This window comes from Ixodes scapularis, unplaced genomic scaffold (genome assembly GCF_016920785.2).
Source record: "Ixodes scapularis isolate PalLabHiFi unplaced genomic scaffold, ASM1692078v2 PGA_scaffold1__304_contigs__length_218370807, whole genome shotgun sequence".
Classification (NCBI taxonomy): Eukaryota; Metazoa; Arthropoda; class Arachnida; order Ixodida; family Ixodidae; genus Ixodes; species Ixodes scapularis.
In genome coordinates this window covers 4,175,377-4,247,465 of record NW_024609846.1, presented here as the reverse complement: position 1 = coordinate 4,247,465, position 72,089 = coordinate 4,175,377, and the positions used below count along the sequence as shown (strand labels likewise).

Sequence of the window (72,089 nt, the reverse complement as noted above, 5' to 3'; positions counted from 1 at the left end):
TTTACGCTGCAGGCTTTGGGTTGCGGTCTACCGTCCTAAGTGATACTCAAGCTCGTTGAAGAACATAGGAATAGAAAGGGCATTCTGAAATCATTCCAAATTCACCAAGAAAATTCCTCTCCAGAAAGCCTCTGGACAAAATAATCGTACTCGCAGCGGAAGCATAGGTAAAAACTATCCGCTCACACCTGTAGCTTTCCTATCAGCCTAATATATACTTGGGATAAAAGCGGAGCTTCGTTTATTACGACAGGTTTATGAGATTGCGCGTCTTTCAACTACATAAACGGTTTTGCGGTACTGCCCTTCAGGCTTGTAATCTTGGGCGACGAATCTCTGAAGGTGTGTTTTATTTGGATCTCAGTTGAAAATGGCTAGTTTCTGTTGGGCCAGCGTTCCGAAGCTGCACTTCTTCTAAAAAGAACCTAATGTTATAAAAGAAGCTTCAACTTCGAGCCTACTTAATTATTCATGGACAATTAAATTCTTCTCCACACTACGTCTTCGAAGCACAACGTTCCCGAGAGCGATACTCAGCTGTCCCGTCTCCAGTACCACTTCTGGAAACCTCCCATTGCAAAACATATTATGTAGCGAAAATGTAGGTCATTCAGAATAAGGGTATTAACGTCTAAATTAAGCTCCTGTCTCGAACGAGAACAAAAATTCAGAATGAACAGGGCTGACTCTCTTGAACGCATCTCAAATACGTCGCTCCTCTGTCTTTCAAGAGCGTACCAAGCCCCATAACGTCAAAAAAAGGCAAAGACTACAACGTGTCCCACAAAAAAAAAAAAAAATGTTTTTGTTTTTAATTGAAAAACTAAATTCCGCTTCGCCCAACGCTCATTATCCGGCCAAAATGTAGCGCCACCGCTCCGAACCAGATGCCAAAGTTCCAGCACAAGTTTCTCTCTTGTTTAAACGTCATAAGTAATTTTTCGAAAAAATTCAGTGCAAAAATGGAGTCCATTTTCACCCGTTTTTTTTTTGGCTAACTGGCATTATGGAACTCCATGGAGGTATTAGAGAGCTCTGTAGGCCGCCATTTTCCCATTCACATTTGAGAAATTTGCGCCGAGGCTGAAATGACGGTTAGTGCTGAACTCTTCCATTTGATTCGAACCGCTAGCACAACAGTTGGGCGCAGAATTAGCGTTCGACGATATTTAGTTGATTTTCACATAAAAAACTAATTCTTTTAATTGTTTTATTTGTTTCCGGTTTTTTTTTTTTTTTTTTTTTTTTGGGGGGGGGGGGGGGCATTCCGTATAATTTTAAATTTCCATTCGGCAAAAGAAAAAAGAATTGCTCTATTTCCATGTCGTATGTATGTATGGGTTCCGTTACCAATCATCCATAGCAGATTTTGTTTTTACTTCTGCAGCAACAGAAGGTCTCTGACCAGAGCGTACCACTCAAGTGCTCTAAGCTTTAAAATCTTATATTAGAATCCGTTCTATCGACTATCGCGTCCGCATAAATCACGGTTTCTCTCCAGTTCTAGTTTCTTTTGACTCGAGGCTGGAGTGCCGGCAGTGACCGAGGTCTAGCCGCTGGGCAACTATATTTAAGGTCCAGCCCCAGTCGAGGCTCCTTTCAAAGGCGGCGTGGGCCGTTTCTCAAAAAGGCTATTTCCAGCGGAGATTGTGAGCGAGCCCTTCAAGGCCACCCTGGCTTCAGCAACGCGGGGCGGGATGTTATTTTAATCGTTCGTATTCACTTTCTGCACTCTCGAGTTCATCAATTATTTTGATGTACCACTAAGGGGTCGCCGAACCGGCTCCTAGCCGAAGCTTCAGTCTTTCGTGTTTTTTTATGTTTTTTTTTTTTTATAACTATTCTTTTTTCGAGTATCCCGCGGATCGAACGTGCCTCGTATGAATTCGAACTGTTAAAAAAAAATTCGGGTTGCGAATTTCAATCGTATGGAAATTTACGCAAAGAGGCTCGGGCATGAAGCGTATCGAATGTAACTTATTCTGGATGAATAGTCCGACTTGCATGAACGGAGACCCTAGCTGCCTGATGTGGCTTCCTTTTTGAATATCGCTTCTCAACGTTCCAATTACGAAAGCTTAAAAACCAAAGTTTTGATCCCTTTTTTTTTTTTTCTTCTTCTTCTTCTTCTCGTCCCTACGTCTTAATTTTATGCGACGAGAAACTCAGGGAGATGAGGAGACGAGAGCAGGAGGGCGCGTCAGAAGGCCGAGCTCTGCTCCGAATGATTTGTGAGTACACCTAAAGCTATAGCATACCTTTGTCTTCACTGCACCCGTCGAGCGCGGTCAAATGCGAGGGCCAAACGCCAGTCACCGGCGTTCAGCGTCCTAAAGCGTTCGACGAGTGCAATCGAGACAAACGCAGTCCAGCTTTAAGTCTACCCACTAATCGTTCCAACCAGAGCTCGGCGTTCTGACGTCCCCCGCGCCCTCTCCTCTCCTCCTCTCCCTCAGTTTCTCGGCGCATTCTTATCTCTTTTTTTGTTCTTTTTTTGCAGGAGCATTTGAGCGTAAAGATATTGGAAAATATGGTAAACAGCCAACGCTCTCGCGCTCTGTGTATTCTCTCCGTCTTGGATGATTAGAATGGGAACATAAGGCGTCAAAGATGTGCAAAAACCAGGGCAGAAGACTTATTGAAGCGTGTCGCAGTCAACCCAGCACGCGGTCCGTCGACGCGTCTCCCTTAGTTTTAAGCGCGAGCGTACTTTATGACATGTTTCTAACCATTTATTCGGAAAGCTCGGATCTAGCCACTGTAAAGGGTATTCAAACTGAAGGTTTTGCATATTTCTATAACAAAGACTATGACAGGCACGCTATTTTTTTTTTTTTTTTTTTGCAGATAGTAGGTTATGTTTTTAAACGGACACTAAGAGCACAAATAACCGTAACTTTCATTCAATAACTAAAATTGTTTAATTAACGTTTGAATCACTGTATTTAGGGTACAGGTTTATGCTGAAAACTTCGAGAGGAAAGTATTTTAAAACTTTTGTTTTGTAATTAGACCGTGTTTTAGATATGCCTCTCCAAATCTGCCACCGAGTCCGGTTAGTTGCGTTCAAAACCCCCAATACTGGCGCAAAAGGCATCGCCGGTGTGAATCAGGTCTTTGCTTACGGCACGCAGTATGACAACGGGCTGCGTTGATAACTGTCCCTCGCTAAAAGAAAGTGAAAAATGAACTGTTATCAGCTCCGTCCCGTTGTAGGGCTTTTTCATATCTGTGAGGGTAAAAGCGCTAAAAGAAACGGACAAGTAAAAGAAACGTACAACACAGAGCAACGCTCTGTGTTGTACGTTTCTTTTACTTGTCCGTTGTTTTTAGCGCTTTTACCCTCACAGATATGGATCACCAACTAGCCTAAGTGCATACGCTTCTACTTTTCCATATCTTCTTTTCTTTTATATGATGCCCAAGGTGGCGTCATTTTTATAACGTTTGACTATACTTCGTTTCACCTTATAAGTTATTTAAAGGAGCTGTGCAACAATTTTTGTACTTTGCGCAAATACCGCTTAGAACAGATCCCTGACGTTAATGACCTATGAAACACGCGTTCGTTTTTCACTTCACGCAATAGAAGTCCCAGAAAAAAATTAAAGAAAAACGAGCAGCGTTCACCCCCTCAACTCACAGCCAGAACAAGCGATCACGTGATCTGGAGCCGATTTTATGCCGCCAATGTTGATCATAGCCACGCGCTGGGGTTGGCAAAGCACAGGACACGCGCTGAGTTCCAGACATTGTTATGGCTCGGCTGTTGTCGTCATTGCAGCGATTGGACGCGGGCGACTACCCGAATGCTTTTTGAGCTAGTAATTATCACGAGCCCAAATCGAGGGCCCACGCAGGGCTCGGGTCCAATCTATGAACCGCATTCAAATATCGTCACTTGGGTGTACTGCGATCCCCGAGTTACGTCATCAAATTTTGCAAAGGAGAATTTGAACGAAAATAATTGCTTTTGTCCTTGAAATTTTACCGGAACAAAGGAGTTTCTTGGCCAGTGGCGTTGCGTGCGAGTATCATTGAGTCCCACTAGTGCCAGTAAGCTCGTGTAGAGTGAAAACCATTCCAACTGAATATCGTTGCACAGCTCCTTTAATATATACATAATGAGAAGGAGCCAGCCACCACTGACCGTTGCCGCCGACCCGATTAGCCTCGAATACCTCGTGCTTTTGCGCTCGTGCTTATTGACCGCTGGACTTCTTTATCGTCTTGGCTGGTCGCTATGACTTCAAGTTCCGGACGCAGCCGATGCTACGGGCTGATGGGACTAATCAAACAGCGTCAAAAGCGCAGCATTACGGTATTCGCGACGTTTCAGTGCACATTCTATTATCGCTGAATCCATTATAACCAAAAAAGGCCCGCAGACTTTCGCTTTTGACACTGCTTGATTTGCCCCCTTAGCTCGTAACGTCGGCTTCGTCTGGACTTGAGCTGAAACAAAATATTAGCGGCGAGATGTTTTAGTGACGCCCTCCTACGGTTCCCCTTTGTGACGTCATTACTTTGCAAACAACAAGTTCGACGGTGTTTGTAAATAGCGTGGTGGAAGCTGGAAATTATTTCGCTCTCGAAGGAACATCGCCAACACCGTCAAAATTAAAGTTCTGTCACTCCTCGTATTTCCGTCGATGATAAATCTTTTTCTGACGTCATAGTCAGCGTTCGGCCAATCGTGAAAAGCCGACTACAGCGACGCTTTCGATCGCGCACGTCGCCAATAGGGAGTATTCACTGGACGCCATATTTGTGGGTGTTGTTTAGAGCGCATGCTCAGAACGAGCTCATACCAATAGTCTGCTAAGGCCGGCACTCTTGATGGTGCGAAATGCACGTTTCAAAAGAACTGTGGAAGCTCGACGTCAGCACGCGCTCAGCATTCGCGCACACGGCTGTGGCCAGCAGTGAATACTCCCTATTGGCGCCGTGCGCGATCGAAAGCGTCGCTGTGGTCGGCCTTGCACGATTGGCCGAATGCTGACTATGACGTCAGCGAAGGATTTATTATCGACGGAAATAAGAGGAATGTAAGGACTTTAACTTTGACGGTGTTGGCAGTGTTGCTTTGAGAGAGCAATGATTTCAAGTTTCCACCATGCTATTTACAAACACCATGGAACTTGTTGTTCGCAAGGTAATGACGTCACGAAAGGTAACCATAGGAGGGCGCCACCAAAACATCTCGCCGCTAATCGCGCCCGGTCCTTCTATAGACAATTGCAAGCATGGCGCCACAAGTGGTGCCCCATGCGTGCAAGCGCGTGCAACGCGCGGGCGAACGTAGCTTTGGCAAGCTCGCAATCGCACGGGCGTGCCTGCTCGAGCAGAGACATGGCGGCGGCCAGTCGCCCAGCTTGCAATCGTCTATAGACATTGCCCGTTCACTCTTGACCCCGGCCATCAGGTAGGCATATCCGGTATGGGCGACGAAAAAATAACAAAAAAATATAGGAGAGGCGAAATTAGAGAGTGTGTGTGTGACGTTTACGCTTATATCGCAAATGCATATTCTTTTGGCGTGGCGAGGGCAAAACAATGTTTTCGCCCATGTTGGAAGTGTCGACCATTTAAGATGGTGGCGCCCTCGTGAAAAAGGCATATACTCCCTTTGATTTTACGAGGAACGGCAGCGAACGCTAGGAGCCATCCCCGCCAATCCAAACACCGCTACCGCATCACGTGACCGCACGTCCCGCGCGTCACTGCGTTCTTCCCGGATGTCACGTGATACTCACGCGGCATCGGATTGTCTTCGGTGGCTTGTAACGTCTTCTGCGGTCCGTTGCAAGCTGAAACGGAGTAGACCGAGAGGCATGTCTTCGGAAATATCGGGCGTGTGCTCAACGTTTTGATCTCCAGTGTTCGAGAGTAAAATTCGCAAGAACATGTAGAACATTATTCATCTCGCTGCCGCGTGCGCAACCTGAATAATTCGAGAGATCACAAGGTCTCGAACACAGCTCTGTTGAGCTGTGTTTGAGACCTTGCGTGTTGTGTTGTCCTTCGTCCTTTTCCCAGTCTCGGTGGTTGGGCTTAATGCATGTTAAGCCTTCGCCAGTTCGTTGGCGCCCTAAATAATTCTTGGATAATTCATCGTGTAAAGAGTAAACATCTTCTCCCCGGGTACCCCAGCCGACGAGAAAGTGTTCTGAAGTTTCTCAAAGTTCGTACTGTGTTCGCCGAGACAAGTTTAGGCTCGTATAGGGAACGGATTCCTGCATTCTCGTTACTTATGAATGTTATACTCACTGGCAGCTTAAGAAACACACGGCGTTATTTATGTTGTTCGCCGCGCTTTTTTCTCTCAAATTCAAGTTAATTTTTCCTCAAAGACGTCCGTAGGTTGTATTACATAGGGGGGGAGGGGGGGGGGGGGGTGTTCAAAGATAGACGAACCGTCTCTAAGACAGTCCGTCTCTAAAACCCGAACATGTTGCGAACTCGCAACATGTTAGGACGTGTGTAGGATATTGGGTAAGCAGTGTGAAGTGCGCACAAACTGGGGACCTTCCCCGAGAACAACTTTGGTGGATTATCCGTGACCGGACGTGGGGACACCGTGGCTAATCTTAATCCTCAGCGCGCCCTCCGTTCCAAGGAGACGAGGTATGGGGTCAAGGAGAGGGCTAACTTTCGGCTGTCTGGCGACGCGAGGCTTATTTTTGTCTGGCGCGTTTCCGCGCTTTTTGTGTTGCCCGTGCGGATCATCTTCGACGGGTGGCGTCTCCGGGGACTGTAAAAATTGGTGACCCTGACGGGTTTAGAGGAAGAGCGTCACGGAGGTTCCGGAAGGGGAAAAAGGCTCGAGAACGAGGAGGAGATCAAGAGCGTCCCAATCGAGGCCTGCCCCGATTGCCAGCGAGGGGACGAAACGAACGACTGAAAGGCATCGGCCGTCAGGGCTCGGCGACTGAAGCTTGTCCCGGGACGGACGTCGGCGAGCGACCTGTTGACAAGCAGCCACAGCCAGACCTCACCAGCCCGTGCCTGCTGACAAGGAGCCACAGCCAGACCTCACCGGCCCGTGCCTGCTGACAAGCAGCCACAGCCAGACCTCACCAGCCCGTGCCTGCTGACAAGGAGCCACAGCCAGACCTCACCAGCCCGTGCCGGGTGACAAGCAGCCACAGCCAGACCTCACCAGCCCGTGCCTGCTGACAAGGAGCCACAGCCAGACCTCACCAGCCCGTGCCGGGTGACAAGCAGCCACAGCCCGACCTCACCAGCCCGTGCCGTGTGACAAGAGGCCACGACACGAGAGAATGACGTGCAACCTGCCAGGTTCCAAGCGCCGGCCCAAGCGGGTGAGCGGACACCTTACGTCCCCAGTCGGACAATAAACGTCCTAATTTAAATCCGAGTCTCGTGGCATTTCTTCTCCTCTCTACCCCAAAAGGGACCCCAAGGGTGGTGTAACCGCTACCTCCGGTAGCGATCATCACAGCAGTATACAACAAAGCATAAAACAAACAAAACAAGCGCACTACATGTTTAAAGTTTCCTGGATTTAGGGCGGAATGAAAGTGAATTGGTATCAGTTACAGCATTTTTAGTTAGAGCATTCTAGTTAGTGATGCGCGAGAAACGTTGGGAGAAATTATTTCGATTAGTCCGTGATTGAAACGATTCACTTTTAACTATGGTCACACCGTTGAGATATGTAACAAAGATTATGACAATAGGGCCGCTTCTGACCTTCGGAGAGAGCGGACGTGTTTTCTGAGCGCTCCTGCCGAGTCGCCTTCGCAAGCTACACTAGCCCTTCTACGGAGGCTGGCCCCGCCTGGCCTCGTTCACTGACCAACTGGCGAAGGCCGCCGTGGTAGGCCCTTCGACCAGCACCCGAAAATGGACCACCCCACCTCCTACTTTGTTGTAGAACCGCCTAACCGAGACGAGTTCCGCAGCCCGGTACCGCCACGAAGCGAGTACAAAGACGGCGGACTCAGCGCTGCCCCAACACCGCCACCAAACTTCACGGACGACGCTGGACCATGCCCCACAACGCCGTAAAACGAAATAAGAGCCCGGTCTCTCTCCGGACTCTCCCAAACCAAACCCGACCCCCCGAAAGGCCCGAACGCCAGTGTCCAGAACGAAGGCAACACGTTTTTGCAGAAGAGCGGCATATGCAATGGGTCGAACGTTGCGCCCGTTCTCAGTGACATCTATTTGGCTAAGTGTGATAGGGCAATTGCTGAGCTGCTGGACGATAGGGTGGTCAAAGTGTTGAGGTATGTTGATGACTACCTGATTGTGCTGAAAGGTAACGATACCGCACACATTGAAAATGTGATTGCCTTGATGTTACATGTGTTTACAGATTGTTCTACGGGACTAAAGTTTGAGGCTGAGACCACTTCTGGAAGTGCCCTACAATTTTTAGATCTCTATCTTCGATGTGAGCCCTTGCATTTGTGTTGGGCCTATGAGCCTAGGTCTAAGAAGGGGCTCTTAGTATATGAATCCGCACACTTTAAGAAGTGAAAAGAGCCATTGCACTGTCCAGTCTCCGCACCGCCTTGTTTAAGCCATGCCACCATAGGTGTGGTGAGTTTTTTGTTGCTTGTCAAAAGGTTGTCAAATGCTGGTTTCCCTTTGGGAGTTGTCATGGGCATCGTGGAATCCTTGGTTAAGGTGTTTAGATGGCCTGATAGTACTGAGGCAAGACAAAAACCATCGGTAAGACCTGTGGTCTTGCCGTATATGCACAAGGTGTCCCACGGTGTTCAGAAGGTTGCCAGTAGGTACAACGTGCCAGTTGTGTTTTCGCCTCCAGCTAAGTTGGGGCGGCTGTGTGCAGCCGTGAATCGAGGTGGCTGAGTGGGTACACAATGTCAAGTTAAGCACCGGAACCCGTTTATCGCCAGCGCATGTGGAGTGATGTACCGTATTCCGTTGTCCTGGGGAAAAGTGTACATTGGACAGATAGGAGATGTGTTAACGACCGGGCGAGGGAACATTCTCTATTCTTACGCTCCTCCCCGTCTGGCAACCTAGCGGTCCACTGTGACAGATGTGCATGCTCTCCATTGTTTAGTGGAATTAAGATTTTAGCCGGACATAAAACTAAGTATGCTCGGGAGATTGACGAAGCTTTTTTTATTGCCAATCATGACGCGGGAATTTGCATTAGTGTTCCGTCACTTGCCCCGGGTTAGGGATGAAATAAATTTTATCAGAAAGGCGGGTAAATACGTGTAGCCACGTGTCGGCTTGAGTGGAGGATGACGTGTTATCGGGCCGATTGCTTTTATGTTTGTCTCGTTTCAAGTTTAGTTGCTCACCGGCGCAGCAGTAACTATTTCAGTTGTAAGTCCGCGCTGTGTCTGTGTGTTTCCTTTTACTGGTCCTTCGTCTTTTTTGCGCTGTTTTAACCCATTCAATATGACCATCAACCAACTCGCCCAACTCTACACCTTGTTGCGGAAGAATGACCTTGAAGTCCCCCATTAACTCAAACCTCCCACCGGCCATCGAAGCCAGATTCCAGGCTCACGATGCAGAATTTAGAAAAATGAAGGTGACACTTGTCAAAATCATGAAGAACAGCAACGGGCTCACACGTATCGTCAACGCTCAATATGGCGGACAATAACAGCGCGGAGAACAAGCAAAAAAAAGAACTCTCGAAGCCACAGTGGATGTTTCAGTGGAAGTGCGGAGGCATCCAGACCAAGAAAGCGGAACTCAAACCACTACTCGAACGCCTCAAACAGGACATACCCATCGTCATGCTCATGCAAGAAACAAATGTCCTGGAGCCAAGAATACCACGGTACAGTCTATACCAAAACCTCACCATCGTAACTAAGAATAAATAAAAACCCTGCGTTTTACGCTATAGCAACCTACGGCAGAGACGACGTTGTACAGGCACGAAGTGGCACCAACAGCCTCTGCCGCAACACGGGGGAAGGCACAGGTGAGCGCATTAGACACAGAAAGAAGTCGTGCATCATAACAAATGTCTACTATCAACCAGGCTTTAAGGCAGCCGACAACGTGGACTTGATCGCGTGCCAAAAGAAAAGAACTCAGACCCAATGAACATCTGATTATAGGAGGCGATTTCAACGCATCTTCGAAGCAATGTGGCTATGGCAGAGTCACAGTCCGAGGACTCAGCGTTCTACACAACATGAAGGCAGCCAGACTCCAACTTATGAACAAGGAAGGAACCAAAACAAGATTCAGTCGCAGAGTTAATGCACACCAGACCTTACCTTGTGAACTTTGAACCTCAGAGCCCAATGGCAGACACTACCGGACGCCATGGGCAGCAACCACTACCGATCAAGATCACGCTTGCAGCAAAGAAGATTCCCAAGAGAGCAACAAAACTCGTCAATTGGGGCGTCTTCAGGGAAGCTTTCGCTGTTTCATTCTAGGGTATCGAATATAAACTGGGAGTCGGTAGTAACTGAAACGGAACCAAATAAATCATATGGTATATTTTTGGACCTCCTACGAAAGTGTTATGAGGAGTCATTTCCATGGCAAAAGTTTAAAAAATATAAAAAGTAAAAGAAACCTTGGATCCCAAGTCCGTTATATAAGCGTATAAAAGAGCGCAATAAGTTATATGATAAGTTCGTCAAGACAAGAGATATCTCAATATTACAGGAATTTAGGAAAGTGAGGAACAAGCTCAACGCTGATATCAAGAAAGCTAAAGCTCAATACTACAAAAATAAGTTTGATGCAATATATAACAATCCGCGGAAAGCCTGGCAAGCCGTAAATGAACTTGCTTCTAGGCCTCGTGCACATGCTCCAAAAGAACTTACAATCGAGCGGGCTACTTACTCGGGTCAGTCTCTTGTAGATAAATTTAATTCCCACTTTCTAGAATCCGGTTCTTCTACTATGCCCCCAGCGAGAATGCCGACATGTGAGTCTTATGTTGGATACCCTTTACATACCTCAGTATTTCTGGCACCTACCACTGGACTAGAAATAACTACTATCATTAAATCCTTAGGGAATAGCGGTGCCTGTGGAAAAGATGGGCTATGTTCTAAGCCAATCAAAGCAGTTTCCTCTTTCATATCTACTTCGCTTTCGCATATCTGCAACCTTATTTTAAGTACCGGTATCTTTCCAGAGAAAATGAAAATAGCGAAAGTCTGTGTGATCCATAAAGGTGATCCCCAGAATAATATGAATAACTATAGACCAATATCAGTACTTTCGGTCTTTTCTAAAGTAGTGGAACGCGTTATTTACAAACGTTTAAGTGATTTCTGTGATAAACATAATATTATTACAAACAACCAGTATTGTTTTCAAAAAGGTAAATCAACTGAAATGGCACTGCTAAAATATCAAAAACAAAATCATAGACAATATTGAAAATCAGTGCTATACTCTGGGTGTTTTTTTAGATTTCAGGAAGGCCTTTGATTCTATAAAACACGACATGCTACTCCGAAAGCTACCGCTGTATGGAATAAGAGGCAGTGTGCTAAACTTGATAAGCAGTCACATGAACTCACGTTTTCAACATACCGTCCTCAATGATATGCGCTTTCCTTTAGCGAAAATTCGATACGGTGTGCCGCAGGGGTCAGTCAATTCTCGGACCATTACTTTTCCTTCTTTACATCCAATGATATAGTAAACATCCCACAAACACCTACCATAATTTTATATGCAGATGATACGAATGTATTCTTTACTGGTAGCTGTTTGGATAGCATAGAAAGAGAAACAAATAATTGGCTGGAGCAACTTCGTTTATGGTTAGGCTCAAACCAGTTAGAGCTGAATACGGCAAAGACTAAGTACATTATATTTAGAGCAAAAAATAAGCCCATAACTAGCGAAATTAGTATATATTTTCAAAACTCGAATATTGAACGGGTGGAACCCTTTAAATTTCTTGGTGTTCGTTTTCACGGAAATCTATACTGGACTTGTCAAGTGAACGAACTCCGAAGGGATATTTCTAGATCAATTGGTTTAATTTGTAAGCTAAAATACCTTCTTCCAGCCTGGTTAAAAAACAACTATATATATATCTTTGATTCGCTCGAGGCTGCATTACTGTTTATTGGTCTAGGGGACGACTACAGCAAGTAATATTAAGCAATTATTTACATTGCAAAAACATGCAGTTAGGTCAATTGATTATTTACCTTGGACTGAATCGACTTCCCCTAGCTTTATTAAACATGAAATATAAACGTTAGACAATCTTTTTTGCCTAAAGGTCGCAATTTTAGTTCATACTCAAATAAACACGAATCCCGCAATATTTTACGAAACATATTTATCCAAGCAAACAAATTACAACTTGAGACACCAGCAGTTTTCAAAACCTAAATTAAGAACTAATTACGGTACACCAAAAAATATTCTACCAGATAACCGATCTTCTTAACAGAAATTATTGTGTATTCGAATTAGCCCAGACAATAGCGTCCATGTTTCTTTTAAAAAAATACCTTAAGGTATACTTCAATGTGCCTGGTGTGTATTCCTAGTATAGTTCACATCAAAATAGATTGTACATTTTTTTGTGTCTCATATTTTTATCTTCTCAGATATTGTTTTATTTTTTATTTATGCTGTTTTTGATTCATTTCCTGTGCCCTGCTGCTGAGTGCTGTAACGGGGGTTGGGACCTAGTCAGGTGATTCGTTTTCGCCTTTTGTCCCAACTTCCCTGACAATTGTGTCGAAAATAAACAAACAAACAAACAAACGGAACTCAACCAAAACGCTACAGGAGTCTTGCAGAGCCATCCATCGAAACAACGACACAAGAGCTCAACATAAAAGTCGACGCTCCAGATCCCGACCTACATCTACTGAACCTATGGGCACGCAGGCTACAGACACAACAAACCTACAGGAAGAAAAAGAGCAAAAGACTCAGAGTCAACTTCCACGCAGCTAGCGCCAAAGCAAGGAGGCACGCCAACCAACTCAAGAAGCAGAATTGTCAGGAGCATTGTCCGAACTTTAACCAAACGAACGGGGCTAACGAGATGTGGCAAAATTTTAAGAGCCTCACCGGGAAAAGGAACGCCAAACGCACCGGGGAAAGCACAGCTCTCAAGCTAGGAATTTCAGACCAAGACATGGCAGACAAAGCAGGGGACTTATTCTTTCCTCCAGACAAGCACAGGAAACCTCTAACCGACAGACCCCAGTACCACGAACCCACCCCGATGGGTGCACCTTTTGAAGTGAGAGAACTATGCGAAGCCCTGGCACGGGCCAAGAACACCACACCCGGACTAAACCAAATCACGTTAACAGGTCTACGAAACCTACCTGACACCAGTAAGGCAGCACTACTCGACACCTACAAGAAAATATGGGAGACCGGTGAGATCCCCAAAGAATGAATACACTCGACGGTCATCCCAATACCAGAACCAGGAAAACCGCTGGAGTCAATGTCAAACGTCCGGCAAATATTTACGCAAGAACCTGGAACGCATGGTTTTCGCAAGGATTACCTGGAAACTCAAAGACATTGGGAAGAACGAAAGCTTGGCGTTCTCACCTTTCCAAATCGGCTTCATTCCGGGCCTAAGTACAACTCACAGTGCCGCACTCATACACAAAGATATCCTACAGAAACAACCGGATGCCACCCCTAAACACTTGTGGTGATCGATGTCAAGCAAGCCCTTGACTCAATCCCACATTGGGCGGTCATCCTAAGAACTGTCAACAGAGTACTCAAAGGAAGGTGCCAGTGTTTAAATGTCCATCAAGAAATACGAGGGCTGCTGTTCATAATCAATTTAATTTACCACCATGTAAGAATGTTTATGGTCGAAGACTTGTTGAATTCAACAGTGCGTTGATTCGGAATGATATAGCTACGGATATTAAGCAGAAATCTAACTTTTTGGTATATTATAAAAGTTTCTTTATTCTATTCAGGGTTAATGACCTAACCATGTCATCTCGTACACAAGATATTTATATTTGTTTGCTTCGTTTGCTTCGTTTGCTTCGTTTGCTTCGTGCTGCACGGTGATGTGTAATTTGTGATTGGACCCGATACTAGCCATAGTGGTTATGGGCCCAAACAATTGTTGTGTAAATGAAAGAATAATTTGAAAATAAAAAAATCTGAATCTGAATTTGAAATGCTCAAGTCCTTCGTAGAAGACACGACTTTTGCTGTACATGTCGGAAACACAGAAAGCACGCGAAAGACCCTAGAAAAAGGGGTGCCGCAAGGAGCCATAATCTCGCCAACCCTCTATAATATAGTTATGGCAGACTTGGCATTCAAGCTGGACGACATTGACAGACTGTAGTTAAACCATGACTACAAACACGAGCTCCACAAACCGGACTCGATACTATCCACAACTTTCTCACCGGAATCGACATGAAGATGTCAGGGGAGAAAACGAACTTTATAGCGGTTGCTACAAGCAAGGCGAGACAAGAAGGAATCGATATATCACTAAACCTCAACGGCCAGGTAATCCAACTAGCAAATCAAATCTAACTCCTTGAAGTCACCTTCCAGGATGGCGGGAAGGCGACAACCTGGTACAATTTTATCAGAGACTCGTGGAAGCATACCATAGGAACCGTAAGGATGGGCGCCAGCAAATCATGGGGAGCCCAGAAACACACGCTGCTCACCCTCAAACGAGCCTTACTAGTCTCCAGGGCCATGTACGGGTGGAACTACCTCAGACTAACTAAGAAACAGAAGCAAGGGCTTGAAGCACTAAACAACGACGTAAGACGGATCATCCCAAGGCTACCGAAAGCCACTCGACTGACGGAGCTCGAAGAGATCGCAGGAATCAACAAGTTAGCAGACATTGCACAGGAAGACCGCGAAGGGCAGATAACCAGGTTCCTTACGACGCCCCCAAGAAGGGGGAACTTGGAAAAGCTGGGCGTCTCCTACGAACCCCCGGACCAAGAAACGGCTAATCCACCATGGGAAGACGAGCAGGTCATGGATACGAGACCGATCCCACAAAACGCGGGGAAAAAGCAAACGGAACGCAGAAAATATGGCGCCAAGCCACACCTAGAAGTAACAGCGACTGGCAAGGACAGCGCAGTAACTTACTACTCAGATACGGCGCTCATCCCCGACAAAGCAGGGATGGTGGCAGTCGACATAACCAACGTAAAGATCTTTACACACAGTACACTGAGGGATCCCCCACCAAAGGAAGGCGAACTTCGACTAATACTCCTGGCGGTTAAAGCGGCTAACAAAGAAAAGTACTGCATCATATACACGAACTGTAAATCTGCCTACACAGAGGTACGAAGGCCCATAACAACAAAAATATCCTACAGCCAAGGCCACTAAACGAAAACCCGAGGATCGTCTAGGCTACATCAGAGTAAACTGGATTCCGGGACACCTAAACGTACCCAGAAATACCGATACCGCGCTCGCCGTAGCACCAGGGCATCCTCTCTCTCCCTTTCCTAAGCCCTGGAAATGACGGCGCCAACAACTGCGCGGACGGGCCACAGAAACAGAGCACGCAAGACTTCAAAAACCTCGAGAAACTCAAGAGAAAAAAAAACTTGCGGACAAGAACCTTATTGACACACGCCCTCTCCCTGAAGGAGATTACTCCAGGTGGGACAGGATATGCATCAGGAAACTACGACCCGGGAGAGCCATGGTACTAACTAAAAGAGCACTCTTCGCTTCTCACAAGAAGGAGCGACAACGAAGAGAACAACAAGCAAACCAACTCCCCAGTCTCCCTTCACCGGACGAGCGACCAGAGAGCCCAGAGGAGGGGAGCTGCAGACACTGCGAAGTCCCCGCATCCGGCAAACGCCACCTCTGGGAGTACCAACACACCGCACCGATGCGCGAGGAAATCCCCTCCGCAAGCAGACCTACGTGCTCGGACAAGCGGCGGAGACCGGACGGCTCACCCCAACACAGAAGGCCATTACGTCACTCGCTTCTGCTCTTCGTGGAAGAAGCCAACCTTACACAACGCATCTAACTCATAACCTATCTCCACCAAAATGATCCGAAGGCGAAGTCCTAGTTCTTTTGTAACCTTCAAGAATTAATAGAGACATTTAATGAAGAAGAAAATAATGACATTGCAAAGAGGTTATATGAGGCAGGTTATAATTGTGGTTAAGAAAGAAGCGCAGTCGAGGCAATTGTCTACGTTTGAACAGTGTCGAAAGATTTACTTCTGATTTGAGGTGTTATACGTTTGTGAGGGGAGAGTAGTCCTGATGGACGAAATCTGCGGCTTTCTTGTAGGGACTCCAGACTGTGTATCAAATAGTTCTGACGGGGGTTCCCAATTATACTTCCATATTCTAACTTTGAGCGAACAAGATATTTATCAGATAAAAGTTTGGTAGGAGTGAAAGCCTAACGCACATTTCTTCTTTCAAAACCCCGAGTGCTCGCTAATTTTTTTTTTATACTATTTTCAATATGCAATTCCAAGTTGAGCCTTCAGTGAGAAGGGGATCGCGTACAATAGAGCCGTACATATGGCGCTTGGTCATTCATTGGTAAAAGTAAGGCGAAAATACGGACACGCCATCGGCTGAAATTGTTTCAATGACCTTGGGCGCGTTGAGTGGCAACTCTTGTGACAAACCATTAGCCACGAATGAACATCTAGTGGAGGCGACGGGCTGAATAAATACCCTCCAATCCCCTTTTTTTTTCTAAATTTGCGACTTTTCGTAACTGAAAGGGCAAAGCACGTGACGTTGACGTCGCAGACACATTCAGAATGCACTCTATCTGGCTTTTGTTTGCAGTCGCAGCCGCGGCTTAAACAACTGTCAAAGCAACAGTTAAAACCGTGGTCACGACTCAGTGGGAAATTTAACCCTAACCCAGAACGGTCACCCCTTATTCGCAGTTGCGCCTCATGTTTCAGAAAACTTTTCTCGTCAATGTCACCTAGTCTGGCTCACAAAACGCACTCAGCACATTGAAACTCTCTAGTTACGCCAATCTTTTGCAATTACCCATTCATGTAATTTCACCCTCATGCAGAAACAAGATACCTCCGCCGCGCTGCGCGGCTCCTTCGAGGTCATCGCGACCTCATTTTACTTTGCAGGATCATCACGGGGGGAATATGCAGCGCTGGCGGCGGCGACGCTTTCGCCGCTCCACCCTTGCTCTCGACGAATCTTCCCATTGACCAAACTTTCCCAATATACGGCTCTGGCGCACACCAGCTCGGAGCACGTGGATCGAAATCTCGCGCTGAAGAACCCAGGGATCCTGGATTCAATCTTCACCCCTGCCCGTTTCGACCTGTATAAGCATCGCACCGGCGTGCGGTCGTGTATCACTAGTGCGTGGTGCACGTTAGAGGCCCCTGGCAACAGTCGTACTGCCCTGGCTTAATTGCTCATTTACAACGAAGAGACAAGTCACCCGTTAAGGCAGACTAAGTTCAGGTTGTATAAAGATACCCACAACCCAATTTTTTCAGTGAGGCTTATTATAAGGAACTTGCAAAATGGTACATGTTCTATTCTGGTTCAATTAGTGCATAGTTTGCATTTTTAAGACCGGGTTTGTGATTAAATAAGATGAGTTTTGTTATAGAAGCGTTGATATTCATTTGTTATGTTTTGCACCTATCGGAAATGTTGTTAAGATCAGTCTGTTCCAGGGACAAGTGATCGGTATTAATAAAAAGGCGATAAAATGACACAATCATCAGCAAAGGGGCGGATATATGAACAGATAATGGTAAATTGTTTGTCGATATAAGAAAAAAAAGGCCTAGGACACTACCTTGGGGAGCTCCTGATTTAACTGGAACTGACGACGAGACAGCATTGTTAATACAGACAGATTGCTCACGGTGCGTGAGAAATTACTCAATCAAATTGATAGTAATATCTTTAATTTGAAATCGAAAAAGTTTTAGGAGCAAGCGCTGGTGGAGGTACAGTGTAAAGTGCTTTTGCTAAGTCTATGAAAATGGCGTGAGTAGTGAGTGATCTGTTACCATTTTCATGAAAGCCAGATACAAATCCAAACGGTAGATATTCGCATGAGAGTTGCTTTCGGAAACCAAATTGAACAAAAAGCAGGAGGTCATTTTGAGCAAGGTAGCTAGTGACGTGAGCGTGAATGACGTGCTCCATGATGTTGTATGGAATGCGAGTGAGTGATATGGGTCCGTAGTTTGATGGAAGGTTCGGGCCACCAGATTTAAGAAAAAACGTGATGTTGATTTTTTTTCAGTCATGAGGGATGTTTGAAGTTTCAAACAAAAAGCCTAAAATGGTCGCACAAAAAAGAACAGAAACAACATTACTTGTTATCTGACAAAATCTTAGAGAAATATCATGTCTGGGTGTAGTTACGGTTTATCTGGTCGACGGCCCTTAACTTCGTTCTTCGTTCTTCCTTCTCCGGCCTTCTTGTCGGCTGCAATCTCATTGACTGCCGAGCAACAGTAAGATTAGTCAAATACTCGGAACACGAAACGCCCCGCGTTTGTTAGCGGTGACTATAGTATTTTTTTTTCCTTTATGGCGTTCAATGTGCAGCTCTTAAGCCACTATCCTAGTACCTGAAAGAGGTCAAACCTTGTGATATGTTTTTTTTCTTGCACATAATAAATGAAAAGGACAAGTGTTCGCTTCGATCTAAAGCTACAAAAAAAGAAGACTGTAGAAAAGTGTCGAAGTCGCAAGGATCTCCGAGGGTGACGCGGATTGAGACCCATCTCTCGTGACCCGTGCTTTGTGGGTATAAATCACCGCCTGTCGTGACGGCACACTGTCAGGAGAACTACTCTTCTGATCGTGCGCGCCTCCCGTGTCCTTCGATTGTATACACTGTCGCCACGAGTCGCTGACACAGAGCGAACCCGACGACGACGACCTTTTCGTGTTGGCAGTTCGTCAACTCTTCTCGGGGGAATTGGTGCGTCTCCGACAGCATTTGGGCTCGCGGGCTCTCCTGAAAGAAAAGAAGAAAAACGAGTCATCACGCTAGCCTGGGGTGTCGTCAGCCATTTGCGACGGTTCGTCCGTCGAACGTCTCCCCTGAAGCAAAACGGGTCATCTCTGAATTTGCATGCATCTCCGATCTGGGTTACCAGCATCGCCTTTGAAGGGTAGGTTAGTAATCTGTCGATCAAGCTTTCTTCTTTTTTTTTTTCCTTTTTTTTATTTTGTTCAATCGCTGAATGCGGACATTTCACGTGATTTCCCGCTCTGTATACTGTATAAAGGTCAAACTGCAATGCGAGCGCGCCGAAATTTTTTTCTCGCTGTTACTGTTGGTATTGTTTCTCGGGGTGCCAGTTCGCGTAGGAAGTACTCGTTTTATTCCGGAGCGATAACGTCGCTACTACAAGGTTGGTGTCGCCACCGTTACAATGAATATCTCATCTCTCCGTTTACTACTCTGCGAATCAGGACGCTACCGCGACAGTTTGCGTCGGCATCTTTGGGGGAGTTTATAACCAAGCCGATTTGCGAGATGAATGGTATTCCACTTCTATGCACAAACAAACTTTTTATAACTTTCTAAATGTTTATGCATTTTAAGAAAAAGTTGAGGTTTGGGGGGGGGGGGGGGGGGGGACAGTAGTGCCTAAGGCCTTTAAATAAGAAAAGTAACATCATCTCCCTTTTCCTCCGACGCGCCCAATGTTTTTTTTTTTTTGCTTTTTGTTTGTTTATTATTATAATTGTCCCAACATAGTAGGCGGCATTCCTCCACTCGGTTTAATCGTACGTCAGTGCCCAGTCGAACGCTAAAGAAACGCAAATGCAAATGCATGCGTACAAACTAAAAACGAATTGTCGCGGCGCACCCTTTGGGTTTTACTCAATGAGCCCCGATGAACACACCTAAAAAAAACATGCAGAGAGCCGTGACGCTGTGCTTCTGGCTTCTGGTGTTTCTTGACTGGGACCATTGAAGCCTCTTCTGCGCTCTGAAGGCATAGACATTCCCTCTCCCTCCACTCACTCCTGCGCCGACGCTGCGAAAACTCTTTTATTTATATTTTAATTACTTTTCGTTCCCCCGCGCTTGCCCGTTGCCATGATTGTCCCAAGGCAGCAAGCGACACACTTCAACGGATTTCGCTCTGTTTTGTACGTCCATAGCTTTTTTACTATACGCTTCGGCTGCCAAGTGATCAACCTCCGGTTCCGAAAATTTGATAATAACCTGAAATTCCCTGCTACTGCATATTATGTCCATAATATTCCATAAAGCCCAGCTTGCGTTTACATAAACTTCACCGCGAAATGGTTGTTTGCGAAATGAATATACGTGCCTTGCAATAATTATATAACTTCGGAGTCGGTTAGGATAACCCAATTTGCTGGATTAACAAACGTATGAATGAATGCGAAATTTGAAAGTATTTCGTGCAGTTTCACTGAAATGGAGCATGTATGATGCGAATATTTGAATTTTTTATACATATTTGCAACATTCTAATAGTTACAGTGCAGTGCAGGACGTTTTAACTAAAAGACCGTGACCTGTAATGTTCCCTTTACTCTTTTTTCTTAACATATTTGTTTCCCTTTGAGCCAGCAATATCAGCTTCATATATCTGAAGTTAAACAATAAAGCAAAATTATGGATCAAAACATTATCGTATTGTCTGGGATATTGTCCGCACCCCGTGTATAGTCCTTAATGGCCAGTTTAGGCCGAAAAAATGTTTTTGCTTAGGTAGTCCGCACCCGGCGCATAGTCCGCACGCCGTGTGTGTACCAATATTACCTGTGTTTTCTAAATGCCTTGAAAAATCATTCATCTTGGATTAACAAGTTTCTGTAAAAACTTTTCAACAATTACAGAGTCTCAGTTCGGTTTTCGCAAAGGCCGATCAACGGAATTGGCATTGTTACAACAAAAAGAACTAATTTTAAAGTTTTTCGAAGAAAAAAAAGATAATTTTAGGTGCTTTTATAGGTTGTCCTAAAGCGTATGATCGTATCGATCATATTACTCTCATAAAAAAACCTCGAATGTTAGGGAGTCCGTGGCGTAACACTCGATATTATAAAATCATATCTTGATTTTCGGCGGCACTGTGTTGTAATAAATGGTCAAAATTCTACCGTTAAAGCTATCAGATCTGGAGTACCACAAGGTAGCATCTTACGTCCTGTTTTATTTAACTTGTATATAAATGATATTGTTAACATCAGGAGGAACCCCTCTTTCATCATTTATGCTGATAATACTACCTTATTTTTTCAGGCACTGAGATACAGGAACTGGCATTTGAAACCAACACCACATTACAGAACCTATATGGATGGAGTGTAGTAAACTCGTTATAAATTAATATGCGCAAAAGTAAGGCGGTCCTTTTCAGGCCTAAGAATAGAAAATCCTAGTTCCAATTGTAATATTGTTCTTGGCCTCTCTAAAATTGAAATCGTTCAAAATGTGAAAACGTTAGGAGTTTATTTTAACAACCACATGTCTTGGAATGATCATATTATCAATTTAGCTAAAAAACTTTCAAAAGTGCTGGGAAAATTGTACCAGTTTAAAAATATCCTGCCTTGTCGTTTAAAATTGCTTATATATAAAGCTCTCTTAGAACCCCTTTTAAATTACTGTAGCTCGGTGTGGAGCACTGTAACCATGTCCAACCTAAATAAATTACATATTCTTCAAAAAAAAAGGCTGTTCGCATAATACGAAATGTGTCTTTTGATACACACACACTCCTCCTCTATTCAAGAAGCTGCATCCAACATCTATTTTTGATTCATATGAGTATAGTCTCCTCACACGATATAGATCCACCCTTCAATCTAATGAACCATTTTTTATTTGTATTTCAAATTTAACTCACATTTCCAAACCTCATGACGTTAGGGAAAGGGAGCGCTGGAAAATTCCATTAAATCGCACGAACTATGGTTGTTGAAAATTGAAAAGTTTTAAAAAAAATTGTAAAACATTGAAAACCGAAATCTAAATTAAATTCGAGAACTTTGTTTTCACAAATAAAAAGTAAATTGTCTTTGTAAGCTGTAAATAATCCGTTTTATATATTTTGTTTCCTGCATACATCCATCCAGTCACTAGATGCTGTCGTTCTTTGTGTATAAGGAGAAATCCTTCCCCTAGCAGCAAATACAGTGTATAAGTGTTTTTTTTTTTTTCGTTTTTTTTTTTCGTCCCATCCCAGGCAGCACAAAATTTTGGCCCGACACTGGCCAATGCCTGATTTTTGCTCGGCACCTGCCTGGCCAGCCCGGCCACTGGAAAGCAGCTGGCCAAAGGTCCCCAAAAGATCACTATTAAGTCCCCGGCCACAGAGTCTTAGTTTTTCCATTGGCAACCAATCACCAAATTATGTTCGGGAAGGGCTTGGCCACCAAGTCTTTGTTTCCTCCCTGGTCACCCGCCTCAAAAAGGTGACCAGCACTCATCCGGCCAATGTTCACCGGCATGAACTTGGTCAATGAAGACAAAAAAGTGCCCGGTAGAAGGCGGAGTACTGATCACTCTTTTCATCCCCGGCCACCAGTCCTAAAAACATCCTCAGCACCTGTCCGGTCAATGTTGACTGGCAGCAACCTGGTCAACGAAGACAAAAAAGTGTCCGGTAGAAGCCTGGGACTCACTACCCTTTTCATCCCCGGCCACCAGTCCTAAAAACATCCTCAGCACCTGTCCGGTCAATGTTGACTGGCAGCAACCTGGTCAACGAAGACAAAAAAGTGTCCGGTAGAAGCCTGGGACTCACTACTCTTTTCATCCCCGGCCACCAGTCCTAAAAACATCCTCAGCATCTGCCTGGTCAATGTTGACTGGCAGCAACCTGGTCAACGAAGACAAAAAAGTGTCCGGTAGAGGCCTGGGACTCACTACTCTTTTCATCCCCGGCCACCAGTCCTAAAAATGTCCTCAGCACCTTTCCGGCCAATGTTGACCGGCAGCAACTTGGTCAACGTAGACAAAAAAGTGTTCAGTAGAAGCCTGGCTACTGACCACACTTTTTATCCCCGGCCACCAGTCCTAAAACATCCTCAGCACATGTCCGACCAGTGTTGACTGGCAGTAACTTATTCAATGATGAAAAAAAACTGTCTGGTAGAAGACTGCATGGGTACTGACCGCTCCTTTTATCCCAGGCCACCAATCCGAAAGATGGTCACCCTATTTGGCTTGTTTCAAATTGGTCAACAAAAGAAAAAAAGTGTCCCATAGAACATGGGTATGCGGAGTGCTGCTTTTATTCAGGACCACCAATCCTCTCTGGCATTACATTGCCCAGCAGAGACAAAAGTATACAAGCCACGGGCTTGGTAAGCAATGACTTCCGCTTGTTCTGCAAATATTAAGTCTGGTCACATGTAGGTGGCTACATGTTTGCCCTGGCCAGGTAAGACTGGGAGAAGGGATTAACACTTGAGGAATCCAGGCCGTGGCGCATTCCATACTATAAAATTGGCTCAGAAAACTTCATTTGGACAAAAATTATATTTTGTTATTTGAACACAAATTATATGTACAAAATGCGAAAACATTAAAAAATGACTGTGCCTTTAAAGGAGCTGTGCAACGATATTCAATTGGAATGTTTTTCTCTCTACACGAGCTTACTGGCACAGCTGGGACTCAAGGATACTCACACGCAACGCCATTGGCCAAGAAACTCCTTTGTTGCGGTGTAATTTCAAGGACAAAAGCGATCATTTTCATTCAATCTCTCCTTTGCAAAATTTGATGACGTAACTCGGGGATCGCAGTACACCCAAGTGACGATATTTGAATGCGGTTCATAGATTGGACCCGAGCATTGCGTGAGCACTCGACTTGGGCTCGTGACAATTGCTAGCTCGAGAAGCATTCGGGTTGTGACCCGTGTCCAATCGCTGCAACGACGACAACAGCCGAGCCATAACAATGTCTGGAACTCAGCGCGTGTCCTGCGCTTTGCCAACCCCAGCGCGTGGCTATGATCAACACTGGCGGCATATAATCGGCTCCAGATCACGTGGCCACTTGTTCTGGCTGCGAGTTGAGGGGGTGAACGCTGCTCGTTTTTCTTAAATTTTTTTCTGGGACTTCTATTGCGTGGGTTGAAAAACGGACGCGTGTTTCGTAGGTCATTAACGTTAGGGATCCGTTTTAAGCGGTATTTGCGCAAAGTACAAAAATTGTTGCATAGCTCCTTTAACAGAGCAGTGAATTCTGGACTTGTTGTACACAACAAAAATGAACCAGAATATGAAAAAAAGCTTTCTCCGGTATTCTTTTGCCAATTACAAAATTCTTCATAACAACAGCTTTTCTTTAGTCACAGATTTCTGGCCAAGATAAAACCAGAAAACCTGAAAACAAACACAGAATAAGCACATGTATTTCATAACCAAAACCTGGCTGGCAGTATTGCTACATCAAATATAACAGAAAAGTTCTATCACTTAAAAACCAAATTATATAAGCGACAGTCAAAAAATATTGGGTGAAATCACGGTCAGAAGTCGGGTCTCTCTCCACCTGAGGAAACCTCAAGGTGACTGGTAGCAGTAAGGACGTTGTCAAATGGCTACAAAAGAAGCACATTGGGCTAATGGCAGCGCGTGCAGAGCAAAAAACAAACAAACAAAAAAAAAGCTCGCCTAACTAAGCCGTGGTTAAAAATATTGGGTGAAAAAATGGAGGAAAACACATATCCGACTCTTCGCGACAACGAAAGAACTTTATCGAACGAATCACACTTCCCGCCGTGGTAGGCCGACGTTGTCACAATCACGAGACCTCCACTCGTCGTCGAAAACACGCCGCTGGCTTTTTGAGGGGAACGAACGGCACAATCGTACTACACAGAGTGCGACGGCTTTGTCCCAATCACGATATCTCTACACGTCGTCGAAAACGCACCGCTTGCTTCTTCCACGGCACGATCGAGCACCAGTTGCACAATCCTGCGCACCTTCCTTCAACTACGTCCGACAGGCGTAGCGTAGTCTCGCTTTGCCCAGCTCGAACACTCACCGTGACGCCGCGCAGTTGACGATGCGATGCAGTTCTCACAAACGCTCTCCCGTGCACAAAAAAACATAAAACAATCACATGCCGATGCCTCGGTTGATTTGTGGGCGTCTAACTTCGTTGAATGTCTCACGTGTACACAGATTTCCACTGACCCGTCACATAAAGTTACGTAACTTTGGCTACGGAGGCCAAATAAAACGAGATGCGGTGCTTCTTCTTGGCTCCGTAAGGTCCAGAAACATACACCGATCTATCTTAGGTCCGGTCCAAGGTTAATTGTCCGGTCTTCAACATACCTTTCCAATTTTCCAACGAGAACAACTAAAAAAAAAAAAAAAAAAAGGCGCGCTGCTCATCCCTGCTCACCGAGCAAACATACAGATGAAGCAGGTGAACCGGAAGTGATCTCGTCCCAGCAAGTTCCGCCAGTTCCGCCATTACTTGTTTATGCATACCAATGCATACCTTCCTTGGAATACCCTGTACACCGACTGCGTAGGGTGAACACGAAAACTGGCGACTCTCTTGCATAAAAGAGGAGTGACGGGTGCTTTAATTAAAATATATTCATGTTCGTCCTAATCCCCGAAAATCTGACTAGATTCCCTGCGCGGTGATAGTTATCCGCCAGGTGGCGCGAACTACCTCCCATTGCAAAAAGTGTACTTATAATTTTATTATTCACCCATCCACTCGATCGTGTCGCGCTGATGCCAGTGCAATGGCCGGTGCAGCTGGCTGATGGTGGACTCATCAGGCCTAGTTCAACTTCAAGCGGTTCAAGGCGTTCAAGGTTCGACGATTTGAGAAGCTTTGTTATCGGTTTGTGCACATTTCAAGCCACCCAAGATAGCACGCGGCGGCGTCCAGAGACAAGAGGCCATGAATACGCTGATCAAGGAGTAAGTCCATTTTCTACTCGGTGTTTTGTTTTGCAAAGTGACTGGAACACAATGGGCATAGGGTTAGTAGTAACGGCTCAGTTGACAAGCTCTGCATTAGCGGTGCTTCGGAAAGGCGGCCCCGTCCGTTCGTGCGAGCGTGATGACGCTGTCGTCGCAGCCCGCTTGGTTCGCAAGGTCGGGGAAGCTCGGGCCACTGGCTTGTCATTGCAAAATCAGGCGGTCGGCGGCATGTCAGCGGCTCTTGTGCACTTTTTAGATTCTGCTGCAGCCACATGGTTGTATGATTGTTAATAGGAAGCGGAGATTTTGCCGGCAACCGTCATGACAAACCTACAAAGAAAAACTGTCGCGAACGCCGAACTGGCATGTTGTTTCTTGTATAACACGATCTGTAAGCGTAGAAGTCTCCGAGTCGGCAGTGGAGGAGGAAGAAGAAGCGACCGTGAGTGGAAGCCATTAATTTACCTTCCTGCAATTTAATTCAACAACGGGGGCCCGGGGCTTCCCCGGGTGACCCTGTTTGCCTAATCTTTGCCTCGAGAGGATGGCGCACGCCACGAGTGGGGAGATGAGCTCCGGAGGGAGCGGTTCGACGGCATCTGACGGCCGGGTTTCCAAGAAGACTTTCGAATCTTCAGACTACAGAGTTATTTTACCAAGGCTACCACAAGGCATTCTCGTCCTGAACTCAATATTTATTCATGCTGACATCACCGGAAGGCCATACAAGGCCAGCGATTTCAAGGAAGCCCTGTTTTCTATCGTCGACCGGAAGGACGTCGTCGGCTTAGGGCAGTATCAAATGAGCCACGTCTGGATGATCACCTTCTGAAACGCTGCTGCAAAGAACAAGCTGAAGGCACAGGAGGAGCTCGTAATCAAAGGGAAGAAATGCATCATCATTGACCCGTGCAAAGAGGAAATCAAGCTGAAGCTTCTATGGGTGCCTATCCCCATGCCGGACTCGGAGGTGAGAAAGGTCCTAGAACCCTTTGGAAAAGTCAAGGAAATGACGAGAGAAAAGTGGAGATTTTCAGGTCTCGAGGACTTAGAATCAACGACGTTAGATGTAACCCTTACTCTGAGACAGGATCTCACAGTAGACAAGATCCCACACATCTTAAACATATACGGGTCGAATGTGCTCGTTGTAATACCAGGAAGGCCACCACTCTGCCTGAGATGCAAAGCGATTGGACACATCCGCCGGCAGTGCCGCACTCCTCTGTGCCATGAGTGCTGGCGGTATGGACATACAACTGAAGAGTGCGTCGTGACGTATGCCTCCAAGCTCCAAGGAAATGCATCACCGGAGACGGACCACAGCGAGCATCAAATGGATGTGGAGGAAATGTGCAACGAGGAGCTAACACCTTCGCAAGCGACGGACGACCACGCTATCACAGAAGACAACTCTAACAGCGCTACCAAAGACGTGCTAGCGGAGCAAAAGAACAGTGTAGAACAAGACTTGGGACATGAGGCGCCACTAGCCGAACCAGAGATTTCTACAAACATAGAAAAGGACCCGCGAAAGCAACTGACGCAAGCCAAACAGCTGGCGGATGATGACAGAACAGATAGGCGACACAGCAAGAAACCCAAGGTTGACGTCACCGAGTCTGCGAAGGAGGAATCTCAGGTCGCAACATTTCCAACAACCTCCAACGACCCACAGAAGCAGCTGGCTCCTAAAGAGCAATGGCTAAAGCCAAAATTCAAAGACCGGAAACCATCTTTCCCGGCTGCCCTAAAACCTGACCCACAAAATGAATAGGAACCGCGTCACCCCCGCCCAGATAAGTCCCTTCACTATTTCCACCTTAAATGTGCGAGGGATAAATTCGAGAAAAAAACAGTACCAACTGTTTCGGTTTCTAGAGAAACATGACAGCGACATTGTAGCCCTGCAGGAAACGAAAGTGTCAGAACAGAATACCTTATTTTCGGGATGTAACCTGTGGATGAACACCTATGACGTGGTACACTGTCCCGCAATCGACTACTCAGCAGGGTGCGCAATTCTGTTCAAGAAGCATATGAATTACAAATTGTGTAGCGTTCTCGAAGGGACTGACAGCGGGCGCCTAATGGTAGCAAACGTCCTCCTACAAAACCAGCCTTGGCGAATAATTATTGTGTACGCGTACAACGACGTTGCACAAAGGGAAAGCCTCTTCTGTCAGGCTAGAATTTACGCCGACACTAGGTTTAACGTCATCCTATTAGGAGACTTCAACTGCGTTTTAAACAAAAAGGATAGACTTCCACGAACAAACATTGTAGATCCAAGCGCAGAAGTTTTAAAATCACTGGTACGAGACTGCGACTTGTTAGACTCATCAGCAACGTCAAACCAAGCGATCTGCTTTACTCACTTCCAAGGGTCGTCTCATGCACGATTGGATAGAATCTACATCTCCGGAGCAGTCTCCAGTGCAATGAGCAGCTACAACGTGATTCCTGCCTTCTTTTCTGATCATTGTATGGTTCAGGTGACAATTGGCACGAGAACATCTCAGAGAACAAGGAACTCACAGGCCTGGTCCCTTTGGAAAATGAATGAGAGCCTACTTGAAAACGAGGAATTCAAGAAGGGAGTAGAATCAGCTCTTAAAAATATCGAGTGTACCAAACAAGGGTGGGGACAGAAATGGGAAATGTTTAAACAAGAAATAAGGAAGATGAGCATCGAACTGTCATCAATTGTGGCATACCGACAAAAAATGGAAGAAAGGCGACTTAATGAAGACATTCTCTACCTGTATCGCCTTGAATGCCAGGAACCAGGGAAATACAAAGATGACATAAAGAACCTTAGAAAACAAATTGAAGAACATGATAAACTGCACTACGGAGGAGCCGCAGTAAGAACACGTACCTTGCAAGTCATAGAGGGAGAGCAACCGACGAAGAGGTACCTTAATGCAGAGAGAGAATATGTGAAAAAGAAGCGAATTGACACACTACAAGGAGTTGGTCAAATTTCGACTGATGAAAAGGAAATTCGCGAAACATTTGAAGCCTATTACGAAAACATATTTACTTCCAAACCACTTACCACAACCATGCAAATGCAAGAATCCTTATTATCTGGGCTACCAACACTACCAAAAGAGACGACCGAAAACCTGAACAGCCCCATCGATGTAAGCGAAGTTGAATTAAATATAAAAGAGATGAAAAACGGGAAGGCCCCAGGCCCAGACGGTTTACCAGCCAGTTTTTACAAGAAATGGAGCAAGAGACTTGCACCTGTACTCTTAAATGTTTTCAAGGAATCGTACTGCAACGAATGTCTACCTCCATCATTTCGGAAGGCACACACAGTGTTAATACCTAAATCCAAGGACTTAGACAAGCTTCAGAGGGTAGAAGGTTATCGACCTATAAGTTTAGTCAATAACGACTACAAAATTTTTGCACGCGTGCTAGCAGGTCGATTGCAAAGCGTAATATCTTTGATTGTTGGTGACCACCAGACTTGCTCCATCAAGGGAAGGAATATACAAACCAACCTTCACATAGTTCGATCTATAATAGAAATTTGCCAACAAACACACGAAGCCGCGGCAATTTTACAACTCGATCTTGCAAAGGCCTTTGATAAAGTCCAACACTCCTTTCTGTTCTCTCTTCTGAGGCACATACAAGTAGGAGAAAATGTCGAACGTGGGATAAAACTTTGTTATACTGACATATCAACCAAATTAATAGTCAACGGAACTCTTACACGATCAATAGAAGTTCAGCGTTCGGTCAGACAAGGATGCCCCTTGTCACCCCTTCTTTTTGATCTCTACCTTGAACCACTCTGCAGAAGCATCCTGAACGACAACAAAGTTCAAGGCTTTCGTCTCCACAGCTGCGAAGTCAAGCTTCTGGCCTACGCCGACGACGTTGTGCTTGTGTGCTCCAACAAGCCAAGCATAGAAAATGCAATGTCGCGCGTTTCGCATTTTTGTGCCTTGTCTGGTGCGGCAGTAAACAACGACAAAAGTTGCGGCTCGTGGTGTGGGGAGTGGGGGACGACTCCACCCCTATTTGTGAACATAAAATGGTCCACCGAGAAACCACAACTGTTGGGAGTACCGCTGAACGCAGTGGACAATCCAAAGGCAATGTGGGACAACGTTGGAAAAAATGTCAAATCAGCTGCACGCATGTGGAACCTCAGATATCTGTCAACCTTTGGTAGAGTTGCCGTTTGCAATATTTTCTTTTTGTCAAAACTAACATACCTTCTGCAGGTTATGCATTGTTCCAGAATAACAGTTAACGGGTTCAACAGGATATTTGCGACATTCATCTGGAGGTCACCGTATGAGCCAATGAGAAGAACAAACTTATTTCGGAAAATTCAAGACGGGGGGCTTGGTCTGGGTCACATCTTTGTGAGGCAACTAATTGCCAGATGGAATTTTTTTAGACACGAACAGCATCCTTTCTTGGAGATGTGCAAAAAGTTCTTTTTGGCAAAATACTTAGTACCACCAGCTGATGATTCACTAACCACAAGTAAAATATCGTTACGAGGATATTATAAAGAAGTAGCAGACACGTTGGAGTTCCTAAGAGCGAGGTTTGACCTAAGCTTTCTAACATCGTGCTCAAAAAGATTACTGGTAAGGAAACTTCTGCTTTCGTTGTTTCCGGACCCAGTGTTTCGCCTGCACCCTTATGACCCTCCAAAAAATTGCAGAACGGATGTTCTAAAAAGAGTCATGAAAATGCAAATTCCTCCCAAGTGCAAGACTTTCTTTTACAGATTTCATTCACGTACCATACCAGTAAAAGAGTGGCTCGACTCCCGCGGCATTGGAGTATATGGAACCACCAACTGTCGTCTTTGCCAAACAACTGAAACGTTCACGCACGCTTTCGTTTTATGTGTAGACGCTGTCTTTTTTTGGGACGTTTTCAAAAGGACACTGAAAAAGGACTTTGAAGTGGTTGAAAAAAATTTTCGGTACTTACATTTTGCCGAAAGCCTGGATACAATCCAAGATGTTTTAGTTGTACTAGGCCTTTATAGCTTATGGAAGACGCGAAAAGTAGATACCGAAGCGGGAGCTGCAAAGCCTTCCTGGGTAAATTTTAAACACATAGCAATTCAAGTTGGCCACAGCATACTCGCATGTCAAGAGAACGATGAATGGAAAGAAATAGTTAAAAACCTCAGTCAGTCGCCAGATATTATATAACAGGCAACTACTCGTGGAGAACATATTACCGTAGCAAGTTGTCACCCTTGCAAAGGTCACGCAGGTGCCCTACCACCTTAGTTAATTTACCTATCGCTTGCTTTAAAGTTTTTGCGTCATTGACAAAAATCGTCACCTGTATATATTGTACATAATTTGTTCAAAATTGAACACTGTTGATATTGTGTAAATAAATGTAAATAAATGTTTCCAAAAAAAAAAAAAAAGTCGGCAGTAGCTCAGTGGTAGAGTGTCCGCTTCCCACGCAGAAGTTGCGGGTTCGATCCCCAGTGGGTATACTTTTTTTTTTTTTTTTTGTCAAGCTTTTTGCGATGTTTGCACATTTTCTTTTAGACAATTATCGCTGGAAATGAATATATATGTTATTATTTGTTTCCACCGATAATTAGTTTTTTTTTATACTTAATGTTTTAGTGATAATGCTTTTTTTATAATTGATTTTTTAGTGGTAATTGATAGCTTTTTGCGATATTTACACATTTTCTTTTTGACAATTATCGCTGAAAATGAATATATATTTTATTATTTGTTTCCACCGATAATTAGTTTTTTTTTATACTTAATGTTTTAGTGATAAGGCTTTTTTTTATAATTGATTTTTTAGTGGTTATTTGATAGCTTTTTGCGATATTTGCACGTTTTCTTTTAGACAATTATCGCTGAAAATGAATATATATTTTATTATTTGTTTCCACCGATAATTAGTTTTTTTTTATACTTAATGTTTTAGTGATAATGCTTTTTTTTATAATTGATTTTTTAGTGGTAATTGATAGCTTTTTGCGATATTTACACATTTTCTTTTTGACAATTATCACTGAAAATAAATGTATTTTATTTTTTTATTTCAACCGATAATGGATTTTTTTTAATAATTAATATTTTATTGATAATGTTTTTTTTTTATAATTGATTTTTTACTGGTAATTGATAATATCATATGCGTGAATGACATTTTAGTGAACAACGCCATTTGAGTGATTAACGGAGGCGTGTCTTAACCCACTCCCCAGCACTGCACTCGCACCGCTTTTCGGCGGCAGTCTGCAGCTGCTTGTACAAAAATGTTAGCTTTCGATTGTTTCGATCTCGCCCAGAAGTTCGTTCATTTCTAACTTTCAATGAAAAAACGGTTAAAGTGCGGGCGAGCTGGTGTAAGTTATACATGACGATTGAAAACCTGAGTCTGTGGTTGGAAAACGGAAAAACGTGATGTAGAAAGTATGGTGCCTGGATCGCGTCAATGACTGGTGTGTTTAGCATCCTATCCCGCCCATACATCAAAAGTGGTCCCGAAGTGGCAACAGATGACGTCACAGAAGCCGGAGTGTCATGCTGTTGACTGTCACGATCCTGGCGGTTGGCCATAGAAATGCTGGCGAAAAGCACAAGCGAACGCGAGTGTCGCTGTCGTCACGGCGTCCCAACTTGCAGCTGCTGTAGCTTCCGTGGACTGTCACAGTGGAGAGCGACCTGCAGCAGAACAGGCGTCGCCACATACACCACAACTATTGGGACGCCACCAGGTTCGCGACCAGCGACAGCATGACACTTTTATGACGTCATCAGGCGGAAATCGAGGAACCACTTTTTTGGACACGGTAAACACACCAGTCGGAGACACGTTCCAGGCACCATAGTAGAAAGACAAAGTGACAGAGAGCATCTCTTCCATTTTTTAACCGCAGTCTCAGGTTTTCAATCATCATGTCTGACTTTTGATTGGTGTTTCTCGTGCAGAAGTTCATTTGCGTTACAACAAAGCAGCTGAGTAGTTGGGCAGTGAAGTTTCGACAGGGGCCTTTGCTTGGCACGTAGCCAGGATTTTTTTTTTGGGGGGGGGGGGGGGGAGGGGAAAGATAGGAGGAGGAGTAGGAGAGGAGGAGCACGCCCGCCCATGACAAAATGCTGTATGAGGGGGGGGGGGAGGAGGTCCCAGGAAAATGGAAGATTGCGGGGGGGCCCCATGGTCCCCCCCCCCCCCTGGCTAGGTGCCTGGTCTTTGCACCCCAGCCTTGCTGTGTCAACATTAACAGGGGCTGACAGTGAAGTGGCTAAAGACTTCTTATTTTGGCTTGAAATAGATAGCAGAAGCATCACGACATCAATTGAACAACATCATCATGAACCTATGCCCTAAACATACCTCTTGCTTCGCTCCTAAGTGTAGCGTATTCACTGTTCAGTCTGTGGTCGTGTCTCGTGAGTGACAGTGAGCTCCTTTTTCAAATCGTGCGGCGAAAAGATGTCACGCGCTGCGGGTCAAGTGCAGACGTTTTGCGTCTCGCTGAAAGTTAGACGTGCCTGTTTTGCTAGATGTATTTATTTTGGATCTCTGCTACAGTTTTTTGTGAGTTTAGTGCATTATGCTTGTATCAGAAACCTGCATTTGTAAGTATCTTTTTTAAAAATTTGTTTAGCGGATTTCTCCATCCAAAAATAAACAAATCTGGCAGTGGTTGCTGGCGGGGCCCCCAACATTGCCCAAGCTGTCTAATATAGGTTCTAATATTCTGGTAGAATGCATATTCCACACTTTTTCTCTATAGCTACCACGTCGTGCACTTTAGATGAAGGGAGCGCATACGTCGTCTCGGAGTGTTGGCTGGTCAGGAAGCTAGGGCAAGTCGTCTCCTACTGGCCACCTTACAAGCAAAAGCAGCAGGTCCTCAATGCAATTTTAGAGAAAGAACAGATGACACTGACTTGGTCGAATCACCCAGTGAAGATTCTTCACTCCTACATTAGGTTGGCGATTTTTTTTTTAATTGAGCGTATAATTGAGATGATCGTTTCTCATGCAGCCACACTGCAGCACGCTTCAGACCATCTGGTCGCAGCTGCCTGAGCACCCAATTTGGACTGACGGACCGGATGTAGCCCCAAGACAGGAAAGGGCTAGGAGGCCTGCTGGCCATATGGACAGCGACTCTTCGGACGATGCCTCAAGAGAAAGTGTGTGTCCCGGTATAAGGCTGTTCATTATAAATTATTATTCAATGTGAATCAAAACTTGCATGAATAATTTTAGCTCCTTATGCAATTGTAAAATTGCTAAATAGTTATAGTCAGTAACAGGTCAGTAACAAAGGGCAAGGGAAACGAAGGCTGGATAGAAAGCAGACTGAAGGTAGAAGAGGTTTTTGTCCTCTCACCTTCAACACCCCATCTGTTTTCTCCTTTCCCACCTTCGTTTTCCTCGCTCTTTGATCTTGATTTATCACTGAGTGTAGGTCAGTCTGGTTAGTGCACGCACATTGTAAAATTCAGTAGTTAAAATTGAAAGAATGAAAGCACGAAAGATGTATACAGACAGCTGAGAGCTGTCAGTTAGCAACATTTAATTCTGGATGGAAAATTTTGTGCAGTGCCCGAAACAACCAACAGTGGTTCAGCCTTGAGCGAGCCTCCCCTCTGAGCAACATGGAACTGTCCGAATCATGTACTGCGCCCCTTTCGGCCATCGCCTCGGCCATGCGCTCCGAGTGGGTATTTCATATTGCTGCAGACTGTACCACATCAGTTAGAATTGCTTGTCCTTGAAACCTTGCAAGCCAGTCCTTTAGTTACCCTAGTTACACATACACTTTCAACTATTGTTGAGTCTACGACACTTATCGGCCTCAACTTTGACTGAACTCAACTCAACTCAACTCTCTAGAACCCAGTTAAAGCTAGCACGAAACTGGTTCTTGTGCCGTGTGATCAGTCTAATTTTTAAGTAATTTACTCGGAGACACACGTTTTATTTATTTTAAGTAGATCATACTATATGTTTGATACCTTGTTGCTTTTTAGCGGCATTTACACGAGTACCAAAGCAGATTCAGGGCTAGGTTGCACATATTTTAGGCTAGGTGGTGCAAGCTACTGCCCGCTATGATGGGTGCCCCACTACTATTTGTCTATTTATGCAGCACGTTCCTCCGCCATTTTTGCTCGTTTGGAATCTTGCCGGCTAGCCGGGATGCTATTATTGGCAGCTCGGACGCCTAAATTTATTCCTTCCAGAAAATTTTGCTGCTACGATTCTTTCTAGACGCCTCCCCCTGCATTTCGAAACAGTAAGTGCCTCACAAACAATGGTTGCTGGCAGCGGTCCTGCGAACAGGTGCCAATTTACCTCCGTTGGGGAAGTCCGTTCGGTTGAACTGAGGTGGGGATCTCAGTCGAACTCAACTGTCATTAGCGGCTCAATGACGGTTGGCGCTGCCGTGTAACTTTGGCTTATCGCGATGGACTCGACTGTCGTTGGACTCAATGGCAGCTGAGAGCGCCCGTGTAACTGGGTACTAGGGCACTAGCTGTCCAACAAAGCTTCCAGACAAAAATGTCCCCAGCCTGCGCCCAGGGTAGTTCTCTCAGCCATGAAGTGAACAGGTGTGGACCATGGGGTCCCCAAGAAATGTCAGTAGTCTATAATGCCTTGTTGGTGGTCTTTGATTTCTGACTTTGTTGGGCTCAATCTTTCATACTTTCAAATATTATATACATAATCTATTTTCACTTACGTGGTACAATCGACACGGCGAGGATTTGAATCCAATCGCGAAGCCTGTGATTGGATCCGAGTCCTCGACGAACTCTGACAGAGCGCTCATTTGCAATATGACCTAAGTTCACGCCGAACGCTGACGCAACTGCCGTGTCCATTACATGCTCAGAGTATGTGAGCAAGCAATGGTGGCCGGGTGTTGGTACAAACTTTTGAAAAGGCTCTAAAAACAAATTTATGAAAGCTTTTATTTCAGACGACCATGCGATTGAGCTTTTTGTTCGCTGTTCTAGATAGCTCGGAAAATGGCACTCTGAAATAAGAAATAAAAAAAGTGCCTTAGTTGTTCACCATACCTCTAACACAAGAACATTTGGGAACATGGTGCTTAGATATGCTGTAGCTTTGGGTTAAGCAATATGGCCTATTCTAGGCTCTAGGCCTGAGGCCACAGATGTGGCCTCAATCCAAACATTTTTGTCATCAGAGTTGTGCATTCTTGCGGTAGGATATTACAAAAGCAGTCTGCATGAATTGAGCATCAGGCCTGCATTCCTTTTAATGGATTGCCAGAGAAGTGTCAGAAATGTGGGTAAGAGTTCATAAGTCCTACCTTTGTTTCAGGGAGCCATTGCAAAGGCTACACTGTAAAAAACACTGCTTACAGACCTATAGTTTTTGTAGCATTGTTTTCTGTATCTACAAAACAGTTTCACTCTTTCTGATTCGGTCTAAGCATCTCTCTTTTTTCGTGTTTGAATGTCTTCTACTTCAGGTTCAGTCCTGCCAGCTTATCATGTATCAGGTTAGTTCGGGCTCATTATGAACTATCTCAAGCTAATATAGCTGGTCCCACTTTTAGAACACATTCAATTTTGCTCTTGGTTTTATCTCTTGTGCACTCCTGCTTACTTGAGGCCATCTTTTTTTTCTGCTCCCTACAGGGCTGAAGAGAGCCGCGTCTACCACAACCTGGATGCAGGGAACTTCTCCGAAGGGGTGAGAACATTTATGACATCTTGGCTTGTTAAAGAGCACGTAAACAGAGGATCGGGATTGGCTGAAGTGTGATGTCGTTGCTTGCTTTTTAATAATTTCTGCAACTCTGCATGCACCACCAAAGATAGGTAATTTTGTAATTTCACGGCATCCAGTCCACAGATAGCAGTCGATGCGGAATGCTAGCCGTGGCTAGCTACTAGTTCAAACTTTTCTTGGAGGAAGCAACATTAGTAACCTCATATTAATGCCTTGCAATTTCAGCAGGATGCCCATGGTGCTATCGTTTTATCTATGCATGTTTGATAAACAACTTTTTCATCAGTGCACATTTTATCAACACTCATTACGCAACCTTAACTGTTGCGATGTTTGATTGGCGCCGTGATAGCAAGCTACAATTCCAAACATGCTGCGCTTTGTGCGGTCACCCCTTGCTTTGCAAGGGGAAAATAAATCTATTCTTGGGCTTGAACTTGCAGTGAGCCTTTTTAGAAAGCTATGCTAGCAATCAAAAGGGCGGATATGGGGCGCTGTTGGCCGAGCTTCGATCCTAAAGAGGTCTGGCGATATTCAAGTTAACAAAAATCAATTTCAAGGCTGTCATGAAAAGGAAGCTATCTATGAAATGTGGCAAGATGTGTTGCTGAAACAGACAGTCTTCATCGACAAAGCAATTTGTCGGTGAGACATTCTTTGATGAACTGATTGCCACCAGGGGGTCTAGACAACATCTGAAATCTCAAGGCCTGCATGCTTCAAATTTGACAGTGCATAGGTAGGCCACTGCAGTGCACAAATTGAACACGAGTGCCGCATCTGCATTCGGCAGGGTCCTTGGTAGAGTTAGAAAGGGTTGCAAAGTGAACAACTTTCGAACATTGCCATGGTTTGAATTTACAAAGTTGCTTTCGATGTTGATAAAAGTAGAGTTCAACAGTTTCCTCTTTCTTTTTTGCAATTTTGATTCTAAAAATATTTGAAGATTTGAAATTTCTTGGTTTAAGTTAGAATTATTCGAAGATTAAGAGTTTTGTTCCAAGTATAAGTTTGTAAAGTTAGAAGTCTTCAAATCGCACGAGGGTCCCAAATTCAGTTTCGAGTGATTTCTTAATTTTCTGATGTGTGAGCTCTGTTTAACTGAGTTTAAACAAAGCTTGCGGAAAACAGAGATGGGTACAGCTGTTGCTACCACCAGATAGCTTGCTGCATTTGCTGGGCAGGTCGGCACTCGGCCACTTAGCTTGCCTCTTTGAGCTGTGAGTCAGTCTCCTGCGACAGCAATTGTTATCTGCACAGTTCAAGCGTGGTTCAAGCGTTGAAGCAGTTGCTATGTGTTCTGAACATGTAGGTACCGATTGAATCCTGTTTCGTTAGAAGTTCCTCAGATCAAAAGTTTAAGCTTCGTCAAACTTTTGGACTTCACGGGTTCGAAGTTCGACAAATCTGTAGAGAAATAATGACTAAAATAGTCGAATTTTTTGACATGATAGGTTCAGTGTTATATTTGTTAGTGCCAAAGTTAGAAAGGTTTAACATCTTTGAATTCTTCAGACCTCAGGTTTGGAAAATGTTTGCTTCATCTCTAGTTCTTGGTCTGATCAGTGAGAACACGAGCCCCAGCCGAATGCTGATGCAGCACTCGTGGTCTGTCTGCTTTGTGCTGGCCTATGTGTCAGCATATTTGAAGCAGGTCAAAATGCTTTAGGGGGGGGGGAGAAGAGAGGAGGTGCCTGCAAAACTAGAATTTCTGAGTGAGTAATGACCTGGCAACTACTTAGTAACCAATTTTCTGCATCTTATTCCCACAAGTGAGAAGCTAAGACTAATTGGTGTGTGGTAGAGTAGAACCGGATTTGGGAGGCACAAAAGGGGGCCCTGATAAGAGGCGAGCTTCTTCTTGCCCTCCTCCCTGGTGGTCATCGTAGCGCTTTTTGAATGACGTCGCGTGCTACCCATGTGTAGATTGAACTACCAAGAGCGCCGTTTTGCTCTGCAAGCTGGCTTTCACTCAATGCAGACAAGCCCTTGAGGGAAAGCCAGCTTGCAGAGCTGGCTTTCCCCCAGTGCGCCTGCTGTCAATGAGGCCGCTTGAAATAAAAAAGCCAGCTTGTAGAGCAAGCTGGCTTTTCTCTTTCAAGAGGCCGTGTCGACCACCCGGAAGAGAAGAAAAAATTCTCTTCTGTAAAGGGTGTGGGGAGAGGGTGAGCGGGTGAGACCTTAAAAAATGAAGAAACGGCCACTGACTATCCGCGTGACGCGTCCCTCATGACATACAGACGCTCCTTTGAGAGCAAACAACTTTCCTAAATGTGGCGTTCTTGTTTGTTGTCAAAATCATTAGAAGTTTTATAGACACACACGCCTCCCTGACGTCACGCAGCTGCGGTGGTGCTGTCGACGGCACTGCGCATGCGCAGAAGCCTCAGTTCACTCGAATTCGGTTGCTGCGCGTGCACAGTGCCCACACCTGGTGTGGGCAAATGCGGGCTTGTTAGTAAACCATGTGTCGGTCTATATCAAATTACTGAGTATGTCAGACTGGTAGAGAGTTTTTGCGAGTTCAATAAACGTTGTTGACTGTAATTTTATGTCTAAACTCAATGCTTTTTATTTTCTCAGCTGCCAGCAAGGCGAAGTATACGGACTTGAGCGAGGCGACGGTTCAAGATATCGCAAAGAGATGGCTGTGGTCATTTGTCGACCGTGATGGTGGGCGAAGCAAGAAGCAGGATGAAGAAATGGAAGAGGTTAAATAAAAATAGTCCCAGAAAATCCTCAGCCTTTTTTGTTTTAACAATACAAACCAGTTCTCAGTGAGTTTGTGCATCCCGACATTTGATCTCAAGTGGTTGATCTTAACTGATACAGCATCCACAGCTACTGCAAAGTGTGCAGGCAAAATGTCAGGCACAGGCTCTTGTTCTGCAGTGCGTCCATGAGTTAATTGCAAGGCTAACACCTAACTCCAAGTCGCTCACTAATGTGCGACCTCGGCTGTAGGGCCAGCACCCAATCGCAAAGGTACGGCCTATGATTAGTTGCGAGGCATCGGCCTGTGTCCAGCTGCATGTCATCGGCCTGTGCCCGGTCAAACTTCTTCGCCTAGCACCTGACATCTAATGTACGGCTAATGCCCAGTTGCTTAACTCCGGCCTGCCTCTGATCACAGGACACCGGCCGATGCCCTGTTGCTAAACTTCGGCTTGCTTTCGGCCACACGGCATTGGCCAGTGCCCAGATGCTAACCTTCAGCCTGTGTCCTGACACAAGTCTTCGGCCGGCCTCCATTTGCTAAACTCCGGCCAGCTTTCAATCGCAGGTGATTGGCCAATGTCCTGTTCCGCAACTTCGGCTTGCTTTCGGCTACATGGCATTGGCCTGTGCACGGATGCTAACCTTTGGCCTCTGTCCATACCAAAGTCTTTGGCCGGTCTTTATTTGCTAGCCTTCGGCTTGTGTCCTGCTACAGGTCATCGGCCAGCCTCCAACAGCCAGTCCCCTCAAGTCTTTGGCCAAGGCCCACAGCCATGTTCGGGCATAGTAGTTTGACCAGCCTTAGGCCGGAGGAAATGTGACTGGCCAAAATGCTTCAGCCATTGCCCGGCCGTTCATTTTGTGCTGCCTGGGATGTCACTGTTGCTTGTTTTTCCGTGGTTGTTGTTGTTTGTTACCGTATGCCAATCGTAAGGCTGCAGAGGCCTTGTCAAGTCAAAACTGTTTTGACTTTTTGCCTCTGCAGTCCATATCACTATCTGATGATAATGTAAATAAAATTGATTGATTGATCGATGGATTGATTAGTTGATTGAATGATTAACTGATTGATTGATTGATTGATTGATTGATTGATAATTCACCCTGATGCTGTCGACACGAAAATCTTCTCATACATTGCCCACGTTGACAAATGTTTGCTTTTTTAGCTCACAAAGAAGCTTCTATGCCACTCTTTCATTTACAAAATCTGTCACGTCTCGTCATAATGAACGATCCTGAAAAACAAAATCCCTGTATATTCCGCACACGTAGGTACTTTGCGCAGCCTCAAATTTCAACTTTTAAATATGTGTGGTCCGCGGAATATAGCCCCGAAAATACGGTACTCAAATATCCCAATGCCACTGACAGCATTAAAGTGTGCATTTGTCACCTGGGGTAATTTCAAAGAACGATGTCGAGACAAATTTGTAGTTGCAACCGCGCGCCTAATTTTCTTATTCGTGAGCCTCCCCCCGAGTGAGGAGAACGTGCAATTTTGTTAACCAAACGACCTGGAACAAACGTGGGATGAGTTGCGACAATTCCCGAAACTCTCCGTGTACCGTTCCAAGAGATGGGTTTGGGAAACGGGTGTCGAAGAAACCAGCAAACAGAAATTTTCGTTGCTGTCTGTACGAGTTCCGTTCCGAGAGATGGGCCTGCGAAAAGAGTGTCGAAGAAACCAACAAACAGAAATATTATTGCTGCCGGCTGGTAATGTAACAAGAATAAACGCAAAGCAACAGAAGGACGAGGAAATGACAAAACATATTTGTTCCGAGCGCTCTTCGGGTTTTTTTTTTTTTTCTATTAATGTTTGCACTGTTGTCGCTTGAGAACAGCTAAACTCTAACTGAAGTATTTGCTTTTACTCCTGAGTAAAAACTTGAAATACTAATCAGTGTATTATCGTTCTGAATGTTATATTGGTACTTGAAGCTGACAAATATTTCGCGGTGCGAAGCTCGCTATGGAGCACTTCTCTTTTCCTCACTATTGTAGGGTGTACTAGTACACACAAACTATTCGTTGTGCACGTGTTACTCGCGCGTTGATGTTTTAATTTTCGTAGTACATAGTCGCTTGATATTGCAGGTCCTTGCACCAGCAGAAGAAGTTGAAGTATCCTCACTCTGGGTGGTGAAAAAATTCACCAGGCGGAGATACCCATACTTCTGGGCACGAATAGGGCAGAAACCATATATGGCGTGCAAAATCGTCTTATTCTTGCTGACCTCGTGCGTTTGTTTACCCTTTAAAATACACCCATGTGCGTTTGTTTCTCCCCGACCCCAGCCAATGGTGGCGAGAGCCTGGCTTGCTTGTCAACGTGCGTTATCTACGCGTTATTTACGTTGTCGTTTGATTGGTGTGCCGCTTTTTGCGTTACAACGCGCCAAAGATCCATCCTAGAACACTTGCTCGCCGTATCGACAAGGGGCTTTGTTTTCAGGATTTATGAGCGAAAATCTGAAACCCAGTCGGGGACTGCTCGACTCCACGCCGTTTTCATAGGCCGAAATTCAATATGAAGATACTCTTGTTTTTCTCTGGGTACAGCAGGAAACACCATGCGGCCAACGAATTTGCGTTGGCTTGTCGTTGTTGTTTTGTGTGTCCTATCTACATTAGGACATCGAAAGGGATAAGAGACACCATACTCGGCACATGACAAAGGGTACTCTCTGATCCAAAACCTGGGGAGGCTTTGTCAACATCTTCTGTCAAGAAGAGCGGAACTTGTCACCTGATTTTGGAAGTAACACGTGACGACTAATCCAAAATATCCTATACTTGGTTTCCCCTTACATTAGAGCACTGCATACGCCAGGAGCCATCCCAGCCAATCCAATGCTGTGAACGTGACACGTTACTACGCGCCCCTCCCGAAGGTTATGTTACACACGCCATGGTATTGACTTCGAGAACTCGTAGCCCACTCTCCGGTCTATCATAAGTACGGTTCCCATCTGTGACATCACGACCAGGATTCGCCTCGTCATGACGTCGCGACTTGTGATCCTGGCTACTTGTCGTCGGTCGCGAACAGCAAGTTCAATTGGGTGATAAAGAAATCATAGTGGGAGCTAGAAGGCATCGGATACTTAAAACCAAGACCGTCAAAGTTGACAGTCTGACCTTTCTCTCATTTTCGTCGATGGAAACTAAATCTATTCCAGTGAACACGTCACAGTACAACCACCTGCGCACCATAAAACTGCCCCGCGAGCGAAAGATAATTGAACTAAAGCAATTATGCATGCGGAAAGCACGCAACAAAGAAAAGAAAATTCAGTCCCGCCCGGAGCTTTTCCATCCCTCTGCACACCGCGACCGTGGCTCCAGCAACAGGCGACGGCATCGTTAAACATTCACGCGTCCCCTTATGAAGTGGGACACATTTTCGGGAGCCAGACCTCGCTTTGGCCCTCGTCCCCAATGCATGTCGCCGGCCCATGTCCCTCTTCCCGGTAAGGCACGAAATAACCACCTGCACCCTCTGTACTTCACCCGAACCCTTCGCCGCCTCTCTCGTTCCACCTTTTTCGTACACCAGACCCGAGCTGTCGAGTGGAGTTTTGTCGACAAAGATTGCTTCACTTGTACAAGAGGTATTGTGCAGAGAAGCCCTTTCAGACGCAGCCCCCTTTTGAAGCTGTTTCGAAGGGGCGACAAGCATACGTGAGCATTAATATTTAATCAGCCCATGAAGCGGTAGTCGGCAACGTTTCGTTGCTGGTACCCTTTTTTTTTTTTTTTGCTTGAAAAATATATATTTTTGTTTCCCTGTACATCGAAAAATTGGAGCGCAATCTAATAGCGCTTGAAAGTTGCTTAGTGATAAGGGGGAGTGTCAATCTTGCGAAATGTCTCACTAAACTTTCTGGCTTGCTACTCTACCTTCTGTGGGCCCCTACGTTAGAAATAAAATAAAGTGCGTAAGCTCAAGCGAAAGTTTGTACAATATATACCTTACCACATGATATATACACCGCGCCATACTTAGCACAAACTTGACTTTGGCGCTTTCTTTGCGTTTTACTTCGAGAGAGTACTGGTGAAAACAAAATTTACCGCTTAGGTTACTACCCTAATTGAGCACTTTCCACCACTATCGTAAATTTGATGTCAGTTATTGCATACTAAGAAGAAGAAAAAACTGAGAAGCCGGCGATGGTCTCTTCGCGCCAACAGTGTAGCAAAGTGTACGGCTAAGTTTGAATGAAACTGATTTCAAGAGGTAAATTTAAGCTCCTAGTCAATATCTCCCTTATCACCATACACTCCAAGAAAAAACTCTAAACATTCTGTTTTTCTTTTTTTTCTTCTATTGGGGGGAGGGAGGAGGTGGTATGGCATTTACTATATTTAAAATGTCTTCACTTGGTGTTGAAGACCGCTAATAGGAGTGTGAAACAAATACAGGCTTTTACCTTACCAGTGGTCTTTATAGACCACCCCCAAAAAAGTAACGTTTTGAACCTTGTCAGTGGCAGGTAACTTTTTTAAGGCGAATAAATATCATCAAAACGCGCGTGACCCTATTGTATCATGATATGTCACTTTAAGAAAAGAAACTGCAGAGATGAGCAATTAGAAAGTAACTATAGAAACACGAGGTTCTTCTGTCTGTTGGTACACTCAGTCTAAAAAAAAACTAAAAAAAATCCTGTGCTGTCAGCATCTCAAAATCACGTGTTCTTGAAACAACGGCTACGTTGCATTCTCAAATCGTGTTTCACTTCTGTCATCCATAATCTACAGTAGCAGTAGTACAGGAGTGAAGTTGTCTATAAGGTACACCGGACTGGGGGGGGGGGGGGGGGGGGGCGATCATCTCGAGACACTCCCAGAAGTGCCTTAGTACATGCACAGACCGCACGAGCACGCTCCGTTGGAGCACCCATTGATTTTGGCTGTACTGACGATGACGCTTGCATGGAATGCAAAGCGTTTAATTAATCTGCCTCTGTTTTAATTTAAGTCAAGCCGCTTTTATGTTTACCTTTTGCCTTGTGTTCAGCCCGCTTCTTTAGTCTTGACTCTCGCCCAACGCCAAACAGAGCGATGGAGTCGCGAGCTCCACAACCTTCTTCTTAACGAAGTAAACGGCAAACGAGCGTCACACTGAACGCCCACTTTTTACTCGTCCTTTGAATAGACGGTTTCGTAATAAACTGGAAGCAGACGACGCCGAGTACAACAGTTATTATTTGTCTGGAAGGGATCATAAAAGTAGATTGAGTGGCACTGTTAGAACAAACACTATACTACCGGTTTTTATGGGTTTTTTTTTTTCCTTGGATAAAAAGGGTTGTCGTCATAACTGTTAGTGTGGCAAAAATGTTCCTTTTTGTGCACTAGTCCAAACGGTAACATGTTAGGTCGTGCAATAAATACCCTTTGAAGGTAAAATGAATGAAAGCGCCGATGTCGTATTCGCGTGAACAGTGTCGTACAGTGTGCAGGCAAGCGACTGTGGACATCAGCATCGCCGTTCGAGGCAATCGAGCCCTACGCGGGCCGTTGCGAAGACTGCGACAGCAATAAAGGCAACCATATCGTTTTCGCCATAGACAAAGTGGGGAAATTGGGACACGTGTGCCGTCCGTCCTGATAGTTCTTCCTCGGCAATATGTTTGTCGTGTTCGTATTCGCAAACTTCCAAATAAATCAGTCCGTAGAGACGAGACGTCAGCCGTGATATGCGGCTCGCATATTGTTTATTTTATTTATTGATTTCAGTACCCAAGGGGCCCATAGGGCATTTACATGGGGGGAGGGCATACAAAAAAGCACTAAAATAATTAACGTACTAGAAATACAAACGATGTTTCAATTCTTTTAGAAAATAATTAGTCCGGCGTGTTAGCAAAGGTGGTTAAATAACGCCTCTTTGAATAGTTCGATTGACGGTATGTGTACCATAGGTGGTGGAAAGCGGCCTCAATCAGTTGACGGTATTAGTATAAAGGGGTCGATGTATGCTCGCGTTTGACAATGAGGTATGCCGAATTTCAAATTACGATCGACTCAGCCTTCAGCAGCAATGTGCGCCTGTGCGTGCATGAGCCGTTGTGTCATTCTTTCGTAGAGTCAAAATTAATCATCATCGTATTATCGTGCTTTGAATGGGTGTCTAACTGCTCAGATCACGACTTGCTCTTCTCACAGTGCAAACTACAACGATCTTCGATAGCAGCTCAGTTTCCGTGCAACACCGATCCAACCCCACGCCTGAAAAATATAACGTGACTTGTAGCGTATTCAAAAGAAATATAATACGCGCCAAGATACCCAGAGAAAAAACAAATGAGCTGACGACGGAAGTGAAAGGTGGTATTTGTCTTGTCGTCTGTCCCTTTCATCAACGAAAACCAGGCAAACCGTCCAAACCACTGACCAAGGTTGCCAGAGGCGACAAGTCTCTTCCCGCCACCTCGCTTATTTTGATCTCGCAGCGCAGAACGGGCCAGAGTTATCTTCCGGCAAATGCGTCTCACCACTCACCCGGGACCCTGCGTGCCCCATTTCAGGACTCAATGCACAGAACCTCAACCCGAAAACTCCGCAGTTACGTGAACCTGGAGCCAGTTTCCGTCCGCTTTAGTCACTGGTGAGATTTTAGCGGCAGAGAAGTCATTCAGCCGTTCAGCCTACAGCTCAACTTACCTCCTTCATGAACTCTTCGGCATCGTGGAAGCCTCGCATATATGTACGTGCTGTCAAAGTATGTGCTGGAGGGCGTGCATAGGGAAAAAAGCCGCCCTGCTGTTCTTGTCCAGTTTGTGACCACAGTGGAAGAAGTCGCTGACGCCTTCACTCCGGAGCCGCTACTGGATGCTCCCATTGTTTATACGCTTACCAATTTAAAGCCATTCACTCCATCACGTGTTCTTCGCTTCAGAAAGCGAACAAAGCCCGTGCCTTGCGTGCAGTGCTTTCACGGGCCTGCATATGCAACATGCTTATGGTCTGAATAAAATATTATTATTATTATTATTATTATTATTATTATTATTATTATTATTATTATTATTATTATTATTATTATTATCCAATGCAAAGTGCGAGCTGTATTGCTCTCCAACGATCAGGAACTCTCAGTATACAGAGAGGATTATGGGTCCCGTCCGCCGATCAGTATGCAGGACTATTGGAGCAAAATGCAACTCATTCTCCTCAATGGCTGATCTGAATAAACAAAAAACATATGTTGGTTGGTGTTTCGAGTGCAATCTGTGGTAATTTAATTTAGGATTGGAATACGTCCAGAGTTTTCGTGCTCTTTCTTTATCTTTTTTGCTTTTTGTTTACGTGTCTACGCCTATCGTTGCACTCACCAAGAAACTGTTGCGTATTGTACAAGGAAAAGCGCATAGCACTCGAAAACTTTTCAATTGAGCAAGTCTTTGCTCAGAAACAAGTGGTTGTGGCATTTAAAAGCCTGATTTTTAGTTAATGTAGTTATCAGTTTCCCCTTTCCGCTGGCCGGCAATACCGGTTAGTTTAACATAGCTTTTCTTAACTCAAGGTACGAATTCGTCGGTGTGAGTAGCGGTTGTGACAGAGGAAACGTGGAGGGTGCGCTACCCGCAACGAGCGAAGTGCCCGAGACCCGGAGTACGCAGAAGTTCCATTGGTTTTGCTCTCGCTCTCCCTATTCGGAAGAGGCGTACGCTTCAAGATGGCTTCTACCCCTGGCGCCATCTGCTTGTTTTGGAGCGAAACACGGATCAGATCCCGCGAAGATTACCGCTCTCCGACTTTTATGCCTAGCTCATCTCAAGCGCACACGCCCGTTTATCTGATGTCGCGTCTGCTTTGCCCGTGATCATTAAACCTGTGACAAGCGGCATCATAAAGAAACAGGTGCTTGCTTTTATTTAGCTGTTTTAGATTTCCTTGGTCAATCAGGTCCTCGTGATTATTTTTTCAGGTTGAAGACCTTTTGTTGTAGTTTATTTTGTCAAATTGTGCCAGCTTGTGCCCAAATGCACACCTAATAACACTTTCAACTATAACATTAAAAAAAAATTAGTTTCTTGTGTGGATGTTTAGACGGGGGAACTTGGTCTGCCTAGAAATTTCACCCGCTTTCTCAACTATTAGATGGGCAATAAACCTTGAACAGTACGACGGCTAGCCTGGAGTCTTAAGAACACACCACTATACAACATGTAGTAGTGATTACGCGACCGCAGGCCGGTACGGTGCACATCCAAATTGAAACGGACAGTGTCAGGGTTTGAATCCACGAATGATTCCTAGATTCTGCAGCGCGAGTTTTTGCTTCAAATGCTCGGCGCTGTCGTGTCTTGAAGCACACTGCCACCAGTTTTTGCATCTTTTTATTGTACGATAATTAGGCAATAAACACATCAAAAGCTACAGGTTACAAATGTCAGGGAGCAAAGCGAGTAATGTGGGCTATGTTGAAATAGAGAACATCAGAGAAATCAGTCACAACAAATGCAATATACGAAGCCGATCCAGCAATGCCGGCCACTCCTGGCGGTATTTATTGTGTTCATAAGCACTACTAACGTTTCGGACCTCTTCAATATTCAGAGAGTTAGTCGTTCGAGAAAACTCAAACCATCCTCCTCAACCAAAAGCGGAGTAGGACCAACAAAGAGAAGATCGTATAGTGCAATGTCTGTGGGAGAAACTGACAAAAAACATATTTAGTACGGACCCCAGACGAGGTGTTTTTATCGTCATTTGGAGGAGACTACAAAATTAGGCATGAGTTCAAAATAGCAACAAAAAAAATTCAAAAGTGTAAAGCGTATTACAGAACCTAGCGGTTGGTATTTAAGGCACAGGCATCCCGTTGCTTCTGAGTCCCGTTTTTACAGACAGCGTTACTATAGGTAGTTTTCCAAAAGACATTCTAGCAGTGGAAGAAATTTGAATTTTAAAAGGCATCTGTGCACGTTCTACCTCGGTTCAGTTTTTTGTCATGGTGCCACGGATTGGCTGCGCATTTCCGTCATACGGCTCTCCAAACATCGCACTTCGGACAATTAGCACTTTATAAAATTTCAAAATACCGTGATCAGGATTAGGTGTTTCTACAATAAGGAACCAGTGGTATTTTTTATTCTTGTTAGACCAATACACCTATTGATATATACTACCAAAGCATCAAGGAGAATGCAGAGATTGGTGTTCCAGGCGCCGCACGTGCTGGCCTCAGCAGTAGTAGCTATTCTCAAGCAAATACCTAAAACAAATGGCATCTTGCACGCGCATTCGTCAACGCTTTATTTGGGTCATTTACTTCGAATCTCTTATCCGGGGAAGGCGTGCGCGTGTGGCGCGTGGAACACCAATCCCTGCATTCTCCTTGATGCTCGGGTAATAAAGCAATAGGTCTATAGGAAGTATTCACTGGCGGCCATAGCTGTGTGCGCGACTGCTGAGCGCGTGCCGATGGCGAGCTTCCACAGATCTTTTGTAACGTGCATTCCGCACCCTCAGGATTGCCGGTCTTAGCAGCCTATTAATGTGGGCTCGTTCTGAGCATGCACTCTATAGACAGCACCCACAAATATGGCGCCCAGTGAATACTCCTTATAGACCAATCTCGCAGCCAGTTTCGGAACGCCACCGCTGCCCCCGTGCATTGTGGGAATTGTAGTCTTTCTGCACGCGCGGCAATCTCGCTGAGGGTCCGCGTGAGCAGAGAACGAGCTGTCTCGTGAAATGGCGCCTGACTCCTATGAACTACAATATGGCGGCGTAACGCATGCGTGAAAGGCTTCGTGAGATCGGTCTCTTACGTCTCTGAGGTCGCTGATCTTGTCTTCGCTTGACCATGGAAACAGAGCTGTCGGTTTCGCAACTCATTCTGCGTCTCCATGTCTTTCTATATCTTAGGTCTGCGGGGTGGTGTTCCAGATACGCGTGCCTATTTTATTATTCTATTTCATCTCCGAGATTTCCTTCTTCACGATGTGGCTTTATTCGTCGGCCACGGCGCCTGTTGCTCCCCGCAGAGTAATATTTCAGCTCGGCGCCGCTCGCCTTCGCCTATATATTTATACAACATCGGTTATGAAACATAAATTTTAATTCTTATATTATATTTATGGGTTTCAGCTCGTGTACAGGACGGAAATCTATCAGTGTCTTGTTATTGTCGTTTTTCTTGTTGTATTTGGCTTGAAAAAGTCGAAAATAGTAGAACTATTGATCGCGAGCAGGGATGGGCAAAATACATGCAAATATGTATCGAAATACAAATACAAAATACTTTGTCAAAAATGTATTTAATTACAAATCTAATTACATTTCCAAAAAAGCATTTAAGTACAAGATACAAATACAGCCAAATGTATTTGGCCTCCTCCCAAATACTTTTCCAAATACATTCCTCAAAATTTGCATCAGCGACTTCAGGGCACCCGCGACGGGTTTCTGGGTATCTCATTTTAATTTTGTATCGCACACTCGGGAGTTAGTGTGCGAGAATCTAGTAACGTAATAGAAATATAATCACAAAAAATGTAATCAGCTTGGACGTAATAGGTGAAAAAAGTACAGAGCTTCAAGCGGGGTTTTTGTCGATTACATTTTGGTATAGACTAACAAAGAACCGAGACGACCAAGACGCGCAGCACTAGCTAGAGAATTTTTTTATTTTACAACTCGCACCAGTTACGGAAATCTGGACGACCCGCGCATTTAGAATGTTCCAGGCAGAAATATGGATGGAAATCAGCCTGGAAAGCATCACAAGTTGTCACATGCACTTATTTCGCCAGTCTGCCTGTGAACGTCGATTTCGTCACTATTCTTGCCCTGGACAAGCACCGTAATCACAAAGTCACTAAACGCTTGTGCTTGATTGAGAGACACTGCATTCGGTGCAGAACGTAGTTTTCTTCCTGCTCTGGACAGTGACAATAAATTTGAGGGATGTATTTTCGCCCACGAAATTGTATTTAATTACAATTGTATTTGAAATACCCACGTTTTAGTATTTAAATACACACGTCAAATACATTACTCAATTTGTAAATAAATACAAATGCAAAATACACAAAGTATTCGAAATACGTATTTCAAATACTTGTATTTGAAATACTGCCCATCCCTGATCGCGAGCTTCTTCACGTCCACCGATCCAGTCATGTGCTAAAATTGAATTGGTACACTAACCAAAGGCACGTGCTCGAGCAGAAAGGAGACATACCTTTAAGTGAAACAAATAAAACAAACAAATTAAAACAATCCGAGTGTTCGAGAAATTTTTTAGTTCTTTTAACTCTGATTCTAATGTTGGGTTTTTCCTCGTCAGATTGTGCAAAGATGGTCCGGGTCATACTTGTCATATATATGTAAGAACTATACCTTATATCCATGTTCTTCGTAGGCCACATTCAGCCACATTCAAACGCCATAGCTAATTTACTTAGGGAGATCGAAAATATCGGTTCTCGAGGCGTGGAGAATGCCAAGGTTTCGCTAGGCTATTTTGCACAACCGTCAATTTCACACCGAGGCATGCACCTAGTAATGTTTTCTACGTATTCTTTGAAAGGTTTTCATTATGCACAGAGAATATTAAAAATCATAATACAAGATTTCTATGCAAAAACACTTGCGAAACACGCCAAATAAAGATGTTTTAGAGACACATTCACAAAATATTTACCAACAGACTTGATAATATGAAACGACTCAAAATGTATCAACATGATCATCTTTTAGTGCATTTCACGAATATATGAGAAAACTATACATAGACATTATTTTAGTTCTGCTATTAATGCAGTTTAGTAGCTTATTTCTCTAAATGTAGCAAAATTGTACGTCAACATTTCAGGAACCCCACTTTTTATTTCTTTAACACTCCTTAACCATTTACACTAACTTGCACTAACTTACGATGGCAAAACATTGAGTACCATATGAACTCTATAAGAGAAAAACGACAACAAAACCTTTACTAAAATTGAGCCTAGCAATTGTCTTCGTTAAAGGGGCTTTGACGTACGACGTCGGCTTCAATTAAACACTTCTTTAGGTTGGTGCTATTCTATCGTAGGATATAGAAAGACATGTTGTCACTAGCTCAGTTAGTTTTGTATTTCTTTTCTTCTTTTATGCGTCTCCCCCCCCCCCTCTCTTTCTCTCTATACCCATTGCTGCCGGCAGTTGAAAACTGTATAATAATAATAAGATAAAGAAAAAGAAGAAAGAAGAAGAAGAAGCTCTATTTCTCCTTCGAAATACATCAATGGCGCAGACAATGAGAAAATCCTGTAAAAGAGCTTGACGAGGTCCCTTGCTCCCTTACAGTTTCATACGCATTAAAAATAGAACATTACCCCAGCATAAAAGATACCAAAATGCAAAATACAACATAACATGTAAAACAAAAAATATATTAACTTAATTCAATTCCAGGAAATCTTGCACACTAACAGACGTTATATTGATATTACAATTTATTTGTGTATAAAGTGAAGTGGGGGAGTGTGCATTTTAGTGACTGCATGGAGTAATTATTTTGAAAAAAACGGCACACTCCAATGATAATTTTCACAGTAAATTACAGTGAAGTTCAAAGCACCAAGGAAGGTCTGTCACAGCGAGAACAATGCGAGGGAAGTAGTATCTGGAGGGTCGATATCTTGGGGTTCAACATTGTGTGACGGCAACATACTAGCGCACACTTTTTAAGAGTTCATTCGTGCTCAATGAAACACAAACAAGACTTGATAACCACAGGGGTTTTCTTTTTGGGTATTCCCATGTCAGTGATGATGTTAGTAATGATGTCAGATGAAAGCGAGTCACCGCGAGGAGATCCGTGCTTCGAATGTTGCATGGCAATGAGTTCAAGGAGATAACATGGCGCGCGGCATTCGAACCACGGATATTGCAGTGATTCGTGTTTGCAAACTGTCTTTTGTATGATGTATGAACAGTGTGAGCCCGGCTGTAGGAGGCAACGCGAGCAAACACGAATATTTGGGACGAGATCGAACAGTCACGCCTCTACCGGATACGCGTCAGCTATGGAGACGATAAACCATAATTTCTTGCTTCTTTTTGATCCGAAAGATTCAAGATGACAATTCGAAGGCCCCTTTTCGTGGTACTAAAGCACTCGTTAGAGCGAAGCGCTCGTACCAAAACCGTGTTCAACAAAGTTCTTTTTTTTTTTTCGTTAGTAAACATTGGGTTGTGGAAACAACAAGCTCAATAAAGGACCCCTCTAGCTCGATCTCCCGCCCAATAGAGCTCAACTAGGAACACCATAACGTTTTACACCCTACAATACACAATATGCCAAAGTGCTTGGCGGTCTGGCAGCATTGTGCACGCGGCCATCTTGGTAGCATCAAGTATCTTGAGTTTCGGTTTCTCTACAGGGCATGGGCGCTCTGCCACTCAGTGCGATTCGGGCACTTTATCGTTTCCTGACTTTAAATCACCCAACGTGGGCAAATGGCTAGGTCGTCATGCTTTCATCTCTAAGGGCACTTTTAATTCTTTTCTCGATGCGAATACGCGTGAACTCGTACTGTTTAGCGACAGACTGTTCCACGCCAGTAGATGCAACTAAAAATTAGTTCTTTTTTTAGTTGTTACTCGTAAAGTTTGTTTGTTCGTTTTTTCTTCTTTTTTCTTGTGGAAAGTTTTGTTTTTTTAAGGAAACTGTGCTCTGGGCAATATTTTGCAGGCGTTGCAAAGAGCTCAGATTGGTTTCTGATAGCAGTGACCTCAAGCACAGTTGACGGATGTTGCGCTACCCTGTTAATGAAGATTTGTTCAATCCTGGCAGCCTAACTGCATTACCATTCTCAAACTACCCCCCCCCCCCCCCCCCCACCCCCGAGCTTCTTTGCCCTAAACGAAATTTTACCTCGGCTGCGACAAAAAGAAAACGATGTTGTGAAATCAAGTTAGCACCACCCGTATTGCTCCGTTCGACGTCCTCAACGTAAGCTTTCGCCGTCGCCGACATCGAAGTTTTAGCCACTGCGATGAACCCAAGTCGAACGAAATCGATTGGATCGATTACGTCGAACGCCACGTTCGATATAATCGACCGTTGCGTTCGACAAAAAAGGCAGCAAAATCCCGTCTTTGTAAGTGTTGAGTAAATAGACACGGACGACGTGTCTGTTGTGTTTTTTATTCTGCATGATCGTGCATAAATATTCAAAAATATTATATCAACAAACTCTTTTGTTTAGTTTTAGAGGGGTATAAAAATCGCTGCAAAGCAATGAGATTGTTTTCTGGCATTCCAGTCATTATTTTTTAACACACGACATTATAATGAGGGCTCTGTGGTGCTTTCAGCTTCTGTTGTTCACTGTTATCTATACGCATTTTCAGTTATGGATAATGGCGGAGATTAATTAAACCTGTCATCTTTTTGCCTCGCTTAACAGCCTTGTCTCGTCCGCATACATTGAGTTGCTTGTGCATCAAGAAAAACGCAGGCCGACACCTACAACGTGCATAAAACAAAAAAAATGTTCAGAAACAAATTTGGTGCAACTTCGTTAAAAGATTAGGACCCACTTGAATAGCTGTAAATGACTTCATGCCGCGCGATAACGTCCGCATGTTTCTTCGCGTTGTCACCGATTGTTTTTGTCCAAAGCTGCGTCTCAAGTAACAAATAAAAATACGAAAAAATGGTGAACCCTGTTTACATTTGTGTTCACGTCACGCACGAATGGAAGGTTTATCGCTGCATCCGCACCGGAACGCACTAACGCTTTGTCATCGCATCCCTCGAATGAAGCGCAGTCGCTTGTTTATACATGTGATAACTTTGCCGGTCGGGTCAATGGTTTCGTTTTCTTGCCGCTACCAAGATGGCGGCCGTAGTTCTCTGCGCGCTACTGGATGGCACTCTGCATTTCGCATATGGTTCATAGAACAGCACTGATGTACAGCCTTTGCCGGTTCAAGAAACTGTCTCCGTGGAGGCGGCGTCGTGCGGCAAAGCCCCAATAACGAAGGCAAGCTAGCTCAATTTTAGTGAAGGTTTGTTGTCGTTTTTCTCTTAAGAAGGTCATATGGTACTCAATGTTTTGTGATCACAAGTTAGTCCAAGTTACTGCACATTATTAACGAGAGTTTAAAAAAAATGAAAAGTGGAGATTTCTAAATACTGACGTACCATTTTGCCACATTTAGAGATATGAGCTGCGTTTTTGAGTTAACAAGAAAATTTCAATAATGGCTCAGCATATTTTGCTTTTATATTCATAATAGCCATTCAAAGGTAATTATTTTTGTATAGTTTGCGTCGTTTTATATGGTATAGTTCGTTGGTAAATTATTTGTGAATGTATCTTCAGAGCGTGTTTATTTGATGTGTTTCGTAAATGTATTTTGCATGGAAACATTTTATTGTCATTTTTAATGCGCTGAGTGCCTATCGCAAACCTTTCATAAATTATTTAGAACACATTATATCTACGTGCATGCCTTGGTTTGAAACTGGCGGTTGCGCAAAGCACCATAGCGAAACCTTGGCAATCTCCACGCCTCGAGAATCGAAATTTTACATCTCCAGAAGAATTTTAGCTATATACGGAGCTCACATAGGGTTGAATGCTCCTCCCAAGAACATGACTTTAAGATATATTTGTAACATAAATACAAAAAATATTACCTAGACCATCACTGTACGATTGACGTGGCTACACCCTGCTTATACTTTTTGTTTGATTTGGTGTAAAATACGAATAAGCTGCCGCACATTGTGTACATCAAGAACAGGTTCAGCAGGTGGACATAATCGGTGTGCTCACTTTCTTCTGCCGCACAGTACGAGTGCGTCCATAACTCAAGTGCTCCGCCTTTTACAGCGCATCACACTTCAAAATATGGTAATATATTATCAACTGGCATAAATCACGCAGGAGCAGCGTGTGCTTTCCACAACCCCCGTGTTTCTGCCCCCCTTCCCTTTCTTTTTCAATGTTTCTTTTCCTCGATTTCCTTCTTTTCTAATAAAGAAATATATCCAGCTATTAGCTACCTTAAGCAATTCCCTCAATTAATTTTATTCGATAACTAAAGGAACGATCCGATCTCCTGAGCCCCAAGGCAAACGCGCGTTCGCTAAGGAGCTCTGGTCTTAATGCCTCTGAATATGGACAGCAAAGAGCCAAAGAGCAATAGTCAAGGAACACTGTAAATCTTAACACTTGAAGCGATAGATTCTCCTGCACAAAATTGAGTCTTCTACGGGTACTAGACGAAATCAAATGTAGGGGAAACACTGCCAAACGCCACGAGTGGGCAAACAGTCAAATGAGAACAACTATAGGTACTTGGCCAAGCTCCTATAGCCCGTTCGACTAACTCTATATGTTTGAAAGCGTTTAATAAAAATAAACTCTAAAGCAGAAGAATGTTTTTTTTCTTATCTGCTATCCGTTCCCACATGCCTTCCGAGCATGTAGGGATGCACGAACAAATAACAGACGACAAATATAAAACAAACATTCGTCTGCATGGGAATAGGTTTTTACCTTCTTAACAAACAAAAGAAGTTATAATGAAAGCTAAACAAAAGGGACGACATCTCTGTCGTCGTCCTTCCCTTTTTTTTAGCTTTCAATTTATTAAGTATCTACTTTAACACGCTTGTCTAACTTTTTATTAGCAGAAGTTTAATTCTTTCTAAATAAGATATGAAACTGTATTTTCGTTTCTATATTTTATTAAAATCATTTACCACGATTATTCTGCTTGTCGCCATCCTGTGCTCTAGCGTTCTCGGCAAGTATTTTTTTTTTTAGCACGTTATTTGAAGGCGAGCTTGCAAGTCAGTGTGCACATGACGAACATTCTAACACGCAACATATAGCAATGCACGGCCGGCGTTTTTCCTCTATTTTAAAAATTTTTACCACCTCTAAGGCGAGCTGTAAAAAAAAATTAATAAAAGTTAGCTTGGCAAAACGACGTTGGCGTGAGGAATTTGCATTTGAAATTTTTATTTTTCAACGCGGGCCAATGGACCTTTTCCAAATACCGACGGCACCAGGCGGTGGCTGCACAAACTAAAAATCGAGGAAGTGATCTACCTGCGCTACCAATCGATAATGGGAGCTACGCTACCAGTTGCTTCGCTCTCTGAGCTGCGTCGCGTGCCCAACGCGACTTTAAAGAGGGAAATCCGTTGCGTCCACCCAAACGTCGTGTTTTTATTTCCGCCCACTTTCTTTTTTTGTGTAACACAATTATATATATGCTGCAATTACGTGTTCTACTCGTCGATCTACAGCCTCATTCCGAATTTTCTCGATTTTTCGTGCGAACTTCCACCGCTTGGCATCGGGCGCTCGCGCGTGCGCGGAACGCTTCTCGGGAAAGGTCCCTTATGCTTGTCCTTACGGCGGCTCCGTGTACATTATGCGAAGGGGTTTCCTTACCTCAAACCTATTGATAAAATCATGACTTGGAGTTTCTTACAAGTACCGACAACAATTGTCGTGCGAACGCCAAAAGCACGTTCCAGGAACGAGGGCTCCGCCGCCATTCGCTTCCGAGGGCCACCCATTTCAGCGTTGCGCCGCCATTTATTCTTCCAAAGTCCGCATGGGGCACGGGCCTCGACTGTTGGAACATTTTACGAGGAATTCCCTCGGTAGATTCGGGCCGCTTTTGGGGGTCCCTTTTTGTTGATTATTTTCTTGAGCGTGCAAACACGCGCTGGCATTTGCCGCTCTAACCGCTCATTCACACTGGAAGCGGATCCGCGTTCGCAAAGCGGTTGCGAACGCGGTTGTATAAAGATCCAGTACAATTGCACGCGCACTCGATGACATCGAGTGCGCGTGGCAATGATTTTTGTTCTTCGCGCAAATAACGCTTAAAACGGAGCCCTGGAGTTAATGACCGATGAAACGCGTTTGGTTTTCACCCGACGCAATAGAAGTCACAGAAAACATTAAAGAAAAACGACCAGCGTTCACCCCCTCAACTCGCTGCCAGAACAAGCGGCCACGTGATCTGGAGCCGATTATATGCCGCCAATGTTGATCACAACCATGCTCTAGGGTGGTTGGCAAGGCACAGGACACGCGCTGAGTTCCAGACATTGTTATGGTTCGGCTATTGTCGTCATTGCAGCGATTGGGCACGGGCCATTACCCGAATTATACTCGAGCTATCAATTATTACGAACCCAAATCGATTGCCCAAATACTCGGGTCTAATCTATGAGCCACATTCAAATATCGTCACTGGGCGGTACTGCGACCGCCCAGCTACTCCATCAAGTTTTGCGAAGGACAGATTGGATGAAAACGCTCCTTAAGGGGTATTCACACGAGGGAGAAATCCCGGGGATTTCTCCCCGGCACGCGCATCCCACGACGAAAACGTCAGGCTTTGCGATGTGCAAAAGCCTCGCGTTTTCATCTCGTGATGCGCGCGTGCCGGGGAGAAATCCCCGGGATTTCTCCCTCGTGTGAATACCCCTTAATTGTCCTTGAAATTACACCGCACCAAAGGAGTTTCTTAGCCAGTAATGTTACGTGCCAGTATTCTTGAGTCCCATAGTGTCAATAAGCTCGTGTAAAGACTCCAATTGAATTTCGATGCACCGCCCCTTTAAGACAAAGAGGAATACATCAAGGGGCTTTATTAGAAGCCGGTTCAACTAAAGTCACTGGATCCTGGGAAAGGAGCGCTAAGCTCCCCGTATGGTCGCCATTTTGTTGAGCCGATCTAAAGTTGCTGGTGGCGGGTATAGCTTCGTAGAGACGTTTCCTGAATACCGAGATTTTGTTACCACGCCGGCGAAACAAGCGCACATCTTCGCACCGCCACCATATGCGGCGCCGGTGCTTGGAGCCAATGAACAATAGTTTTTTCTGTCTTTAAATATCAAGAACAAGAATACCATCGTAAGATATCTGTAGAGATAAGCGTGGTTGATAAGTGGACTGCATGCGCAGCGCCAAAGACGCTCATATGGACAGAAAACGCTTTTGGTACGATGATGCTCCATAGCGATCTTGGTGCGACTGGTTCAGAACGACCCTTTCGAAGCTTCGAAGATCTTAATGGACCAAAATGGCGATTTTCATGGCAACTGAAACGAATCAGGCCACCACCTTGCGAGGTTTGGTTGTCTGTGTGTTAGTATATATATGTGTACGGCTAGCAAACAGGGGAGCTAGGCAATGGCGCTAAAACAAAATTGGGGTGTGTATATGTTTATACAGCCTAGAACTTAGTTTTTCTCAACGGGCAACAGCTGTAGATGAGAAATGTAGCCAGTGCACTACAACCGCTAGCCAGGGGTTTTAAGGTGCATCGCGCAGTAGTGATACACGACCGCGAGCGGGTGCGATATGCTCATCCAGATCGAAACGGGCAGGGGTTGGGATAAAAAAAATTGGGTTGCCGTGTTTATACAGCCTAGAACTTGGTCTGCCTCACAGGGGCGACGAGTCTCCCAGCTGTAGATGAGCAATTTAGCCAGTGCGGTACAGCCGCTAGCCTGGGGTCTTTAACGTGCATCACGCAGTAATAGAGAGTTTTAGTAGATCGTTCCCGTGACTCCGATAACGATACCCGATACTCCGCCACCGCCTCCCTTGCGCATGCATAGTATCGTTATCGGGGCTATCGAAACGATCTACTAAAACTCTCTACTGATACACGACCGCACGCCGATGCGATGCTCATCCAGATCGAAACGGGCAGGGGTGGGGCTCGAGCCCAGGATCACTGGGTTCTGCAGCGCGAGCTTCCGCTCCACGTGCACCGAGCTGGAGTGCGCTATCCCACTCGGCCACCGATCCCCCGCAATGGCGCTTCTTTTTCCAGGATCCTGTGACTTTAGTTGGCACGACCCCGTTTTCTAACGTTATGCTTCGTTAGGAAATCTTACTTATACGTCACCGGGAGATCTGTGCTTCAAATTAACCGTGGCTGCCAGTTCAAGAAGATAGCCTGACGCGCGACTTTCCAGACACCAATATTTCGGTGACATATCTGTATCGTAACAACACGTAAGAAAATGGTGTCGTGTGCAGCGGCCATTAGTCTCACCCACGGTGGTCTCACCGACGCAATCTTCGCCGCCTTTTTTGTCGTTATGTGCTTCCGTCTGCGCGCGGGAAGCGAAACGTTCCGCTGTACCCTCCACACTGCAGCGGTCCACGCCTCGGACGACAATCTCTGACAACGAACAAACAATATGGTAGATTGGTATTGAGTGCCAACGCCAAATTCAAATTCAAGTCAAATTACAGAAGCCAATCTGTGACCATGCGCGCAGTATACGAAGTGACACGTGTGTTAGTGTTCCACAGTCGGGAAAGTCGAACAGTTTCGGGAGTTGTGAGGCGCCACGTGGTTCGTACCTGTTTCGCCATACTTCACGGGGCGGCAACGCCTAACACAATTTTCCTGGAATCACGGAGTTTTACAACGCGAGAAATCGAGTTCTAGAAAACGAGAGATCCATTTTCAATTTTCTTCGAGTCATGTGGTATTTTTGTTTATACATTTTTTTTCACACAACGTTCTTTAGCGAAGATTGTGAAATGTTCGGCCTCAAAGTGGTTTCACCTTTTCTTTTCTGTTTTTCTTTCTTTTTTCGTATCGTCATAACATAAAATACATTCCGTGGTCGATTGCGCAATGATCATCTCCTGTTCCGGCTTTGAGAGTTCCGAGTTATGTGAGACCAGAGGACCCCTTGGACGTGCCTCCCATTCGACGGGCCGTACGTCATACGACCCAGTTCCGAGTTCGAGCCTCCCATTGTCAGTCTGCCGAGGAGTTTGAATTCGGTATTCAAATGCGGAATGCGTTCTAGACGCATCTTTGAGCACACAATGGCCGAGATTTTTCCCAAGTTGTTTTATAAGCTTTATCTCAATGCGCCGAGCATTATATTCTTTTCTTTTATCGACGATGAAACATATTCAAGATATTGGACATTCCGAGCTCGGATTTGGGCTGTGTGTTTTAGAAAATATAAAATACGTGGCAGTTTGCGGCTGCTACTTTCCATTTCGATTTCTTTTTAACATTGAATACATTGATCTCTCTCATCCAGGCATCACTCACGGCCACTCTGTATATGGCTATTAGAATGTTGATCGGTAGCCTCCAAGTCTTTGGTGACGTTTTGTCATTGGCACAGGCATGTTAGTTGATTGTGAGCTATTAAGTCTCGTTATCATTTTTCTTCTCCTTCAGCATGCGTTCTAGAAGCGTTTACAGACAGGGCCGGTTTGCTGATCTCTGCGTCTTTGCGGGTATCTGGACCGGTGGGTAAAATATAGACATTCAGAATATCTTGAGACCCTTGCGTTAGCACTGCGTGCGACGCACTCAAGATTTTAACGAAACGCTGCGGAGCGCGTCAGCCCAGCAATTGTAGTGCAGCGGAACGCAAACGCATACGCAAGCAGTCGCAACATCATCGAGATGTGCGTATGCAAACTGCTTTCTGGAATGTGGGCCCTGTATTTGGCCAAGCGAACCCAGTACCCCAAATCCTAGCGCTGCCTATATCTATCTATATCTAACTGAGAAGAAAAAACCCTTCGTGAAAACAGCAACAACGGACGATTTATTCTTCGACGTTTCGGCCGGAGTCCGGCCTTCGTCAGGAAGACGTCGAAGAATAAATCGTCCGTTGTTGCTGTTTTCGCTAAGGGTTTTTTCTTCTCAGTTACATACCCACGCCTTCGGCCTCCCGCCACCATCCCCGTTGTATATATATATAAACGAATATGTGCAGATGAATGAACCGTACTTAATCCAATGAATCAAAGAATTGACGTTTTCAGGAAACCGCGGAAAGCAATATATATATATATATATATATATATATATATGGTGTTTTTTTAAGCTAACCAGATTTGTTTAAAAAAAGCCGTGAAAGTTACACTTATGCCGCTTTTGGAGGTGAATTATACGGCCAGGGGGACAATTATAGTTGGCTAATTGTAATGATCAATCGACCAATTAATTAAAATTCGTTAATTACCTTTTTAACTAATGAAAATAGACATATGGTTCCAATTAGAAACTTGCTTGGCGTCATCGAAAACCACTAAATCAGTAATTTTCACAAGCATTTTAAGCGCGTGAGAAGCGTAGTAGTGAACTCAAGTTACCACTCGTGGAGCAGGTACAAAGCTAGCGGTTGCGATAAGGCGCCCGCGTAATTTTTCCGTCTCTTATCTAGCACCAGCCTTGTACGTGCTCCACGAGCGTTAACTTTAGTACAATACTACACTTCTCACGCGCCGAAAGTCTTTCTGAAAATGACTAATTTAGTGGTTTTCGATGACGCTGAGCAGGTTTCTAATATGAACCATATGTCTATTTGCATTAATTAAAAAGTTAATTAACGAATTTTAATTATTTTATACGACTGATTGTTACGATTAGCCCCCTATAATATGTCCCCCTGGCCGTGTAACTCACCTCCACAAGCGGCATAAGTGTAACTTTCACGGTTTTTTTTTAAACAAATCTGTTAAGCTTAAAAAAAACATCCTGTATATATATATGTATATATATATATATATATATATATATATATATATATATATATATATATGTCCCATTTTAATTCGAACAGATTTATTACAAAACATGCCTAAACGATGCACTAATTCGGTTTGCGCCGGTGAGTTATCCTGCACTGGGACCATGGGCGGGTGGCTAATTTTTGCGATAAGTCGGATAATTAACTAAACTTACTTATTTATTTTTAATTAGTAAAAATACTCATATGGTTTCAATTAGAAACACGCTGAGCGTAATCGAAAACCACTATATCAGTCAATTTTAGAACGACTTGAGCGCGGATCGGTGGCCGAGTGAAAGCGTACCGATCCCACACTCTTCTAAGAGTTCGAACAATAAAGGAGTGGCTAACACGGTCGAATGCTTTGCTGGGGTCGACTTGCAGAACCGCGAGAGGACACTGCTGAACCTGCGCAGTTTCGCGCACGATGCGCATCGCGAGCAGGTTTGAGGTGATGCGTCGCCCCTCGATGGCCGTATGTTTGGTGGTCTCCAATGGCATCCGGGTGCCCCATTCCAGTCGCTTTGCCAAGATTTTTGCAAGGATTTTGTAGTCGGTTGTGAGCAGGCTTATAGGTCGAAAGTGGTCAACTTTCGGGCCGATTTTGGGCTTTGGGTTTTTCCTCGGGATGAGCACCGTGACCGCCTGACGCATTGAGGGCGGCATCAGTCCTCGCTCGAGCATGTCGGCAAAAACGTCTTTGAGAATTGGGCTCAGTTCGGCCGTGAATGGCTTGTAGAAGTGGATGCCGAGCCCGCCTACTCCTCGTGGCTTGCGCGGGGCCAGATCCTTGATGGCGTCCTCCACCTCTGTCGTCAAAATCTTCCCGTTCATCTGTTCTTTGACGGCCTCAAAGATCTTGGGCAGCGCCTATCCGGCGGTGCTGATGCCTTGGACTTCATCCGCCCTCGCGAACAGGCCGATGTAAGCGCACAGGAAGGCTTCTTCGATATCCTTTTGGCTTGTTGCCTCCGCTTCGCCTTCTTGCGGTATTATCTAATCTTCTAACGAGATGCGTGCTGGCGTTCCTTCGTTTTAAAAATATTGCAGGGCTTTTCATCTCTTTCTAGAAATACGTTCAGCTGTGCTACCGCGACATTACGACTCGCCTGCTTGTGAACGGGTACATAACGGCTTCTATCGCAGTGAACAGGTCCATGCGGCAGGGCTGCCCGATGTCTCGGATACTATTCGCGCTGTACCTCGAACCACTCCGTAGGACAATCCTCGGTGATGCGAGTATTTGTGGGCTGACCCTGTCGTCGGGGTCGCTCAAAGTGCTCGCCTAGGCGGATGATGTGGCTGTGCTGTGCTCGTCGAGAACGCAAGTGCGCGCGGTGATGTAGCACATCACAGACTTCTGCAGCGCCTCGGGTGCGGTCATGAATAATAACAAGTCTGCCGGCAAATGGCTGGGAGACTGGGTCTCCAAGCCAGGGCGTTATTTTGGAGTCACATAGACCCCAGGTGTCTCGAACTATCTGGGTGTCAGCTTGTACACAAAGCAGCTGAGTGCTTGATCCGGTGGTCTGGACATTAATCGTGTCAAAAGGAATGTCGCAGACTGCGTGGCACGCCCAAGAAATGTCCTTGTCTAATCGTTCTTTTATTTGTAAGAGGAAGGACGACGACGAAGTGCGAGTAAGTGGACGGGCTTCTCATCGAATCGTGCTCTTATGCCAATTAGCGCCGTGTTAATTTACAGTTACCGCGGTATAATTGGTACCAAAGTGTGCGCGAAGGTGAGGGGCATCGACTGGTACCAGTTTTGACCAAACAGTACGTGATTTTCTCGACTAACAAGGACCTTTCTCTGGTGCGGTGCGGACTTTTCGGTAAGCCTAACGTAGGCCTACCACCAGTACGGCCACCGGTAGCGACGGGCCCGGCCGTTAGGCCCAACCCGGCGACGAGTACGACCAAGTTGGCGTCCGAAATGGACGTGGCCACGTCGATGGGTGATAACATGGTGTCAACGCTGAGCATCGGCAGTTTCGGTGGGCGCACGTGCATCGAAGTTCACGGAGAGGACATTACACCAGAAGAAGCCGAAGGCTGGTCCACCTGCGGCAAGCGCATCAAGCAGATTATGGCCGGCAAAGAAAACGGTGAGTCTGCCGCCATTACTCGCCAGTCGAGACCCAAGACCAGGGCCAGCTTTGCCAAAAGAGTTGCAGCTTCGGTAACGAAAGCGGCGAGGATGCCGATAGACATTCCGAAAGAAGACACCAAGATAGTCATGAGACCACGTGGCGGTCTCAACGTAGGGAGAACGGAGGTTTCAGTTATCATGTCGGTCGTCATGACGGCGGCTCGTGTAACGAAGGAAGAAGCCAAAGCAGACACCATCTGCACGAACGCGCAGCAAAACATCATCGTGGTCAGCACCCCGTACGAGAGGCGCGCCACGCTGTACTCTAAGGTCAAAGCCCTTAACATAGGAGGCAGGACATACGAAGTCAGCGCCTACCGAACGGCACCGGACGGCACGGTCAAGGGAGTCATCCGAGGCATAGCCGTAGATGATACCCCGGAGGAGATAGCCGAAAACATCGTGAACCCGTACAACCCCCTAGCGGTGGAGGCGCACAGAATCGGCAATACAACCACGGTGATAGTACTCTTCGCAGGACAGAAAGTACCGAACTACGTCAAGTATGGCTCGATATTAGTCAGATGCGGGCTTTACCGCAAGCACTTTGACGTGTGCAAGCAATGCGCCAAGGTCGGCCATAGAAGAGATGTATGCCCGAATCCCAACACCAGAGTGTGCTTCGGCTGCGGAATCGCGAACCCCAGCGAGGCTCACGACCGCGAATGCAAGCCCAAGTGCAGGCTCTGCGGGGGACAGCATCCAAAGGGCGAGAGGGAATGCAGAAACAAGTACCAGATACCGTACGTGGTCAAGAAACGGCAATGGGAACGCAAGATGGAAGCCATGCCGCAACAACCAGATCCGGAAAGCTTTCCTGCGCTGCGAGCGCCGTCTCTCGAGATACCCCGCGGGGAATCGAGGCAGCGCGACAGCGGCCGCAAAAGGGACCACAGCAAGAGAGGCAGGAGCGCCAGCCGCCGTAGACCGTCGCAGTCGAGGGAGAGAGCCGCCTGGGCCGACGCAGTCAAGGTAAACATGGCAGAGAAGAGACAAACACCAGCGCAAAACGCCGAGAAGAAGATCCAAGAAATGAACGGGGTGGTGAAAGCCCTGAGAGACGAGAACGAGAAGCTAAAGCGGAAAATCGCCGAACAGGACGCAACCATCAAGGAAATCAACGAGAAGCTAACGACATTAATCGCCAAACAGCAGCAACAGCAGCAGCAGCTGCCGAAGCCCGCACAAGAGAGGAAACAAGAAGAGATGACCGCGGACGAACCAGAGGTCGAGGTGGACCCGAGAACCACGAAAGCGGCGGGACCGGCTCCCAAGAGGAGAGCCATAGAGGGCGCCAAAGAGCGAGAGATAACGGAGAGAATCGAAAAACAGGACGACAGACTCGACCATCTTGAGGCGACCAGCAAGGTAACCAACGAACGCCTCACCGCGCTCGAGCAAACGGTTCAGCAGGTGACAACGAACGTACAGAGCACGATCCAGAACCTGATAGCGCAGATGCAAGCACAGCTGCAGGCGCACATACAGGCATAATTGCAAAGAATGGAAGCACAGATCATTGCCAAACTGCAGCAATCATGGACGGAGCAGCACGTACAGCAGTAACCACACAGCTAGTGAGAGACCTTGTGGTCTGGCACTGGAACTGTAATGGCTTTACCGGCAAGAGAGCGGTGCTACAGCAACACTTGCAGCAACTAATGAGGAAGCCAGACGTCATAATGATTCAAGAAACACTCAGCGAAGAGACGCCGAGACTCCCGGGCTACCGGTCGCACGACAGCCCGCCGAGCGCAAGGGATACGTCCAAGGGCAAGGCCAGAGGGGTCTGCACCTTCGTTAGGAAAGGGATCACCTTCATGGAACACGAACTGATCGGCAGAAGCGCCATCGAACACTGCACGGTGGAAGTAATCACGGGCCGGAAGAGGAAGGAGAGCACTTTCCTGGTGAACGTCTACAGCAATCCGTCTCACGGACAACAGAAGTTCAAGGCACTATTCCACAAGGCGAGCAGAGTCGCGGGGAGCAATACGCTCGTAGTGTGCGGAGACTTTAACGCTCCGAACCAAGACTGGGGCTACCAAAGAACGACGGTCAAGGGAAGGGAGCTGATGCAAGATGCCACCGACGTGGGACTGAACCTAATAACGGATCCGGCCTTTCCCACCAGGGTCGGCACATCGGTTACGAGAGACACCCCTCCGGATCTTACCTTCGTCAAAACCGACGGAGGATCGAGAGAAACGGAATGGAGAAACACGGGCCAAGAGCTGGGCAGTCATCACTACATTGTGGAGGTCGTCGTACCGCTCAAAGGACAAGGCAATACGGGCATAAGGAAGCATCGCATTACGGACTGGGATGCCTTTCGAACGGCACTACCCGCGGTGCAACTGGACATTACGGACATCGAGCAATGGGCGGCTAACGTCGTTGAGACGAGGGAAGGGGCCACCAAAGAGCTGGAGACGGACGAACGGATAGACAAGATTGAGAGTTGGCTGTCCCACTTGATAGAAGCCAAGCAGTCCATAAAGGCGAGGTGGCAGAAGCAACGAACCAACCGACGCCTAAGGAAGAAGATCGCCGAGCTCAACAGGCAGATCGAGGCCCACTGCAAGGTGCTATGCACCCAACAATGGAACGAGGCCTGCAACGAAGCCGACGGACAGTTACACAAGGGCAAGACGTGGAACATGCTGCGGCACCTCCTCGACGACACCAAGACCAAGGGCCACCAACACAACAACCTGGCCAGGATCTTACACAGGGCAATCTGCGAACACGGGGAGGACGAGGTCAAGCGGCGCTTGGACGCCAAGTACCTACCGACCACGCCCACGGAGAGACACTCGGATTACCAAGGCAACGAGAACGAGACGCTAGATCGAGCCATCGAGACGTGGGAAGTCAGAGTTGCCCTGCAGGATCTCAATGGCAGGTCCGCCGCGGGTCCCGACCGAGTGACCAACAGAGCGCTCAAAAACCTCAACGAAGCGGCCATCGAAACGCCCACGAACTTCTACAACAAGTGCTGGCAAGAAGGAAGGCTGCCCAAGCAATGGAAAGCAGCCAAGACGATTCTCATCCCCAAGCCTGGCAGGCCGCCCAACATAGAGAACCTCAGGCCGATCTCGCTGACTTCGTGCGTGGGAAAGGTCCTCGAGCACGTTCTCATGAACAGGTGGCAGCGTTACCTGGAAGAATCGGAGCTCTACCCAAAAACCATCATCGGGTTTCGGAACAAACTCGGGACGCAGGACGCCATGATCTTACTAAATAACGAGATCATCGACGTATGACGGGCACCAAGGACAACAGAGCCATACTCGGGCTGGACTCGCAGAGCGCCTTCAATAAAGTGAGGCACTCGGCTATCCTGGCCCAAGGGAGGACATACGAGTATTTCAAAGACTTCCTGACGGAACGGACCACCAAAATCTGCGCGGGAGACCTGCAGCTAGAAGAGAAGGAGCTGGGCAGCGTCGGAACCCCGCAGGGCTCGGTGATCTCCCCGTTACTCTTCAACCTCGTGATGATCGGGGTGGCCAACCGGCTAGAAAGAGTAGCGGGAGTCCGGCACACCATCTACGCCGACGACGTTACGCTATGGGTACCAGGAGGAAGCGACGGGCACATCGAGACAACGCTGCAAGAAGCGGTCAACGCCATCGAGGAGCAACTGGACGGGTCTGGTCTCGTCTGCTCTCTGGCCAAGTCAGAGCTGCTGGTGATTCCACCGAAAGGAGCGGGCAGGAAAAGAAAGAATATGGAAATCAAGTACGAGCGTCCCAAGATCATGGTGAAGACGGCAGGACGACAAGAAATACCGGAGGTCGAGAAGATTCGAGTGCTCGGGCTGCTCATCGAGCGAAACCGGGTCAACGGTGAAACGGTGAACAAGCTCGCGGGCAAAGCGGCCGCGGCAATGAGACTCATCAAGAGGGTGTCCAACAGAAGAGCGGGGATGAAGGAGGAGAGCCTGACCAGGCTCGTTCAATCCTTCGCAGTCAGCCACATAACGTACGTGGCCGCCTTTCACAACTGGAGGCCAAGGGAACGTAACAAGATAGACGCCCCCATACGCAAAACGCATAAGGCGGCACTCGGTCTTCTCGGAAGCACGAGCACCAAAAACTTCATGGCGTTGGGAGTCCACAACATGCTGGACGAAATAGCCGAGGCACAGGGAACGGCGCAACTCGAGCGTCTCACTGAAACGAGAACCGGAAGACAGATTTTGCGGGACCTTGGCCTCGAACCGAGGGAAGGCGAGCAGCAGACCAGCGTACCTATACCGGATAGCATCAACAGAAAGCTCAGGGTCTGCCCGATCCCGAGGAACGTGAACCCCGAGCACAACAAGGAGCGAAGGTTGGCGAGGGCCAGGGCTCTCGCGGACATCCACGCCAGAGAAGAAGGGGCCGTCTACGTGGACGCGGCGGAGTATCGAGGGAGCAGCGACGCATACGCGGCGGTGGTCGTCGGGGCATCGACGGGTGCAACGAAGACCGCGGCGAGCGTCCGCACTCGAGAAGCGCACCGGGTGGAAGAGGTGGCCATCGCCTTGGCCGTCTCCGACCCCGGATGCACTACAGCGTTGTGCGACTCTAGAGCGGCAGTGAAGAACTACGCCAATGGTAGGGTATGTAGTGAGGCCGCGCGCATACTACGCAAGGCCGCAGATATCGGACACAAAAGTGCTGTGGCGATCAAGTGGTTTCCGGCGCATATGGGCAGTGACGTGTCGGAACGCGGGAACGCGAACCACAACGAGACGGCCAACGCGGCCGCGCGAGGACTAACCAACCGCGCAGCTGCAAACACGGCCAACTCGGAGTGTTGGTCGCGGTACAGTGCCAAGGACAAGATGACCTCCTTCAACGAAATAGTGAAGTGGTACAGACTAAACAGACAGACTATGCCGCCACCTCATCCAGGGCTTACTAGGAAGGAGGCAGTGTTATACAGACAATAACAGACTGGGTCCCTGCTCACCCCGGTGCTAGCAAAGCACGTGTGTCCGAGTGTGTACGCGAGTGACGTGTGTAGACTACGCGAAGGAGAGAGCTACCGCGGCTCGCATCCTTTGGGACTGTAGCATAAATCCGCGAGAAGCCAGCGAGAAGACGACGATCCCGCCGCAGCTAGAGGCTGCAACGAGGAGCTACGATCAAGGGACACAACTCAAGGCCGTCCAGCAGGTCTCGGCAACTCTAGAGAGGCAGCGACCGAGCGAAACCGGGGAGAAGGGGAGCAGTAACCCCAGGAAGGAGGCGGCGGCCCTCTCGGACCCGCGGAAGTAGCGAGGAAGCAAGACCTCGAGGAACAGAACGCACGAGACTGACGTAGTGGCCGCGTCGCGGTGAAAGTTCGTCCTCCCTGCGTGGAGGGAGCCTAACCGATTCTGCAGACATTTTCAGTAAAGTTGTTCTCTCTCTCTCTTATTTGTAACTCTGTATTTTTTACCTTTTGTGTGGTATGCGGCACAAGTGTGGCCATGTTCTCCGAGTGACACTGCAAAAGTGCACCGTTTTTTCGCTACTTTTGTCTGTGGCTCGAGGTTTGAAGGCATGAGGCGAAGCAACCTGTTTCTAAGTCGCAAGAAAGGTGGCCTAGGTCCCGTCAGACCCTTTAATCGTTTCCTCTTTGACAGAACTGGGAGAAGGTGTCTTTACCATCGGCTCGAAAGCGTGCTCGAGGGACGGGCAGAGGACTCCCGATCGCGCATTTCAAGGTTCTATAGACGCTTTACACACGCGCCAGACTACATCCGCCATTGCTGACCTTCTCTTGTTTTACCGGAATACCGAGCCGCCAAAGACGGGAGTTGACGAGTCTCCAGAAAGGCCAACGCTGGAGAGAAGGACACAGTAGAATCTAAAATGACAATGACCTGGTCTGCTATGTTAATGACAAAGGAAAGTAAACGGAATAAGAGGAAAGATAAACTGAAGGTCGGTTATGGCGGCGCCCATCTCACCTGCTGCAACGCGTCTATAGAAAAATAGCAGCGGCTAAGGAGTTTTTCGAGGCCCGCTTCTCCCAGGAGTATCTGGAGAAAATAAAAGAAAAATCTTGTATTGGGATACACTTGACTTAATAACGCCGCCTCCAATGTATGGTGTTTTCGCTGGGAGTGCCGTTGACTTTGGTGTATTTCAGAGTTTGAGAACGACGATCAATAATTTATTTCTTCGCTTTCACTTTGAAGTGCTCCCTGTCAAGATATGGCTCGTTAAAAGGGGTTTTTACGAGCCATGGTCGACGAACTGTGTACTATGTCTGACCCCTAAAACGCTACAACACGTTTTTTGTTGTTGTTGTTTTTTTTTGTTTCTTTGTTGTTGTTGTTTTTTGTTTTTTGTTTTATTTTTTGTTTATTGCACAAATGTTGAATTTTTTGAGGCAGAGCGGTGCTGAGGGTCGACTTGTGCGTCAGCTGGAAAAGTGCGAAGTTTTTAAAGATCCGGACGCATCCCGACAGCAGAGCATGGGAGGTGTTGGTCCTTCTTGGCCTTTATGCTATATGGCGATTCAGGACCGAGCACCTCGGAGTGTCGGAAGGAGCAAAACCTGCATGGCAGCACTTTGTCGACGGGTTCATCTACGTGAGCTCGCTTATCGAGGCGACGGAACAGCAAGGGTTGGAATGTTGGGCAACTCTGGGAACGCAGTTGCAAAGGCGAACGTTAACAGCATTGCGGCGAAGGTGACTTATCAGGTCACGGTAAAATTCGTTTTTTCTTTTTTTTTTTTTTCGGAGCATATATTCTGAAAGCCTCGCTAAGTAGGTGCGGCTGGGCCTCATCAGTGAAACTGGTTGTGAAGTATTTGTTGGTCCTACGCTTTCCTGAGCAGTGTTTCAAAACGTGATGTTCTATAAAACCAATGCCTTTTTAACCCTTGTACGAAAAAATAAATTTACATAAAAAGTTTGCCGTTAAAAAAGGGTCGCTGACCGAGTGGGCTAGCGCACACCAGCTCGGAGCACGTGGAGCGAGAGCTCGCGCTGCAGAACCCAGGGATCCTGGGTTCAGTCCCCACCCCTGCCCGTTTCGATCATAGAGTTATTATAATGTACGCTAGAAGTTCAAGTGGCGCTAGTGTGCTGACGCAAATTGAAGCAGACAGCAACCAGTCAAAAATTGACTTCCGGTAATGCATTTCTATGGGAAAAAGTGAGTGCATTTTCTCTCTGCGCTCGATCATAAGAGCAAATATCCCGAATAATTCATACGTACTAGGTAGCTTGGAACATTTCTCAGTCAGGCCGACGAAATAATTGGTCAGTTAGGGTGTTTTCTTTCAAATTCATCGCATTAAAAACGGTGCTAAAACAGCTTCGTACGTGTATTTATGTGCACTGTCGGACACTGTTAGCGCGAACACGACGTCGAAGCCTTTCAGCGTGGGGGATATACCTGCCAAACGAACGAAGAACATCTGGAAATTAAGAAAGACGGCAAGAACTGCGCAGTAACACCGGATCAGTAACTACACGTGCATATACGATCAAAATTAATTGAAGGCCACGTAATCTATTCCTATTTTAAATAGGTAAGTATCGTTTTATTCTTTCTGCTCTAAGCGAAGCTGCTTGTTCTACGTTCAAAATATCACTCGCACGCTCGAAATCTTTGAGAACAAGTGCCCGATAAAAGCTGCCCGGCAGAGAAAACAATACGAAGAGACAACTTTTATAGCCCACGGACTTTATTATCTACGTTTTGAATGTTTTTATCCACTCATGCACGACGGGGTCATTTTTATATAGTGACAGGACTGGCATATTATCAATATATAAGCGTCACCGGATTGCTGGCGAGCCTTGAACACACTCTACATTCCTTTCGATTGTAATTTTGCTTCAAATCGTCGCTTGTTTCTACGCACCTGCTGCGGAACACACGTTTGGGACTGAAATGTAGCGAAGTTAAACATCGGTCACTGATGAAGAAAAATGCGCTAACTAAAGCAATTACACTTTTACAGTCTTAATCAAGGTACATACTATTCGGTA

At 45.8% G+C, this 72,089-nt stretch overlaps 2 protein-coding genes and 1 pseudogene across 2 annotated transcripts; all 3 read left to right on the top strand.

Moving 5' to 3' along the window:
- Window positions 1-63,883: 63,883 nt before the first annotated feature.
- On the top strand, window positions 63,884-65,596 carry LOC121048561. Its single transcript, XM_042290473.1, has one exon. It carries the CDS (start codon window positions 63,887-63,889, stop codon window positions 65,594-65,596), a length of 1,710 nt encoding a protein of 569 aa, XP_042146407.1. The 5' UTR covers window positions 63,884-63,886.
- A 1,646-nt stretch (window positions 65,597-67,242) lies between these two features.
- LOC115329199 lies at window positions 67,243-69,372 on the top strand (annotated as a pseudogene).
- An 811-nt stretch (window positions 69,373-70,183) lies between these two features.
- LOC120849469 lies at window positions 70,184-70,782 on the top strand. The gene is made up of 2 exons (XM_042290599.1): window positions 70,184-70,415; window positions 70,475-70,782. Exons 1-2 carry the CDS (start codon window positions 70,184-70,186, stop codon window positions 70,780-70,782), a joined length of 540 nt encoding a protein of 179 aa, XP_042146533.1.
- Window positions 70,783-72,089: the final 1,307 nt, after the last annotated feature.

What these genes read in the sequence shown, in the direction of transcription:
- LOC120849469 (XM_042290599.1), top strand. Translation starts at nt 70,184, where the DNA reads ATGTATGGTGTTTTCGCTGGGAGTGCCGTTGACTTTGGTGTATTTCAG. An exon ending in TTTTTTGTTTCTTTGTTGTT is followed by an intron (nt 70,416 to 70,474) that starts GTTGTTTTTTGT and finishes GAATTTTTTGAG; the next exon opens with GCAGAGCGGTGCTGAGGGTC.
- LOC121048561 (XM_042290473.1), top strand. Translation starts at nt 63,887, where the DNA reads ATGGACGTGGCCACGTCGATGGGTGATAACATGGTGTCAACGCTGAGC.